The 71,489-nt window shown below is 31.7% G+C and overlaps 6 protein-coding genes, 1 long non-coding RNA gene and 4 pseudogenes across 9 annotated transcripts; 4 read left to right on the forward strand and 7 right to left on the reverse strand.

The window, feature by feature from the left end:
- Positions 1-3,054: 3,054 nt before the first annotated feature.
- On the reverse strand, positions 3,055-3,778 carry LOC111298396 (2-hydroxyisoflavanone dehydratase-like; annotated as a pseudogene).
- Positions 3,779-4,456: 678 nt separating this feature from the next.
- On the forward strand, positions 4,457-8,143 carry LOC111298397 (uncharacterized). The gene is made up of 3 exons (XR_016328748.1): positions 4,457-4,765; positions 7,506-7,684; positions 7,774-8,143. It is a non-coding gene; the product is annotated as an uncharacterized LOC111298397 (long non-coding RNA).
- Positions 8,144-10,249: 2,106 nt separating this feature from the next.
- On the forward strand, positions 10,250-14,732 carry LOC111296427 (polyadenylate-binding protein RBP47-like). The gene is made up of 6 exons (XM_022890728.2): positions 10,250-10,812; positions 12,128-12,608; positions 13,342-13,424; positions 13,501-13,631; positions 13,848-13,944; positions 14,370-14,732. Exons 1-6 carry the CDS (start codon positions 10,444-10,446, stop codon positions 14,445-14,447), a joined length of 1,239 nt encoding a protein of 412 aa, XP_022746463.2. The 5' UTR covers positions 10,250-10,443; the 3' UTR covers positions 14,448-14,732.
- A 3,596-nt stretch (positions 14,733-18,328) lies between these two features.
- LOC111298709 (uncharacterized) lies at positions 18,329-19,840 on the forward strand. Its single transcript, XM_022893436.2, has one exon. The coding sequence runs from the start codon at positions 18,568-18,570 to the stop codon at positions 19,717-19,719; it is 1,152 nt and encodes a 383-aa protein (XP_022749171.2). The 5' UTR covers positions 18,329-18,567; the 3' UTR covers positions 19,720-19,840.
- A 6,259-nt stretch (positions 19,841-26,099) lies between these two features.
- LOC111298710 (blue copper protein 1a-like) lies at positions 26,100-27,196 on the reverse strand. Its single transcript, XM_022893437.2, has 2 exons — positions 26,890-27,196; positions 26,100-26,797 (listed from the first exon to the last, which is right to left on the reverse strand). Exons 1-2 carry the CDS (start codon positions 27,116-27,118, stop codon positions 26,538-26,540), a joined length of 489 nt encoding a protein of 162 aa, XP_022749172.1. The 5' UTR covers positions 27,119-27,196; the 3' UTR covers positions 26,100-26,537.
- Positions 27,197-30,317: 3,121 nt separating this feature from the next.
- Positions 30,318-32,533, reverse strand: LOC111298711 (alkane hydroxylase MAH1 pseudogene; annotated as a pseudogene).
- A 3,162-nt stretch (positions 32,534-35,695) lies between these two features.
- On the forward strand, positions 35,696-43,341 carry LOC111296435 (ARM repeat superfamily protein). Its single transcript, XM_022890738.2, has 13 exons — positions 35,696-36,034; positions 37,150-37,349; positions 37,714-37,812; positions 38,806-38,857; positions 39,039-39,139; positions 40,336-40,486; positions 40,591-40,896; positions 40,971-41,254; positions 41,338-41,466; positions 41,659-41,781; positions 42,168-42,275; positions 42,601-42,779; positions 43,036-43,341. Exons 1-13 carry the CDS (start codon positions 35,887-35,889, stop codon positions 43,157-43,159), a joined length of 2,004 nt encoding a protein of 667 aa, XP_022746473.2. The 5' UTR covers positions 35,696-35,886; the 3' UTR covers positions 43,160-43,341.
- A 302-nt stretch (positions 43,342-43,643) lies between these two features.
- LOC111298398 (peptidyl-prolyl cis-trans isomerase CYP40-like) lies at positions 43,644-47,803 on the reverse strand (annotated as a pseudogene).
- Positions 47,804-52,239: 4,436 nt separating this feature from the next.
- Positions 52,240-53,025, reverse strand: LOC111298712 (uncharacterized). The gene has a single exon (XM_022893439.2). The coding sequence runs from the start codon at positions 52,767-52,769 to the stop codon at positions 52,389-52,391; it is 381 nt and encodes a 126-aa protein (XP_022749174.2). The 5' UTR covers positions 52,770-53,025; the 3' UTR covers positions 52,240-52,388.
- A 3,545-nt stretch (positions 53,026-56,570) lies between these two features.
- LOC111298400 (la-related protein 6C-like) lies at positions 56,571-59,134 on the reverse strand (annotated as a pseudogene). Its single transcript, XR_016328456.1, has 10 exons — positions 58,760-59,134; positions 58,146-58,225; positions 57,965-58,061; positions 57,773-57,844; positions 57,609-57,670; positions 57,435-57,513; positions 57,292-57,318; positions 57,176-57,195; positions 56,951-57,083; positions 56,571-56,804 (listed from the first exon to the last, which is right to left on the reverse strand). The product of XR_016328456.1 is annotated as a la-related protein 6C-like (transcript).
- Positions 59,135-61,933: 2,799 nt separating this feature from the next.
- LOC111296442 (transcription factor HHO6-like) lies at positions 61,934-64,726 on the reverse strand. 2 transcript variants are annotated; one of them, XM_022890748.2, is made up of 5 exons: positions 64,201-64,726; positions 63,684-63,949; positions 63,194-63,575; positions 62,660-62,736; positions 61,934-62,480 (listed from the first exon to the last, which is right to left on the reverse strand). In XM_022890748.2, the coding sequence occupies exons 1-5, from the start codon at positions 64,412-64,414 to the stop codon at positions 62,193-62,195; spliced, it is 1,227 nt and encodes a 408-aa protein (XP_022746483.1). In that variant the 5' UTR covers positions 64,415-64,726; the 3' UTR covers positions 61,934-62,192. The 2 variants fall into 2 exon arrangements, with proteins under 2 accessions (XP_022746483.1, XP_022746494.1); XM_022890759.2 differs by having other exon boundaries at positions 62,006-62,480; positions 62,660-62,733; positions 64,201-64,562.
- Between the last annotated feature and the right edge of the window lie 6,763 nt (positions 64,727-71,489).

The raw sequence follows: 71,489 nt of genomic DNA on the forward strand, positions 1-71,489 counted from the left end.
AGAAAAAAAAAATAAGAAGAATGGGGGAAGGGACGGAAGAAAAATAGAAAAGGTGAAACGAAGACGTACTCAGGCATAACTTGGGAGAAAATAATAAAAAGATGAGAGAAGAAGGAGAAGGAGCAGAAAAAAAAAAAAGAAAAGAAAGGGAAATGAAGGAAAAAAAATGAAAAAAATGTGGAAAGAGAAGGTTTGATTAGCATCTAAAAGAAAAAAATAAGGAAGAAGAAAAAAAAAGAGAAAAAAATTCAACAAGATTTTTTTACAGGGGTTTAAAATTTTTTAGAGAAGATGTAAGATGGTAAGAAAGAAAATGCATAAAATTTTTTTTTGTCAATTTTCTTTTTTTAATTTTAAAAACTTTACAAAATGTGGCATGTGAAAAATAAAAAGTTTAGTTTTGATTTAACATTAAAAAGAAAAAATAACAGAAAAGAAAGAAAAAAGAACAAAGACCACGTGGACAATTGTAAGAAAAGCCAAAGTTAGGTAAAGTATATATCAAAGACTTCGTTTGTTAGTTAAGAAATATAATGTTTTTGGTTCAAATAGTACATTTCTAACATATGAAATATAGTTTAAAAAATTTTAAAATTTAACTTTTTCACTCATTATCAATCACATTTTAAAACAAAAAAAGTGATCTTTAAAAATCATCAACCACATTTTCAAATTAATATAAACATAATGAAGAAACAAAAAGATGAATCACATGCACCAAAACACAAAGAAGAAAGGAAAATTAAGAAAAAAAAATGGATGACGTTGATAGGCTAAAAGTTAAGCAATTCTTTCAAAATTAATAGTATAGATAGTGACCGAATTAATGAAAATTTGAAATTCTTAATTTTTTTCAAATTCATGAATTTATCTTATTTTTATTTAGTTATGAATATGAACTTCATCTCTTTAACTTAAATACATAAATACTTGAACCTAAATTAGTTTTTAGATAAATTTTGCATTCATCACAAATGAAATCTAAATAAACCCATTATCATATATTAAAATTTTCAAACATAATGTAAATAAAAAATTTTAAAGTTAATTCACTAAGAATGTTATTTATCATGCTTTGTCTCCATCAATAAATAATTGTGGTATAAAATTACTAACTTTCAATAGAGTACTCTTATTATTTTCTTTGACAAAAGAGAAGTAATTTTTTTTACAATGAAAATCGTAATTTTAGATAAAAAAGAGATTTTAAGTATTAAAATTTAAATTTTATATCTATTAAATATCATTTCTTAAAATTAAAAATAATTGTATGAATCAATTGATAAAAAAAAATGCTCTTTAATTAAACTAATTAATTAATTAACATGAAAATAAAATCTTGATAAGGGAATTATTAATCGTGAAAACTTAATCTCTATTAAATTTTAGAATATTGTTTGTACCAACTCTTACTAGACAATATGTGTAATAGATTCGTTGTTTACCATGCATTGATGCACTAATTTCCCTTTATTGGTATTTAAAAGAGAGAATTAATTAGTTTTGAATTTGGACGCAAGCGAGTTACCTCATCATTTTCTTGATCAATATACAATTTCAAACAAATTTTTATTATAAATAATATTTTTTTGGATAAAATTACTAAGTTATATATAGTTTTTTTATTCGAGAAAAAAATTGATCCAATCATTTTTTTAAGTAAAAAATTCATTCATCAATCAAAAACGGTAACATCATTGAGTCATGGCAAGTCACGACACTTGTTTTAACTCATAATTATTTTTTATATTGTGGTCACAATCTCAAATTTTGAATTTAACTTTTTCAACAATTTTTTGACAAGTGATGAATTATTTTCGTAATTTTTTAAATATCTAAATAAATTTTTTAAAATTCAATATATGACAAATATTTGAAATATATAAAAAATTATATTTTCGCTATCTTTTTTTTTTGTTTATCTTTATTTTTTTTAAATGTCTCAAAATTATATTTTATATATATATATATTTAAATATCTAAGTAAATTTTTTAAAATTAAAAAGTATATATTTTTTGGTATTATTTCTATCTATATGCCTATGAAACCAAGCTTTGTCGGTCTTCGATATTTAAAAACAATTTTTTTTTTCTTTCTATGATAAGGTCCAGTCGTTCTCAAATATGGATTTATGCTATACCGACAATGGCAGATAATTGGTGGCCACAGATTCACGACAACTTATCCCAAAAGACTAGTCCTTGGCTCTAGCACTGCTCCAAGTGTGGAAGCAATTATAATGTTTTTTCTACACTGAGGACCTCATGTTCACGTCGAACTGAGTGAAGCCTGAGTGAATAGCCATCTGTAGTTCTTTCTTCAAACCAAAACATTCTGCCATTACACTTTCCAGGCAAATCCTGGGATCCAAACATCCGATTGCCCTCATGATAGCTCAACAAATCGCCTGCAACAGCCTTAATTTTTTGATTGATCAAGTTAGCAAAATCATCGGTATTATTAGTGTTTAGTACCATACTATCAAGTATAATCCAATCCACAGAGTCGATATATATTACATTGGACACCAGCAGCCGGAAATGGCAGAAAAAGTGATGTGTAGGGCAAAGAACTCAGAGGGTCCAACTAGGGCAATCGGGCAAACGGGGCACGGGATATCGCTGTTTTGTCGATCACATATATGGAAAGACCTATATAAAATTTCATAAGTGAAATTTGTAAAATTTTTTATTAAAAGTAAGTAAATAAAATTAAATATTGAAAACTAAAATAGATAAATTAAATGATTTGATTATATAGATTAATCATATAAAATTTGAAAAAATTTTAATATATTTATTAAATAAATTTTTTTAATAAAAATATTAATAGAATTTTTATTAAATAAATATCTATTAAATTTAAATTACAAACAATATTTTTAAAAATTTTAATATATTATTGATTTTTATATTAAATTTTATTAATTTATCAGTTTAAATTTTTTATTTACTCATTTTTAATAAAAAATTTCATGAATTTTACTTATAAAATTTTATGAAAATTTTGTCCTCAGATATAACTACTGATATAAAACGTAGACAATTAACTCTTTAGTCTATGGACAAGTTTCCTCCGCAACCACTCCTGACTAAAGTTTCATAGTAAGCTTGCCTCTTCCCCTTCTTCTCTAGTCTCAATGAATCTTTCTCCGCTACCAAAACAACAACCCTATCACATGCCATTTGCTTCAAGTTCGGATCTACTGCCAGGTTCAATTTGGGGCTGTGATAGAAGACAGTACTCGTCGGACAAATATATTTGTACATTTTATATTCAATACTATCTTTACTACCGAAAAATGGATGCACAATGTGCATCCCAATGATTTTCAAACCAACCAATTTGGTAGCACCAGCTTGGGCTGCCACAGTGGGCAATGTTGGCTCCGGCACTTTTAGCTGAAAAGAAAACCCGCAGCGATCTGCATTCTCATTGAGCCACGGTTCGGTTCGGGCCCTTGTTCATTTGCTTTTGTAGCAACCCATTGTAGCCTAGCCCATGAATCATTTGTAATTGGTAGAAGGAGCTCAGGGGCTAGCCTGTGATCAATCGAAATTCCAAATGTGGATGATATTGGTTTGTATTACAAGTTGGGGCAACCAGTTTTTAGGTCAGGGTATCAAAGGCTGGTCCTATAGAAAACCCACCGCCATGGTAGTGGACAAGCAGCGGAAGCTTCTGACTACGGCTCCTGATTTGTGGCATGAAAATTCTGTCATGTAATCTTTCTCGAGAGGTTTTTTTGGGGCCATATTTTGGAATGAAATCTCTCATTTTGTCGGCAGTAGACAAGAAAAAGAAAAATATTGACTCAAAATGCAAAAGTCAAAAGTTCATAATCCCCATGCATTAACAGAAACATCCCCAATTTTTCAAAAATAGAGATAATAATAGTTCAGTTTGAATGGTATTCGATTAGATTTTTTTTGATATTATATAATATTATAAAAATTTAAAATTAATTAAATTCGATTTAAATTTTTATTTGATTCAAATAAAATTAAATTTTATTAATTTAATTTGATTTATTGATTTTTAATTTTTAATTTTTATATATTATTTTAATATAAAATTAATATATTTCAATAAATTTTAATTTAAAATTATTATTTTTATTTTATAAAATTTAAAATATATATAATTTGATTTGATTCAATTTTTTTTAAAATTTTTTCTTTTAATTTAAAATTTAATTCAAATATAATATATACACTTAACATTCAAATTTAATCTAAATGAAAATAAATATTATAATTACGAATCAATTTTTAAATTTTTTTATTTTTTTCACCCCTGACAAAAGCAAAGACTAAATACCTTCTTTTGTATAATATATTTTAATCCGAATAATTGGAATTTGCCAATGAAACGACATCGTCCTATTTTGTACGATACTTCGAATCCGTACATTCACACAACCAAGTAGGAAGCAAATAAGGAGTGAGCGTGCTTCATCAACGGTATTTGGGAACAACATAGAGCTAAACCATTTTGTTGTTCTTCACAAGGACAAACCTTGTTTTTCTCTCTTTCTCTCTTGATTTTCTTTCTTTTTAAAAAAATTGGAAGTTAATTGATGACAGATAATTTGAAAGAAATGAAACTAAAAGCTTCTTTTTTTTTTTTTTTTTTCTCTTTGGGTGAAAAAGAAAAAAAAATGAAAAGAAAAACTCATGGGTGAAGGAGTTGCCACTGCCTTTTGATTGCTTTACTTTTTGAGCTTTCAAAGCCATGGCCGACGATCTCTGTTTCTTCGCAAAGGTCAGTTTTTTTTTTTTTGGGTATGTTCAGTTTGTTTCATAGTCGCTATCTAGATTCTAGAGTGAGATTGAAGATTCTTTTATTAAATTTTTATATTTTTGTGTGTCATTTGAATATTCTGATCTGGGTTCTCAGTTAAAAAAAAAAAAGATCTTTGTTTTCTGGAACCATGTTTTTAGGGGGTTTTCTTTGGTCACTTCATTGAGATTGAAGCAACATCCAGATTTCTTTTTCATGAAAGATGTGTTTTTTGATTGTCATGTGCATGTTGGTTTATTTTTATACTTAAACTTGATTAATCAATTAATTAATGCTAAATGTACTGAGTTTTTCTAGCCAAATCATATCAGAGTTTAGTGCCATAGCCATACCATATCTTTCACAGAGCTCCATTTCATGAATTATCAATAACGAAATGATCTTTTTTTGGTTTAATTTGTTTTTAATATCTGGGTAATTCATTAAATTTCGGGATTCTTTCATCCTAGAGTCACCAAAGAAGTCTCCATTGGTGTTGAGTATGGTTGTATTGTTGTTTGTAATGGTTTGTGGTGTGTCACTTTGTATATATGCTCAATTTGTTTGAGGCAAATAAGCACTAGCAGCACGATGGATTTTTTTTAATGTTGGAGTGATTAAAAAGCCATGTCCGGAGCCTAGTATTGAGCCGTGGGTAATTCCTTGCATACACTATCCGAACCCCAAAACTTATAGCAGGTAAGAAGTTGATTTTATTGCTCCTGAGTTTAGTTTTAGTTTTAAGATTTAAGTATGGGATTTTCTGTGCATGATTAGGGCCGAATGTGCATGCAATCCTGTCTGGTATTTTGCCATTATGTCAATGCAGAGATATGGGAGTGGATGGTCTGAGACTATAGTGAACAATGATACTAACATTAACTCAAATGGGGAAATATTCTCTGTCAGATACACTGTTAAAGTTAGGAGAAGTAATGTGTCAATGATTTCTGAGACACTGGACTAATTTTATAACTTAGGCTGGTCGAGTCGTGCTAAAAAAAATGAGTGAACCGCTTCAGTTGGCTTGAAGTGGATGCTTAATCAGGTGAGCACCTCATGGCAGAAGTGTAATTTCTAGAGTTTAACTGCAATTTCATAATATTGTCATAGGCTTATATCAGAAATCTTTGGTCTTATTGAAATCTGTTATGTTCTTTCCCTCGTGAGTCTGTGAACAGGAATTGTGTAGCCTCTAAACTAAGTGGTTCACTCTACCTGCTATACGAAGCCTTTAGTTGTATCAGTTAGATTAATATTAGGAATGGCTAATTTAGTGGGCTAATCGAACTGTACAAACAGGTGATCAAAGACAAAGTAGAAGAAACCAAAAATCCTTTATATTTACAAATATACTTGGTCTTTTAATATTTTTAATGGTCTTATAGTGAATGCAACTTTTGAGTTCCTTGTTTTCTGGAGCATGGTCATTAACTCATGATCTCTTTCTGTGGTTCATTTTCTTTTTCTCTTCTTAATCTAAATTATCCACTGTCTTTGTTTTTAGATCCAGTTTTACCTGTAATTAAAAAAAAACACGACCCCTAATGCTAAAAAAAACTTATATGACTATCCTAGCATGTTTTCACTGCAAAACAACCTTACATCGTGTTCAATTTTTTATTATTCCAAAATACCACCAAGCCTATATTCTTAACCCAGCCAATGGATTTCTGTATAACTGCCGGTAATTTGAGCCTTATTTGCATCTAGACACACATTTTTCTTGGACAGCAGGTTTGTGTCTTCTTTTTGCATGCATGTTTGCATGAAGTTAGGTTACTTGGGTATGATTATTAGATACCCTAGTGCTTCAGGTTTCTGAGAGCAATTCAGGTAATAATTCTTGCATAAGTTCCTGTAGTTTTCTTTTTCTTCACGTGTTGCTTCTAGTTCATGAGTTAAGGGGGTAAATTTTGGACAAATGTGATGTCTCTTCTAGGCCCCTAACATATTTGATTACCTTGAGGATCATGTCAAGCTTTCTGAGCATTCTCTTTCCCAGCATTATCATAAAAGAGGGGGGCATCAGAAGTTAGAGCAGAGGTGACCTTCGTCTCGTGAAGTGGTTGGGTATGCATTTAGGGACGAGGGAATTCAAATCCATGTCTCTAGAATAGGCTGGATAGATTGGAATTCAATAAATATATTTACTTTTGATAAAAATTTCATTGTTAAATGTAGATATTTAAGGTTCCATTCATTTTTTAATGAGAGGCACAATTATTGGTAAATATTTACCAAAACATCAATATGGAACAGATATCAATTTTATACCTTGGATGAATGTAATAGGAGAGCTAAGCAAAATTATGAAAAGAAACAAGGAGATATGTTTCTGGTAACAAATAAAAACAGGAGAAAGAAGAGATAGCAGCTTATGCAATTGTGAGGACTTAGGTAGTTGACATTTTTTGTTTGGAAGATTAGAAAATGTATATCAAACAGGAGAATGCCTCCTTAGTTAAGGATTTGGGGACTCAAGACAACTTGTTTTAATGCTCTTAAGAGGTCAAATTTCTTTAAATCTTGCCTATCATGATCTTAAGCCTTTGAGAACAATGGATGTGACGAGATATTCATTAACCAACACAGCTTTCTCTATGTTCAAACGATTTAAAAAGATGGTATTTTTGTCAACACACATTGCTTTAAGTGTGGAATTTGAATTTGTTATCATGCTTGTCTCTGTTGTATTCATGATCATAATCCTTTACTGCAGGGATTGATGCAAACATCATAAAGACATAGTGGAATACTTCAATAGCCGGTGTTTCAGCTATTTTTTTCTTTAGAAGGAATCTTTTGCACAGGATGATTACAATTCTAGCAAATTCTTATGATCGGGATGCTAAGCTACTAAATGGAACCCACAAGTCTTGTGTTCATTCGCATCACAAGGTTTCTACCCCTCTCCTACTCTCTCATCTCTGTCACACATATCTAAGACTTTCAACTCTAACTTTCAACTCTTCTGTAATGTTTTTCAGGCCGAGATACTTGGTAGTTACAAGCCTGTAATCAATGCAACGTTGCTCATCCAAATTTAAGGCAGGCCGAAGAGACAACCAGAAAAGTTTTGGAGTACTTCAACAGCATCCGGCACATCATTGTTTACTATGAGGATGTAATAAAGAATCACACTGTAAGCCAAAAATGTTAGAAAACGCTGATTTTTTGCACTGCTTGATGAATCTCGCATCCAAGCGTGGGTTCTTAAGAGAGTCATTTCTGTTCATCGTGCAGAAATTGCTTGAGGTTCAAGAATTCTGTTCAAGAATTCTTAAAAGACACTCAAATGGATCCAATCTCAACTTTTACATGCATGTAATAAATATTTTCTAGTTAAATTGCCAATAACTGTACGAAGATTTAAGAGCAAGATATTTAAGGAAAGAGGGATTGAGAAAGATTTAGACAAAATTTTTAAGTAAAATTCGTGAAGTTTTCAATTAATTAAATAAAATTTAAAATTGATATATTAAAATATCTTGTTATATAAATTAAATATATAAATTTAAAAATATTTTTAATAAATTTTAATATATATTTTTAAATAATATTTTAATAAAAATATTAATAAAATTTTTATTATTGAATAAATATTAATCAAATTTGAATTATAAATAATATTTTTAATTATTTTTTTTATATATTTAGTTTTTATGTTAAAATATATTAATTTATTGATTTAAATTTTTTATTAATATTTTTATTAGATTATTTTTAAGAAGAAATTTTATAAATTTTATCTAAAAAAATTTATTAAGTTTTCTCGAAAAAGATTTGCGTGACCAGAAGAAGAAAAGATTTGTTCAAGATTCTAAGTTCAAACACGTAACGCGCTTGCATTCGTTGTTCTAGTTCCAGCCTCTAGGCCCCAGGGCCAAAAGGGCAATCGCAAAAGCAACCGAGACACTTACGTTTTTTGAGCTCACTACGCCTCCCCCTTTTGACTCACCAACTCGTCAATTTTATTGCCAAATGTGCACAAAAACGGTGCTATCGTCTTAATTCGGATTCCTCTACTTCCCAATTTCGACCCTACGATTATTCAATCATCCTCATATGATCAACGGTTGATATACATGCAAAATAGGCCTACACACCATTATTAATTCAATAGATTTGATGTCAGCTCTATTTTCACTAAAATCAGGACGGCAAACAGTGATGACAGAATCCATTAGGTTTTGCCTTAAATTTTATAAACAGAAAAGGTCGAGTGGGGGTTTAATAAATTTGGGACTCAAAACACCTCAAACGATAAAATGATTAATTCGATTGATTAAAAATTATTTTAATAAAATTTTTTTAAAATTTAAATTTATTTATAATTATTTATTAAAATTATCTCAAATATTTAATTTATAATTATTTATTTTAATTTATCGATATATTTTATTTTCATTTCAGAGATTAAATAATTTATTTATCTTAAATTTAAAAAAAAAAACGTAAAAATTGAACATTTAAATCTATGGTTCCAGAAAATATCCTTTTTTTTTTTTTTTTTTTCTGTTTTAGGTTTTTAAAATCAGCCTTTAAATGGAATCTACCTTTTCAAGAATGACTTGAAATTCAGGTTCTCTAGAAAGGGAAAAATTTTTACTACATCAATAGTAAACACATTTGATACTGGTCAATCCCAAGCCTCAAAACTTACTTCTTTTGAAGAAAAAAAAAAAAAACATAGCCTTTTAGAGGTAAAAGTTATTGTCAAAATTTCATACAACAGCTAAAGAAATATATTCAAGAAATGTGAAGTTTAAATTTTAGTATTTATTTTTTTATATAAAAAATAGTATGCATTGCATCATTAATTATATATTGATATTAAATTTAAATTGAATAATTCCTTTCTTTCAAGTATTAATTTGTTATTATAAAATATGAAAATTATATAAAAGAAATTTACATTTTTTGGATCATATGAAATTATACATAGCATACTTAAAAATTCTATTTTTTACTGAAAAAGGTTTATATAAAATGATTATGTTATGTTAACATATATTTTTTATTTAATTTATACTATATAATTATATTATTGAAAAAAATTATTATTTAACTTTACATATGATATTTAATAAATAATTATTTTTTAACTAATACGATTATATAACATAATTTGGCAGTACAAGTACAGTAAGACAAGATGTAATTAGCCGCCCGTTGCATCTACACCGACCAGGTCAGCATAATAACCCCACGCGACCATTAAGTGGGTCCCTTTCTAAACTCACGGGATGGCAACAAAACACGCAAACAACCACCAACTTTGCAACTGAGGCCCCACTCACCAATTTTAGCGGAGGTTTAGATTTTTTTGCATATTTAATACGGTATAATTGAGTTTATTATATCATTAATTAAATTTAAATATTAATTTAAATATAATTTATTTAATATAATTTTTGTAATTATAATTATAATAATTTTTATTATTATTTTCGATCACAACGGATCTCTTAACTATTCAAAAGACGCAACTCATAACTACTCGTAAGTCAGATCCACAGCCACCGTTCATAAGATACGTCTCCTTCGGCTACACTTTTCTCTCTTCTTTGTTCTTTCTCTCCTTTGCCACCAGGCGGAGAGAGAAAGAAAAAGAAAATACCAGAGTGATCAGATCAGGTTTTTGTCTATATATCAAGATGCAGTCAACCAACGGTCCTGATCTGAACTCAAAACAACAACAGCAACAAAGCAGCCAGCAGTTGCAGCAACATCCACAGTGGGTGCCAAACCAGTGGATGGGAGCCATGCAGTACCCGGCTATGGTAATGATGCAGCAGCAGCAGATGATGTACCCTTATCATTATATGCCTTACAATAATCATCATTTCCAATATCAACAGCAGCAGCAACAACGACAAAAACAGCAACAGCAGCAGCCTCAAAGCTACTTACCGAAACAGCAGCAAGGATCTAATACGGATGAGGTTAAAACGATCTGGGTTGGTGACCTTGTTCATTGGATGGATGAAGCTTATCTTTATGGTTGCTTCTCTCAGACTGGAGAGGTAAAAACAATAGTAGTAACAATCGCATGAAAAGATAGATATATGTATGTATTGGTATGAATCTTACATTAGAGAATCTTGTGGTTTTATTGCTGTCATTTTTTGTTTATGGGGTTTAAGAATATAATATTAAGATTTGAGGTTTATGCTAGATTAGAGGAAGTAATAATTAATTAAAGAGAATTTATGAAATGGGTTGCAGTTAAAAGTGTGTTTCCTGCATCTAATCAATGTCGGATAGAGGAAAATGGGCCATAATTAATCATTAAAGTGTATTGTAGACGATTTGTGCTTTAGTTCATTTACAAGATTTAAGGAATGTCCATTTGTGGCTAATGTTTGTTAATGTAATGAGGGTAATTTATTTTGAATTGTTTCTTTAATTAAGTTGTATATGTTGAAGATAATTTATATTTGTGTACTAAAGTTGGTTAATTTTAAGAAAAAGATTGTTTCTAGTTTAAGCTGAAGTGATCAACAGACTATTGTTCATTGCCATAATATAATAGTAATGGATAAATGTGAAAAGTCTATTTACGCCGTTGTGTCAACTGTCGAGAGGATTAAGTCTTGGTTAAACTCAATTTGCATCTGATTTAATAAACATGAATTAGAACTGATTTAGTTATAAAAGATCCACATTTTATATCAAAAGCTGAAATAATAGCATTGTCTCAGCTTGTTCTAAACTAGAGATGTTGTATCTTTTCATCTTGGGTCTTAATTAGAGGGGATGGCCAGATGACAAAATCAATTTGCTTCAAGTGCATTTGCTCTGCTACGTAGACTTCTCTAAGCGTTTGAGTACTTTTTTGTTCAATACAAGATTATCATAGATAACTTATTGATGAACACATGAAATAGAATCCGCTTGCTTCGGATTCAAAGTTACTGAGATGGTTACGCAGAAGTGTAAAGTGTGGACACCATTTTGAAGAATGCACTCAGCTCATATTGGCATTTATTTCTGAGAAAGTTCTCAGCTAGCCATGAAACTTTCTTCTTTTGTTGGCTGGTATTACTTGAAAAATTCCTAGCAGAGAAGAAGCAGGGAGGAGGGGTAAAAAGACTTTTGTATCTTTTAGACTTTTACTATTCTTTGGAACCTCAAAATCTGCAGAGGGATTTTATTGGTTTTAGTTTCTCGGAAGGTCAAGTGCTTACAGCTGATCATGTTCTTGACATGTAATACCTATACCTTTTTGAATATTTTACTTGATTATCCAGATAATAGGCTTTCGTAAGTAAATATGTTCTACTTGTCATCATCATTATACCAATATTGTTTACTGACATTTGGACTTTCAAAATCCAGGTTTCTTCTGTAAAGATAATATGCAATAAGCAAACTGGTCAGTCTGAAGGGTATGGATTTGTGGAGTTTAACTCACGTGCAACAGCTGAGAAGGTTTTGCAAAGCTATAATGGTTCGCCAATGCCAAATACAGAGCAGCCTTTTCGTCTGAATTGGGCTTCATTCAGTGTGAATGAAAGGCGACCAGCTGCTGGTTCTGACCTATCTATATTTATAGGAAATTTGGCTGCGGATGTAACTGATTCGATATTACATGAGACCTTTTCTAGTAGATATCAATCTGTTAAAGGAGCAAAAGTTGTTATTGATTCAAATACTGGTTGTTCAAAAGGTTTTGGTTTTGCTAGGTTTGGTGATGAAAATGAAATGTCAAGGGCCATTAGTGAAATGAATGGTGTGTACTGCTCAAGTAGACCAATGAGAATTGGTGTTGCTACTCCCAAGAAAGCATCTGGATATCAGCAACAGTATTCTTCACAAGGTATCTTAGTGTTTTGTCCTTCCCAAATTAGTCTAGTTGTTTCCCCTTGAATTAAATTTTGAAGTGTCAAACGTAGGGGCCCTTTTTTGGGTTCTGTATGATTTCTGCCATAAGGGTGAGGGGAAGTGATTAATACTTGGGTGGCCTTCCATGTAAATCTGGATATCAGCAACAGTATTCTTCACACGGTACCTTAGTATTTTGTCCTTCCCAAATTAGTCTAGTTGTTTCCCCTTAAATTAAATTGTGAAGGGTCAAATGTAGGGGCCCTTTTTTGGGTTCTGTATGATTTCTGCCATAAGGGTGAGGAGAAATGATTAATACTTGGGTGGCCTTCCACGTAAATCTTCCTCTGTTCCACCTTAGTGGAGTATCCTGATCTATTCAATGGTGAACACTGACATTTAGATGGAGTCACATTGTGATTTTTTACCTTTTTATTTTTTCTAAGATTAAATTCTTCATCTCAGGCTTGTTTTAATATGGTGAAGTATGCTATTTGAAATGGTTCGTCACCTGGACTCTTTTTTTGTTGGAGCATTAAGGTCTCAGGATTTTCTTTATTCATTGGAAAACACTGTTTTTGTCATCATGTTCTTTTGTCACTTAAACAAATGACTGCTGAGTCAGTTATTTCTACAAGTAAATTTGTCATTTCAATCTGTTACTATCTGTATCTTTAAGCTCGATGTGAATTTTAATTGAATTATTATATTTATATTCTGTTTGTTAGCATTGGTATTGGCTGGTGGACATGCATCAAATGGTTATGTAACCCAAGGTTCCCAATCTGATGACGACTCAAATAACTCTACTGTGAGTCCTTCTTCCTCCTTTTGCGCTATCTTCACTCCTATATATACCATAGATCACTAAGTTATGTATCTTGCAGATATTTGTTGGAGGACTTGACTCAGACATTAGTGATGATGATCTCAGACAACCCTTTTCCCAGTTTGGTGAGATCATCTTAGTGAAAATACCACCCAGAAAAGGATGTGGGTTTGTGCAATTTGCAAGCAGGTGCCTCCCTATGTGTACTTCACCTCATTGTACTTACCTTATGTTGAAGTATGGTTACTAGTATTAAGATTTTTATTTAGAGCTCCACCAGTGATGGACATATTTAAATTAAGTGATGCAGACTGATTGGTTTCTGACAGTTGGTATCATCATTATATTATTATTTAATCATGATCTCTGTAGTAATGTAATGACCACATTCTGTGTTTTCTTCAGGAAGAATGCTGAGGATGCAATCCAGGGTTTGAACGGGACAACCATAGGCAAGCAGACCGTTCGTCTTTCTTGGGGTCGCAGTGTAGGAAACAGACAGGTAAATTTATGTTAAAGTGTATATTCTTAGTAGGTAACTGTCTCATGGCCTAATGCCTGCCATGCTCTTTGCAAAATGCTTGGAGATTCCTAGGTCTAATTGCCCAGGCATCTGAGGCATCTGACACCGGAGAAAAGAAATAAAAGAAAGTTACTTTATGTTGCGCACACCCTCCGGAATGAAAAAGAAAAAGTGGAAGTTCTATGCTATGTCCTTATTAATTGGCCCTTGGTTGCATCATTTTATTGTACAGTACAAGTTACAATAAAGTCTAATGGAGGATGAAATGCAAACCTTTATTCCCTCCTCTCTTCTGCTATTGTTTTTCTTTGCTTCCTTTCCCCTAAATACCTCAGCTTAGTCTCTTATCTATGTTTTTATTAATTTATATATTGTAGCTTACTTCTTAAAACTGTTTTTGACAGTGGAGAGCTGACTCTGTTAACCAGTGGAATGGAGGATACTATCGAGTTTATGGCTACGGTGGTTATGGTTATGGTTAAGGCAATGCTACACCACCTAATCAGGATCCAAGCATGTATGCCGCCGCCGCCGCTGTTCCCGGTGCTTCTTAAGAGTGGTGGTATGACAATTACCAATGGCTTGTAATCTGAACTTGCAGGAAAAGTTTAAGTTTATTCGTCAGATTCATTAAGTAGGATGGGTTTTGCTTGCTGCATTAACTGGATCTTCAGTTCACAGAATTTTGTAGCTGGAGTTAATTTTAAATCTTGGAGTTGTCTTAGAACTGTATTAATATGTCATTTACAACTTCAATTTTGTGCTTGAGAGGGTTTTTTTTTTTTTTTTTAATTATTTGTTCAGAACTGATAAGATTGGATCCCCTTGATCAATTTATGAAGGGCTCAATGATCAAAAGACGTGTACTTTTCCTCCAAGGACACAAAAATTGTTAAATGTTTATGTCGGATGTCATGATGGCAGACAAAACTAATGCTCTGCCAGAGAAGGGAAAAAAATTCGAAACTGTTGGGTTTTAATGCGATCTGATTTTTTATGATCAAATTTTTTTTTTTAAATTAGGTATTAGGTCAGATAATATAAAAAAAATTTGTGATTAGATTTTAGATAAATTTGATTTTATTCAATTTGATATATATTTATATAATTTTTAATTATTTATTTAATTTAATAATTATATATTTAATTTTATATTTATATTAAAAATAATATTTTATTAATTTCGGATCGAATCGAATATAATTTTATATAATAAATCGAATTTAAATTTTACATGTTTAAAATTAAATTAAATTTAAAATAAATAAAAATTCCTCTTGATTCGACTCATTACATCTCTAGGCAAGCTGATGGATTGAATTTCATTAAGTTTTCTGGGAATGTGACTGTTGATCCTGGAGCCCGGAGAGCACTCTTCTATTATTTTGTTGAGTCCCAGAAGAAATCTGACACAAACCCTCCTGTATTGTTGCTTAATGGAGGCAGTATTTTTTCTGTTAACCCCAATATTTCTGAATAATTATTCCCTGTCCCTAATGTGCATTCTTTTTTTCCTGCACAGAAGGTACATAATGTTTTTTTTTTTTTTTTTTTTTCATATTGGAATGCCTTTTAATTCTCAACCTGAGAAATGCAACTTGACATGGCAATTAAGCTTCATCTTGCAAATTTTAATTTAATTAATTTATATAAATTATTTAAAAAATAATATTCGAGATTTAAATTTGAATATCAATTTTTTTTTTATTTTTAAATTACAATTTTTAAAAAATGAGCTTTATCTTCTTTTCTTTTTAAAACCAAAATTAAGCATGAAAAAATATTGTTCTAATCAGTTTTTTTTCCTTCATTTCCTGTCACTTATTCTCATATTATGATTTTTTTGTTAAAAAAAAAAACTCCAATCTTCCTTTCTTTTTTAAAACCAAAATTAAGCCTGAAAAAAAAAAATGTTCTTCAGCTTTAATTGAAAAAAAACGTGGTTTTCTCCCTTTCATTTTTCGGGGGTAACATTTCGAAACCCTTATAAATGTAAAGTAGGCTAGAAGGCAACTATTAATGGCAGTATACAGGTAGACGGAGAAAAAAATTGGGTCTCAAAATCATAGACCTCAGTTTCTGGATGCCACCCCCTCATGTTCAGAGCCGTACAAGAAATCAAATTAATGAGCAGTCAGGCCATAATCATTTGGCGTTGGGGTAAAATTCGTCTGGCCGAAACACGCATCCCAAGTGAACTTTGGCCCAAGACAAAGAAAAAAAAACCCTCCTGTCGATAACAGGACAAACCAATTCTTTAATTTTGTCAGCCAGCTGCTCGATATTTCCTCGTGTTCTGGATCAGGAAGTTGCTGGAAAATATTAAAATTGGACAGCCAGTACCAGATTGTTATAAATAAAGCTCAGACGAAGGTCTGAAATGGGTTAGCCGAAAAGTGGAATTCCATTTTTCTTCGCGTCCTAATAATGCATGTCGGAAAATGTAAACAAGAGAAGAAAATATTTCACCATGGGAATAGTTTTATAATGCATCAGCCTATATATTGAAACATTGATGCAGTGGCAACTGTACAGTGATGTAAGAGTGACTAAGATAAATCGCAGATCAACAAATTCATATGATTATTACATCTTAATTGCCGATTTAATGTTTGTTTTCATTGCATATGTTCTTACCGTGTTAAACTATGCTGCATGATTTGACCATATTTGAGATGCTATCAGACCCAACAAGCCAATCAGACCATAAAGTAAAAAATCTTAAACTCATAACTGGGAAATCTGCTGGGAAAAGTCTCTCTGGCGTTGTCTCAGCTGCGAGATTCAATTACATTAACCAAAAATACAACAGCTTCCCAATGAAGAATTGCTGCAAATGTCATAACAATTACATGGAAAAAAATGTACAAAAATAACTAAAATCTAGCAGGTCCATAGTTATCGTATATTTTCAGATTCCAGCTGTTGACATGGAATATGGATGGATCATCCAATCTTTTTTTCTAAGAGCAGTGATTAGCAGGATATGCATGATTCGACTGTTCATTGAAAGGGAAGGGAACCTCTTCTTTGACTGCAGCCTGCAGCAAAGGAGGATACTATACCTGCTTTACTTCACTACAATTTTCATGAGATTTGATTTTTAATATGATACAAAATTACAAGAAAACTTTCAACGTGGCAGATACTTGTTTTGTGGGTGCTTTCGGCCATGGGCCTATTGAACTCTGCAATGCCAGTTTGACTGCTTGCCATGAAACTCTTTCTGTCATGTTTTTCATGTTTGGATCAATCAAGATGTGCCAAATAAAAGCATTTCTGGCACTCATTTTGTCCAACCTAATGACCACCCCATTCCAACCAAATCATACAGAGATGCCCAGGCTAGCATTTAGAAATAAAAAATTTTCTTTTCCATCTTTATTCTTTCACCAAAATGGAAATGAAATTCACATACAATGCTCAATGATAATTAATCTAACCAGTCAAAGTAAGAAGTACTCATCTTATAATACCAAATCAGCATTTGAAATTTAATAACTTGGGCCTTGTTTGGCTGGCTACTTTTTTTTCAAAACATCGCAATCATGTTAATCATCATTTCGCCCCTTTTCATTCAATCCACAAACAAAGACTTGAGGGAAAATAAACAAAGAAATATTATATATGCAGCCATTTTGCTAGCTTTGATTTTTTTTAATAAAAAAAAATTGATATTTCAATTTCCACGCAGGCTTCTTTCATTACATTTTTTACAAATGTTTTTAATTTAATATAACAATTATTCCATTGACATTTGAAAAATTCACATTAATAACTCAGTTTCATACATATGAATAATGTTAGTTTTCGTAAAATCATCAAATATATTGATAATAAAATTTTAAATCTTATAAAATTAAAAAATTTTATTTTTAATATATCGAATAATTTTCCTTAATTTTTTGGAATGATAAATCATTATTGTGAATAATGAGAAGCAAAACCAGCCCATTTCTTGTAGTATAAGAAAAACTAAGTTCCAATTGAATTCAATTTTAAAAATCATTAAGCTAAATGTTTATGGAGTTATATTCTATACACTATCAATTTATATATGTTATACATTGTTAATAAATCAAGTAACATTATCTTTTAAAAATTTTAATTTTAAATATATTTTTAAAATTAAGTGTATTTTTTTCAAAATTTTAAAATTAACTTTTTATGATGTGTACCAACAACATATAGCATTTATAAATTAATAATATAGCAAATATAAAATATATATTTAATGTTATAAATTATGTGAGATCAACTTGTAACAAAAATAAATTTTAAATATATCATCTACACGTTAGAAGGATGTCTTGAACTTGAAAAAACAGTAACTGAGGTTGAGTCAAAAATAGAAAACCAAGGATGGCTTAAAAATGAATGGTAGAAGTAAAAACCAACAAATCTTCAACACCTGGATTAGAAAGAATTAAAAAAATGATTATGTCACAGATAAGTGTAGGTAGGAAGACTTATAAAGGCGGCTCCCTCTTGGCTCACAACCAATTTCCCCTTATCCTATTCAATTTCTCATAAAATCCTCACATTTCTATCTTTAGCTTGATTCCTACACCCGAAATCTTCAGACCCAAGGAATCCAAGGAGATGGAAGTGGTGGTACCGGTCCCTGCGGTGGACTTCATCGTCGATAGCACATGTTCATCTCCATACATGACTGCTCCTTCAAGTCCTCAACACTCTGGCAATTTCTTCTTCAGTGCTCCAACCACCCCTGCTCGTGCTTCTTCTCTCTATCGTGGGATTAACGATTTCTCTCATGTCACCGATTCTTCATCCGCAGTCCCTCGCGAGTGGGAGGAAAAGCCTGGTACACCAAAAAGAGAAGGTTTTGATGGCAGGGTCGACGGAAAAGATCAGAGCAACACTGATGATGGTCATGGGTGTGAAGATTTCGAGTTCAACTTTAGTGGGCAGTTGGAGAGAACTTCTTTGTCTGCTGAGGAGCTTTTCGATGGTGGAAAGATTCGGCCTCTTAAACCCCCGCCTGGCTATGAACAGTTTTCAAGTACCGTTTCTTCTACAAGATCCCCAAAACCAAGAGCTTTTTGGAAGGATTTTGATCCATTAGAAGCAGTCATCGAGAATGGTCGTAAAAGAGTTGTAGTAATCAAAGAACCGCCACAACAGAAGCAAGAACAGGAGCAAAATAACATACAATTTAAATCACAACAACGAGGGAGAGAAAGAATTTCTGGTTCTTCTTCATCATCTTCAAGCTACAACTACGTTCATAAGAAAAGCAGATCTCTGTCTCCTTTGAGAGTATCTGACATTATGTTCGAGCAAGAGGAAAGCTCACCAAAATCCCCAAAAACCATTGTTTCCACATCAACCAATCCTAAATCTTACGTTTCTTCAATCCTGTCAGCTATTTCATTTTCGAAACATAACAGAAAGTGGAAGTTGAAAGACTTATTGTTGTTTAGGAGTGCATCAGAAGGCAGAGCAACAAGTAAAGATCCCCTTAGAAAATATTCTCTCTTGTCTAAGAAGGAGCCAGAGATTGTTAAAAATGCAAGCTTCCGGTCCACTGAGACTATTGGTTCGATATCCAGTTCCAGGAGGAAAGCACCGGTTTCGCCTCACGAGTTGCATTACACGGCGAATCGGGCTGTCTCAGAGGTGATGAGGAGGAAGACTTTTTTGCCTTACAAGCAGGGTCCTCTTGGATGCTTGGGGTTCAACCCTGGAATGCATGAGCTTTCTCGGGGTATTGGGTCTTTGACACATGGATGACCAAGACTTCCTGATCTAATGTTATTTTTATAATAACCATAGCTCAAAATAATAGAAAGAGATAGTAAGTTTTGAAATTAAATTTTAAATATATATTATAAGTATTGAAATTTGAATTTAATCATTTTTTTAAAGTGAATTAAAATTTAATTTAATTTTGTGTTATTTTGTCGAACACATAATTTTCAAATTTCTTTCTTTGATGTGCTAAAATAGAAAAAAATGATTATATATGGCTATGGATCAAAATCTATTTGTTTGTTCACATGGTGTCTCTATCCATGAAATGGACGCAAAACTCAAATTGTATGAAATTACATCACTGATAAAAGGGACAGCCATAGATTACAAGCTTTAAACTACCCTTTATGTTGGGTTTATTTGGAAAGTTATTTTCCTAGTCAAGCATTGTTTTTAAACAAAAGGGACTGCCTTGTTCTTGACTGTTTATCAAGTAATTTGACGGCCAGGCAAAAACATTGATTTCTTAGTGTCAACTAACAGCTCACAGTGTTTCCAAACAGAGCCAACTATATTGGTATTTTCAGATATTATCAAATACTAAGAAATACTAACATTTTGATGCATAAAAATTTGATTACCATTAACCAGAGGTAGAATTTTTTTTTTTTTTTTTTTTATGTATAAGGTAAGCTGTAAAAATAAAAAAAAAAGATTGTAAATGCTGAAATGAATATCAAACTTATAATATGTTCTCTCTGAAAGCGATTGCATAAACCAACTTAATTAATTTGCTGAGTTCATATTTTCAATGCATAAAAAACAGGTTAGTTTTATTAGCAGCCGCTGGTTTCGTTAAGTTGAGTTGGTTCAAAAGTGCATCTTATCTGGTGCCTGTGTACTTTTAATTCAGATTAATCAATCCACCGGGAATATGGTTGCTTGATTTCTTTCTTCACTTAATAAAACATTAGTTTCTGATGTAGTGCTTTTAGTCCTTACCATTCTCTGTTTTAAAACTTCCGAACATTTTGTATTAGAGAAGTACATCTAGCTAGTTTCCAGCTCCACAACGTTTGAACTCAAATGTAATCATTTTAGCAGGTACTTGCCAGCAATTAGATTTATTTATATTTGCAATTGCTCAAGTTGTAAAATTAGACTCTTGCTCGATAATTTGCGATCATTTTGCATCATTTTAATTTCATAAGATGTTCATATACAATTAAGGTGAAGATAGTTTGGATTTAGCCAAGGGGTCCTTAATCAATGTAGCATGCATTCAAGTAATTATAACGGGTACCAAAATCATAATGTGCACTACTGGCTGCTATAGCTTCATTTTCGCTTCTTATTACAGTCTGATATAATCAATTAGCAGGAGAGACATGAGAAAAAAAAAAAGTAAAGAGATCAGAGGTGGATAATTATTGTACAGTGTCATGCTTTTTTAAAGCATTATTTATATCTTCCAGTAGGAGCTATCTGCCATGCATACAATGCTCAAGCTTTACAGAAAGTCTAGCCATGCCGATTATATAGGAGACTCATTAGAAATCTTGCAATCCTGCAATCATTGTCACTTTCCTTTATCCTCTTTTAATTTTTTTTGAAGATGGTTTAGAGTGGTAAAGGTTAAAAAAGAAAGGAGAGCTAGGATTGTCTATGGCCTATGATATATGTATATGTGCAAAATTTTCTATATTAGAAAAAAACCTTGTCTTATTTATGATAATAATAATTACAATGATCGATGTTGATTTTCAAATGGCAAGATTGGTGCCTCTTTTTGTTCTGAGTTCTTGGCTTGCATTGCATGGTTATTTGCTACCTGAGTAGTTTGAACTCTGACAGGGGATAACAATTTTATATGCATATCATCATTTCATGTACAAGCACCGGATGATCATCGATCTGAAGCCAATAGCCTGATCACTTCCGATCTCTACATCGCAATTGAGAGTAATTACTTGGCTTTTCGTAAGTGCTAGAGCTGCAGATTAATTGAAACTCTCGTTCTTTCCTTGGAAAGTAAATCCTTTTACTTTGAAATTGAAAATCATACATGCGATGAGCTAAACTCTTCAAGGATTTTTTTTTTCTGCAATCATCCATATTCTGCACTTTTTGTTCATCAAGAAGAAACGTTTCTTAGTTGATTAACTTGCTTAAATATATCACCTGATCGTTTGAATATTATTTTATGCATTAATTTTTCCATATTTTATAGTCTAATGGTCACTTTCAAGCTTTTTTTTTTTCGTATTTTATAACCTCTTAATTCCATTTATGAAATTAAAAAAATTTTGTGATCATTGTATCAAGAACGAACTCTTAATTAACTTTTGTTATTGCTCTGTCTAGTCTACGCTTACTTTAGGTATATGAAGTGCTAATGCATTGTGCACCAATTCTTGCTTGACAAATCAAGATATACTCGTGCTTAATCAACAAGTACGTTCACTCCACTAAGCTTTGCCTTTACTTGCATCAAATTCCCATCAATTTCCCTTGTTTGGCGTGGAATACAACCTTTTGACTGATTTTCTTTGGCAACTTTCCTAGAAAATGATTGAACTTCAAAGATTTGGTATGGATGTTTTTGGAGAAGGAAGTGAGGGAGAGAAAGAAAAAAAGATCTGGAAAGTGGAAAAAGACCAAGTCAAAAGTAGTTTTTATGATGCAAACTTGGAGAAACCGAAGAGAACCAAGCCATTGGCACCCTACCCCAGTTAGTATCATTTCTTTCATCTTTTCATTTAGACGAGGATGCAAGTAATAGTATATATTATTTCTTTCCAATGCAAAACGATCCTTAGTGGAGGGTTCATCTCCATTCTCAATGGTGGTTAAACATTTGACCGTGATGATTAAAAAAATTAGGCAATACATTCAGAGTGAAGCCGATATAAGATAAAGAAGATGCCAAACAGTGAAATTAATAGAAAAATAAAGATCCAGACTAATGTTAAGTGGACTGAGTTACTATATTATAATGCTGTAGAAAAATTTTTGAAACCATGACCCATGTCTGCTCCCTTTGAATTCGCCTCTGAATATATATATATATATATATATATATATATATATATCTCACACTAAAAAGTTATAATACCACACCATTCGATCACTTACAAAAGTTAGTTTAATCATAAAAAGGAGTTCTTTTCTAGTTAATTTATTAATTTATGTTCAATTTTTGTTAAATGTATTTCGAAAACAAAATTTTAAATGCATAAAATCAATGAAGAGAATATATTTTTCGAAATCATTTGAGGAATAAGATTAAATTTAAGTAAAACTTAAACATATAGCACTGGTGATCCGATCCATCCAAATTTTCGTACTTAAAACAAACATTTTTCAAATGTTCATCTCAAGGCTATAATAGCGACCAATTAAGGGGTCAAGCAAAAAGAGCATTATAGTTAGACTGATGGAGGGGGCCGGTTTTCAACTGAGTAGTCGCCTCTTTGTAAACTTTAGGAGAAACAGAAATGATCCTTTCACATTGTATTAATGCCTTGGAATGACAAACCAATGCCATGTCACATCTACATAATTGCTTTTCTGTCCATGCGGGAACATAAGCCAATACCATGCTGAAGGGTTTTTTGAGTGCAGAAAGTATCTTAAGCAGCAGAAATCATCAACAATCAGGTTTGGTTAGGGAGCCATTCATCAGATATGAATACGCATTCCTGTTGAATCACAACCATGAACCATCTCTCTAATCAGGCAGCATCCTGGTTTCGTCTTATTTGAATGGCCCTCGATGAGATTAATCTAAGTGGTTAACTATATAATATAATATGCTACAAAACTGCCCAATCACAATCTTTTCGCCCAGCTCCAGTAATGAGGAAACAAAAGCAACATACTTTAACTTGGGTGTTAGGGGTATAGGGATAAATGTAAAAACTAAGGGTAAATGTAAAAATGCACAAGGGTCATAACAGAAATCTATTAGCAACAAAGATTAGAGTAAAAGCTTCAATTATAGCTTGTCCAATACACACAGAATGTGGTCAAATTAAGTTGCCCCACTCTCCATACTCGGAGAAGAAAAAACAAGTTGAATAGCATACTGAAGCAAACCCCTTGAATCTGTTGGGCTAAAAGTTTTTAATCCAATCACATCAACGAAAACAAAATCAAATAATAAATCAAATACACAAGAGACAATAATTTAACATGATTCGATTCAATCAACCTACGTCTATGAATGAAAAACAAAATCCACTAGTTGTAGAGAATTACAAATATATATTAAATCATCAACCTCATTCAACAATCAATACTCATAAGACATTCTCAATCTCTTCTAGTCCTATTAAGTATTCTCAACACAAACAAACACAAACACAAACCCAAACCTTTGTGCACCATTTCAACATAACCAAACACATACCCATATGCTCCCATATACCATACCTATATGGACTTTTTTAGTCTCTTTTACTTCACTCACAAATAAACATAACATAACCAAACACATACTCATATACTTCCATACATCATACCTATATGGATCCTCTCAGTTTTCTCTAGTTCATTCACAAATAAACATACACCCATAAGACGTAGAGCCCCAATACTCTTATGAGATGTCTATCCTACAAAACCCTACAACTTTCTTACATTTTTTTTTCATACCTAACTTTGTAGAGACTTCACCTATTTATAACCATACAAACTTGTCCATTAAAAATCTCTCTCCTCTAAAAATTTTTTTCCTGTAAGTCAAACTTACCTATTAAGAATCTTTTTTCTCTTAAGATTCTTCTTTTGTAAGTTTTTTTGTCCATCAAGTAATATCTGATAAATCTTAAACAAATCTCTAACAAATCTCTTATAGGATTTGAGTCAATATTTTCAACAATCTCTACCTTGACTCAAATTTCATCAAATCATTTATCTTCATGCTAGACATGTTTGGCTCCACCTGTAATGAAAGTCTCACAATCATCTTCTTTTCTCTTGTGTCTTCACGTTTCATACAAACTAATTCTCAATCTTCAAAACTTAAACTCGAACTCTTCTCTTGAATCGAGCTTTTCTGGACTTGCTTCTTCCCATGTCTCAAACTATGCACTTCTCACATCTTAAACCTTTAGCTCTTCCCACATCTCGAACTTTCAGCTCTTCCACGTCTTAAACCTTCGGCTATTTTCACATCTTAAATCTTCAACTCTTTTCACGTTTTGAACTTTTAGTTCTGATACCACTTGTTGGGGAACACCACAGCTCTGAAACTATTTGTTGGGCTAAAAGACTCCAATCCAATCACACTAACGGAAGCAAAATCAAACAATAAATCAAACACACAAGAGAATAATTTATCGTGATTTGGTCCAATCAACCTACGTCTACGGATGAGAAACAAGATCCACTAGTTGTAGAGAATTACAAACATACATCAAATCATCAATCTCACTCAACAATCAATACTCATAAGACACTCTCAATCTCCTGTAGTCCTAATGAGTATTCTCAACCCAAACAAACACAAACCCAAACCCTTGTGCACCCTTTCAACATAATCAAACACATACCCATATGCTCCCATATACCATAACTATATAGACCCTCACAGTCTCCTCTACTCCTATGGGGTGTCTATCCTACAAAATCCTACAACTCTCTTACATCTTTTTTTCATACTTAACCCTATAAAGACTTCACCTATTTATAACCATACAAATTTATCCATTAAGAATCTTTCTCATCTTATAATTCTTCTCCTGTAAGTCAAATTTATCTATTAAGAATCTCTTTCCTTTTAGAATTTTTCTCTTGCAAGTCAAACTTACCTATTAAGAATCATCTTTCTCTTAGGATTTTTCTTTTGCAAGTCTTTTTATCCATCAAATAATATCTGACAAATCCCAAACAAATTTCTAACAATTCTCAAACAAATCTCTTATGAAATTTGAATCAATATTCCCAACAGAATTAAGAAGAGCCAAGGTGCTTGCTTGAGCCATTCCCAATCAGCGAGATCAATTGTATAGGCCAAGTAATGGTTTCTTTCTTTCTTCAACTCTTTTCCTGGCAGCTTCCCTTGCTTTGAGTGTCGCTACCTCTTGTTTATATGTAAACTCGGGTTGGATCGGGTTGAGCCGGATTTAAATTTTAAATTTTTTATTCTAGATCCAGTCTAGAATTTAAATAAACTTAAAAATTATATACAAATTCATTTAATGAGTTTTAATTTTTTATCTAAACCCTCTTATGAGTGGATGTTCCGACTTTGGTCAAATTACCCGACCTTTGATCATGTTTAGATGAAAGCTAACCACAGATAACTACTGCCGAATCAATTTACACAAACTAACAGAGACACTTGCAAATGGTCCTAAACATTTTGCAACAATGAAAATAAAGAGATTCTGATAGGTACAGCCATCAGAAATTAGAAAAGATGAGCTTAATGCAAGAGGTTTGGAATAAAATTTCTCAAGTTGCAAGTTTTTATGAGTAATAACATACAGATAATCGTCCTGATGGGTAATAAGACATGTTATTAAGGACACGAACTCTGTCAAACTGGTCACCCAAACACTTAGACAAAGCTTGAAATGTCTCTTATTGAACAGAAAATAACTTGTGGACTATAGTAAGAATATATAGATTCCATTTTTAACCAACACAAAGTATGAATAGAAACCATCCCTTGGAACTCAATCTGTCGTAGGCGAAGCTTTGGTTTATTTCAAGCTGATTTTGTCTAATCTCGAATGAAAAGTTTAAAACGAAACTGACAAACAAAAATATCTATCCCTACAATAATTTTCTGTCTACTAAAAACCTTGTAAAAAGCAGCACTGCCTCTTCCCTGTTCTCATCTCCATCGATCAACGGTGCCAACGAAAAAATGGCACTACCATAAACTTCATACGACCAACCTTGCAATGGAATCCATTACGTACACTACAGGCAAAGTAATAGGGTCTCCACCTATTCAGTACAAACTGGAACCCCTCGCCGCTTCCTTGTGTTGAATTTGCAATCATCTTTGCTCTTCTAAAATCACAAGTCAAGAAGCTCCATAGATTTGGTAGCAAGTAGACGTCGTGAGGAAACGTGGTGTTGCTCGGTGGATCATATTTGAACACTGCAACCATCATTTTAATAGTAACTAGCATATGTATAACAAGGCTTAACCATATGCTTTTTAAAGAAAAAAGAGAATCATGCTTAACTCACCTAGAGTATCATTGATGTAGAATGGACCATTTTGGAATGCCCACTCAGTGTAGTTGAAGCCGAAGCGCCAATTTTCCGAACCACCAACGTTAATCTTGTTGGGGCCTTCTGTTTGATTTGGGGGATGATAGGGGCCCCAATCCTTGTTAGCCATGCTCATTCCCCATAGGGAAGCTACCATCATTACTACCAGCAGGAGTCTTCGTGAACCTGTAAAATCCATGTCCATATTTAATTTTTTTAACTGATCAAGTTATAAAAAATGATTTCAAGTTTAAATGTTTGTGGGATTGAGGGACGAGTGGACATGTTTATATAGAGGAAGGAGGATATTTTCTGATGAAGATGAAAAAAATGGTGCTAATTTGCCAAATTTATTGACTTTCTTCTACATTGGTAGGCAGGAAAAGGAAATATGATGTGAAGTTCTTTCGATCAAATCACGTATACCGTCCACCCTCACACTTGCTCATCTATTTTCTTTCTTTCTTTCCATTAATTCTTTGCTCAAAATCATTACATATATAGATATACTTACCTATAGTTTAAATGACATCTGTTTTATGCAGATAGTCATAGTTATAATTGAGTAAATCTAAGACAAATGTGAAAAATTTGGCCCCAACTTCCATGGTGATGAAGGAAGGAGAACCATTTTTTTTTTATGGTTGGTTCACGCTCTTGATTTTTCACCTAGGGGATTTATTCTTGCATCTAAGAATAGATTACCATTTTATCCCAACTGGCAAATTACACATTTAACCTAATATTTTAAGTTGCAAAAGTAAGAAATCAAGATAAAAATAATTAGGAATTTAAGGTTTAATGCATTTGTTTATGTAACTATTTTTAAATATTTATAATCTATTTTTTATCTTCGAATAACGAATTTTTTGAAAAAATAAAAATAATTATTTTAGTATTAGAATGTGAACAAACTCTGCACATCTCTAATAAGCAAGAAAAGATAGGCTGAGTAATGGGTTGGTGGAGAATTAGTAAAATCTCTTTGATTAACAAAGAATGAAGGATGAACATAATAATTTGTTTGCATAAAAGTTATAGTTTAATTTCAGTTAATTCTTTTTTCTTTTTCTGTTTTCTCTTTGGAAAAAATTTAGATGAAATTTTTTAGGCGAATTTTTAAAAGTTACTTACTAAAAATAATTAAATAAAAATTAAAATAAAAAATAAGAATTGATAAATTAAAAAAATCTTGTTATATAGATTAAGTGTATAAAATTTTAAAATTTTTAATATATTTTTTACATAAATATTTTTAGTAAAAATATTAATAAAATTTTTATTGTTAAATAAATATTTATCAATTTTAAATTATAAATAATATTTTTAATATTTTTTTATATATTATTGATATTCACATTTAATTCTATTAATCTATCAATTTAAATTTTTATTAAATCATTTTTTTTAAATTCACAAATTTTTTCCAAAAAAACCTCTTGTAAAATTTGTCTTTTTATCTTCTCTACTACAAATTTGCCTGTTGCCCAAACAGATTATGCACAAGGTGCATACGTTCTCGCGCGGACACAACTGGTCATACCTACGTTTGTTTGATGTAATAATGACGGTTTAGCAACAGATTAGGATTGATCTTTTGTTGGAAACGGCAGCGTTTTGACTTTGAAATCTGAAATTAGTGAATTTATTTGAAAAACAATCAAATTATATGAAGTCCAAACAAAACATCAAATTATTTTTCCTTCTTCATGTATAGAAAATAGAAGGAAAGAAAATATGTGAGGGAAAAATTATTATAAAATGATGTCATAAGTTTTCTTTTTATTTGTTGGATTCTGAGATAAAGAGGTGTCTAAATTATTTCTTTTTTTTATTTTTTTTATCAAAAGAATGGAAACATATACAGAAAGAAAAACCATTTTAATAAAAAATTATTTAGCTAAAGAGGTGTCTTGATTTATCTTTTTTTTTTTTCTTATTGTTTATAACTTTCATCTTTTCTGGAGAAAATTTTTGTTTTCTTAATTTTAACTTACTATATGTTAATTCCCTACAAAATTATACTTGATTTCTTTAAAAAAACTAATTTGAATAATTAAAACTTTATAATAGTAAAAAAAATTGAAAATTTTAATCTATGTTTAATGATATTGATATTAAGAGATATATGATTAATCTATTATTTTTTTAAAATTTAACTAAAATAATATATTAAATAAAATTTTTTTAATAACACCTAATAATAAAAAATTTGATTTTTTTAAAATAAATTTTCGATTTCAAATCTTATAAATGAAATAAATATATTTAAAAAAATTTATTTTTATTATAAAATTTAATTTGATCTGATTTTTGATTAATCTTCAAAATGATTTTTAAATACCGAAAATTTCGTACAAAAAATAAAACTTTTTAATTTACACCTAAACTACACTGATGCTCCCTGAGGTTTGCCTTTCGGATCCAGCGTAAAAAACGATACTTCGATGCGTGAGAATCTCTTTTACCATCTATCCAAACGAAGCACAAATCAAAGCTACGGGCAAGGCATTTACTTCAGCGGTACCAAACCACCTAAGCCCTGACGGATGGAAATGAATATGTCACAGATTTTTCTGTGTATATGGCAGCTTCCGTTCGAGGCTTTTATTTTTTTTAATAGAAAAATTTGAGAGTAATTAAAATATTTAATTTTTAAATTAAAATAAAATATATCGTATTTAATAATTTAAAATAAATAATTATAAATTATGTATTAAAAAAATTTTAATCTATTTTAAATTTTTAATTCGAGCAAACATGCACCTTATATTTAATTAAACGTAAATTTTCATTCATCAAGATGTTTTATAAAGAACATGCATTACACATCTTTATCTCATTTTATAATAATCATAATAAAATCAAATAAAAGATTAAACAACAATTACAATGGTTTATTATTACATTAATTTTGTTAACAAAGTAAAATGAAACACTATGAAAATGGAAAGCAATGCTGGACATCAATCGTCCTTTCTTATTTTCGTGGATTTAAGGATTCAATATCGATTTATAATATCAATATGATGAAAGTCAAATTGATCGTTCATCCAAACGCATTCTAATAATGCCAACGTGGCACAACCATGAACAGCATGCCGCCTACCTTACAATGGAAGCCATTACGTTAACCGCAAGCAAAGTAGTAGGGCTTCCACCTCTTGAGCACAAATTCGAACCCATCCCCTTCCCCTTGGGTTGCATTTGCAATCATCTTTGCTATCTTCAAGTCACAATTCAAGTCGCTACATAGGTCAGGGAACAAGTAAACGCTGTGAGGAAATGTGGTGTTGCTTGGTGGGTCATACTTGAACACTACAACCAACCATCCAAATATTAATTTCAATAAATATAATAAACTTGTTGGAGCCCCGGCCCCAGCCAGTGTAGTGCAACTAGGATGATGAGTCCATGCACATATGTGAAAGCCATGTTCGCAGCCAAGTTTCAAGACTAATTACTCGAATCAAAGAGATTGTAGAATTCAATGTTTTTGCCATTGGCAGGTCACGAGAAGAGGTTTATATAGAAAGGGAGCCAAAGTGACTCCATTAATCAACTCTTAGAATTTCACACAAACTGGACCAATTAGTAGAAAGATAGCGTAATCATTGCTTGTTCATTGATTATTTCTAAATCTGTTTGTGTTTTCGTTACGGGCTAAAAGTGATGGGGTCAGAGGTAGATATATACCATAAGCATTAAGCATTAAAAAAAAAAAACAAAAGTCAAAGGTAGACCATGCCACTTAGAATACGTTTACATGATGTAATGATGACAGTTTAAAAGCAAATGCTTAATCACTTTGAGAAACTAATGATCCATGCTTCATATGGAGAATTGCACTATGCTCACGGTCAGCTTGTGCGCTTCAACCACATGGACGTTGTAGTAATGAAAATATGGATTCAATCGTAGCTTTCACCGTGAGAAAATATTAAACCCAATTCTTTACTGGACAAAATACTAGTCTTCCTTCATTTATAAATAGTTTGTAGTAAGAATTTAAGTACCACAGCTCAAGTCCATCTGTTCTTAATACTAACCATTAAGCCCTCCTTCATTTGATAAAACACACTGTTTGTTGGAGTAATCTTTTGGCCTTCAATTACATGCACATTGTAGTTGTGAATTATTGCTGCTGCTGTAGCCTTCATCAAGAAAAAGGACAAATCTTTTCCTGGACAAATCCTTGGTCCTGCAAGGAAGGCGCAGAATTTACTCGGTGCCTCTCGTTTAATCTTTCCGTCCTTCGTGATCCACCTCTCCGGCTTGAATTCACCGCAATCTTCTCCCCATAAGCATTCCATCCTTCCCATTGCATGTATTCCTATCAAGACTCTCGTATTTTTATCGACTCGATGCCCACTTGGAAGAATGTCTTGCTTGGTACTTGTCCTGAATTCGAAAGGAACTGGTGGACATAGCCTTAACGTTTCACAGAAAGCTGCGTGGAGATATGTTAGTTTACTCAGCTCGTTGAAGCACGAAGGTACTTGCAATATTCCCCCTACTTCTTTCAGTGATAAGTTTCTCTTCACTTCTTCTCTTATCTTGTTTTCAACCATGGGATTCTTGGAGAGAAGATAGAAGAACCAGGTGAGAACTAAACTGTAAGTACCATCACTGGCGAACAAAAAATGTATGATGTTGTCCCTTATAAGACTATCGCTGGGTGTTGGGCCTGTAACCTCGTGTCCTGTCAAGTAACACTTTAAAAAATTGAAATCATTCTCTTCATCTGGGTTTGATGCCATTTCTTTTTTGGATTTTTCGCGTTGAATCGATATAAATTCTGCTAAAAGATCGTCCAAAGCCTTCCAAGCTTCACTTCGTCTCTTCTCTCTCCCAATCTGAAGCCAACTTTGCATCTTCCACAGGGTGTCAGGCATGACATATCTGTAAAACGCTGCCACCATAGTATCACTCATGGCTTTCTGGAATCGATTTTCTGGGAATTCGATGGAGAGTACACGAGGGTTACAACCCGTAGCCATTATGCAACCAATATCAAAAGCATACCTCACAAACAAATCTTGCAAGTTCACCACTAGCTCTCGTCTGGAAACACACTCTAGCACTTTAACAAGCCCTTGCTCTATATGATCCTGAACCATCTTTGAAAGGGATTGGCGGAATTGTTGGTGATTCAAGAAAGCATGAAAAGCTTTCCTATGACGTTTCCATGCCTCACCATCGGAATTGAAAAGTGCTTCTCCAAAAATATCAAATTGGTTCAACCATTCGGAGCCTTTCAAATAAGTTGAACTATTTGTGCACAATAAATAACGCACATTCTCAGGATCACTGGTGAGCAAGAAACTTGAGTTAGAGAACCAAATTCCTTTATACAGAAAGGTACCATTGCTTTTTTTCAGGACTTCGGCGACTATCTCATGAGACCTATGGAGGTTAAGAAGTAATGTTGGAATCATCCCGACAAATGGCCAGTTTCTCGGGAGACCATTGTTGTGGATGAAGCCATAGAGAAAACGAAGAAAAACAATTGCCAAGATAATGCATCCAAGATAGCCAAACACCGCCATCATGTTTTGAGAAGGCAATAAAAGTTCAGTTGCTTATAACATATATTCTCAATCAGGGTACCATATATAGGTGTAGCTAGCCTTGCTCTTCAACGAGAATAAGTCAATGAGAGGTTTTCCAATATATATCCACTTCGCCAAATTGCCATGATTTTAAAATGACCCATAATGATAACTCAACCATTTATGCATATCAATATCAATATCAGTATCAGGCTTTTAGTGCAGGACGTACACATTAAATGTATATGAAAAACCAAAAGAAAAAATATTCTGCTACGTCTTGTGTCAGAGAGACAGACTGTCCCGTCCTCCATTAGCAATTTGCCATCACCACGACCTCCCTCCCTCCTTAATTCCTGTTACTTCCCCCCTAGGCGCTCGTCAATTCCTGTCGGAAATTCCACCTCATTCCAGCAATGTATAAGATTGACTGCAAACTAAATCATCGGCTTATTTTCAACAAATCTGAATGCAGAAACTGGTCCATCTCTACCTTAATATCACATATGGCCCTCGTCCAATTAATCCTCCAATTTGCTGTATGTACGTTTGATGAGCATGTGATCACATTATAGGCTGCAACTACCCACGCATAATTACTTCTAAAGGATATATGAGCAACTGTTCGTCCAAGCCATACATATATGCCCGCTAATTTTAGTTCTAGTATAGAAATCATAAATGCCAAGTGGTCAATTGGAATTTGGCCAAGTACATATAGATTAGATTGTTAAGATAAAACATGTTAGTAGTTTAAAACGTGATACGTTTTATATTTGATAGAAATATTTAATTATTAGTAAATAAACTTAATTTTTATATTAATTTTATTTATATTGTGAATAATTATGTTTGAACAGAAACAATTAGTATATGATAAATGATCATAGCTATTTGAATATAAATAGATAATTATTCATATAAGTCATAATTATTCAAATGATCATAATAATTTGAATAAAAATTTATATCTATTCATTTATTATAAATAGATCTTTTAGTATAATTATTTTTATTATTTTTTATTGAAAAGTTTAAGATTTTGTTGTATTTTAAAAATATAATTATTTTTTACTGCAAAATCAAATTTCTTTTCTATTATTTCTATTAATTATCTATTTTTCTAACAAAAAGTTTGGTGAAAGGCTGCACTAACAAGCTCACCTTCCCACCCCCCTCCCCCCCTCCCCTTGTTTATAAACCAACTCAAAGTTATTTCATTAATTTAGAGTAGCTGTTATGGTAGAGCAAGGTACTCATTCAGAACTGGTGGTATTGTTTCTATTAATTATCTATTTTTCTAACAAAAAGTTCGGTGAAAGGCTGCACTAACAAGCTCACCTTCCCACCCACCCCCCCCCCTCCCCTTGTTTATACACCAACTCAAAGTTATTCCATTAATTTAGAGTTGCTGTTACGGTAGAGCAAGGTACTCATTCAGAACTGGTGGTATGACACTTCAGGAAACTACACCTCATGCCCTGTTAAGTAACAGTTTATGAAATTGAAATCTCTTTACTCAATGCGATTGCTTTGTTGGATTTCTTTCGTTGAATCGAAATATATTCTGCTAAAAGATCGATGAATTATTTCCAAGCATCGCTTCTTTTCTTCTCTAATCCAACCTGAATTCAACTATAGGTTGTTTGGTAAAAATCATAATTAAATTTGAACAATAAAACTCTATATCCTACATATTAAAAATTATTTTACTATCACTTTTTAAAAATACAATTTTAATTCAAACAAATACGCTATCCAAAATACAGTTTAGTTTTATTTTGATGGATAGTGAGATTAATATTAATGAAAATTAAAAATAATTATAAAAATGATATTAATTATTGTAGTCTTGAGATTAAAAATAGTAAAAAGATATGTGTTCGACTGTAAAAACAGTGGTGTAATAAAGTAAAAATGAAAAATGACCATTAAAGATTTATGATTATAAAGAAAAAATGAAAAAAATAAAAAGAATTGTAAGGATAAAACTAGAAAAAAAAAAAAAAGGTATAATGGAACTACGTAATTTTTACTAGATCTTTTAGCTTTAGTGACTCACTGACACTAATCATACCTCAAAAATGAAATCCAAACGAAAGAATGAAACGCTTGAAGTGGAAAAAACAAGTCTCACCTCCCTTATGGTTGGTGAGATATAAATGGAGCCTCAATGTTCTCAAGTCATCTTTAACTACAAAGGTATCTTTAGAAAGGCTAACATCTTGAAAGCCCAAGCTGAAATTGAGGTTGATGCCTGAAGATCCAAACGGACCATTGCTCTGTTGCCCCGCACACAAAATCCTGTTGGGTCAATCTCAAAAATTCATGTTCAGGAGTTGATAAGAGCCCAAGCCCCCAGCCCTAGCCCCCGATCTGGCCTAGTAGTTGGTCACGGGTCATGGCCGACTGTCGGCATTTGAAGCTGGAACCCACTTTCGAAATCAAGTTGAATTGTTAGGCGACGAGTCGACGTGTAACGGAAATGGAAATTAGGGGGGGAGTGATATTGTTATTAGTTAGTTTAGCATCATTTTTTAAGGAAAGAGAAAGAGACTAAGAATGCTCTAAATTGGCTCAATTAACCTTTTTCCTATAGTTCATTCACTTGTTCTCACTTTATTAATTATACTTAAACACAATTATAAACAAAAATATCAAGTTAAAAGGAAAGTTATATAACCTTTATTCAAAATTTATTGTTAAGTCATATTGTTTTGTTTCCTTAATTATAAAATTGTATTTATAAAAAATTATTAAAGATATAATTTAAAAATTTGCTAAGGAATATGATTATAGCACTATCTAAAGTTAATTAACATATTATTTATAGTAATAATAATTAATTTTATTCATGATTTTATAATTATAATCGAGTATTGTATTTATATAATTAATTAAATAAATTATTATTATATCAACTTATAATTATTGAATAATTAATCAATAACTTAAAATATAACTTGACAATTAAACTTATACACAATGAAAATTAAATTTAGAATTCTAAGATTCTAGACTTTTTTTTTTTGCCATTAAGCTAAAGTCTTATGGTAGTAATTATTTTTTATACATTGAGTAAAGAAATTATTTTAGATAATAACTTTAAATGTCAAAATTATCCTTAAAATTATTTTTAAAGGGGATAGTTTTTATATCATGTATAGATATTTAAGTATTAACAATTAGTAATTAAAAATAAAAAAAAAGGGAAAAAGAAAAGAAAAGATAAATAAAAAAATACAAAAAGGTCATTGGCTTGATCGTTCCATTAAAAACTATGCGGAAGCTCGCGAAGATATAAAGGCACGCTCGCGTTTGACATCTTACTTTCCTAACATTCGCAACGCGCATTTTCCTGAGAAAGTGATGGAAAAAACCTTTTACTATACATTTTGAAGCAAAAAGAGAAAGAGGGGAAATGGAAACGGAGGAGAGAGGAAGAAAGGTTGAGGAATCTAGTGGGAACAAGAGATTGAGTGAAAGCCCTCCCGATGATGATTGCTGCCCAATTTGCTTTGGCTCCTTCACTGTTCCTTGTCGATCCAATTGCGGTCATTGGTATTGTGGTAATTCTTTTAAACTCCTTCCTTTTCTTTTACCGATTTATTTGCTTATTACAGTCTGAGTTTGATTTTGTTCGGTTGGTTAGAAAAATTGAAGAAAGAGAAAGAAGGGAAAGAAATAGGGTTTTTTTCTCTGAAATTTAACATTAATTTTGAGTTACAAGCATGAATTAGGATTTTAGGTTTAGGGTTTTTTTCAACTGAATGCTTTTCAAATTACTTAAAATTCTCACTGGTTAAACATGAATTTGTTGGTTCATTCAAGATTCCATAGGAAACCATTTTCAAATAGTCTGTTATGTTTTAAATGTAATTTGAGTATAAAAAATTTCTTGTTTATTATTCACATACTAGGCTTTATTTTGTTCTTTTCGCGACTTAAATAAGGAGGTACATTGGTTGAAGAAAAGAATTCGTGCTACTAGGAAACAAGTCTCTTTTGCCTTATTGCTTTATTCTGTCTTTTACTTTATAATTTATAGTGAAATTGATAAAGAAGCGGGAGGCTTTTTATGGGATCTTTTTTGGGCTCCAAACTCTTTCTTATTTACAAGTTTCAATCTACAAGCATTTTCAATGAGGATTTGTTTCTTTTGCTATATTTTTCCCCTTTGTTTGCAGGTAACTTAATGAGATTGTTGTTGAGTACTGTAAACAGGAATAGATCTTAGAAATTTACCAGAACTTATGAATCGCCAGGTGGCAAAATTTTCAAATATTAGTAGAAAGGAGGTTGTTGAGTGCATTTAAGCCTTTTTTTACTTCATCATAGGAGGACAAGGGTGGTGTTGTGGGGTTTTGGTGTTTTTGCTTTTTGCAGTTTACCAGTTACTGTACATTATCTCTTAGTCATTGCTGTCATTTCTGTAGCAGAAACTCATTCATTAACTTTAGTTATTGCTATAGGTGTTCTGTTTCTTGTTGTGTAGCCAATGCCTCTGATTGCCAAAATTTGAGTTGAGTTAGAACTCTTAGTTGCTTTTGGTATAAAGGATTGTGTTTCAGTGAATTATAGTCTGCAACTACTACCCAATTGGGGAACAAACTTACGTGTTTGACCTCTAATCAACTGTCCTCAACTTGGTTATTTTTCCCCACTTCCTTTTTGGTTGTGGCAGGCAGTTGTATTTTGCAATTCTGGAACTATTCCTCAACATCTAAGCCATGCAAGTGCCCCATGTGTGCTTGCAAGATTGTTAATTTGATGCCAGAGGCATCATTGCAACAACAACAACAGGACCAGGAAGTTACTGAGGTGCTTAAAAGTGTACAGAGGTATAACCTTCTTTTTCTTGGAGGTGCACGTGGATTCGTTCAGGTATGTGTGCTGATGCAGCCTTTTGGAGATTTCTCTAGTGAACATATATGCTGAGTGATTGTTGTTGTTTCTTTCTTTTTCTTTCCTTTGACACACATTACTTTGAAATCAATGCCCTTAATTCGGTAATCTTTTTAAGAATACTGTCTTTCTTGTAAATGTTTCTTATATTTTACTATATAATTAATGGCTCTGACATTGGCTCAAAGGTGAATTACAGAAGAATGTCATTTTGTGTTGTTCATCCTATCAATCTTCATGCTTGCTTCTTGATTATTGGTTTCTTTATCTTATAAATGCAATATATGATTTTTGTTCTGTTGTGAGCAGGCTGTGAACATTTTCTTCCTTCTTTTCTTAGCAGAAAGTGCTTGAGTTACCATTCTTCATCAAGAGAATGTTCCAGGGATTGATGGATCCTGATGCAAATGATACATATATTGCTGAGATGCGCCTTTTTGCAGTTAAGTTTATTCAATATCTATGCTGTGAATATATATATATATATATACATGCGTACCAACTAATACAGATATACAACAGTGGTGTCTACACACCGACGTGTTTATGTAATCTGCACATGCGCAGACAAGCATGCATGAGCATGTTATGTCTGGTGGTTTGCATGTTCTTGTCTTCTTGATTTCCTGTTAATGATATGTGTTACCATATTCAATTAGATAATTGAGAACTTCCTTCAATGTCCAAACCATGCATTATCTGCTATTTTCTTCTGATGTATGTCATACGTTAACTTTACATCTTCAATGCAAAAAGGAAATAGTTAGAACTTTTGAGGATTCTTATGAAGTATTCCCATTTATACTAATTACAAAGCGGAAGTAGTCAAGCTACTATCAGTAAGTGTTAAGAAGGGATGATGAAAGGAGACTGGGAAGAGACATTTTAGCATTTTAAAATGTCAGTATGCTATTGACATGGGAGGGGTAGTTAAGAATCATCTGATAGATCCCTTCTCAAGCATGGAATGTATGATGGGATACACATATAGCAATTTATGCATTTAAAAGGAAAAAGATATGAAAAAACGAGTAGGATCATCTGCTTTATGAGAGTAAACAACGCTCAGAATGCAGGGTAGAAAACAGAGGAAAAGGCTGGATATGTTGATATGATCAAATGTATAAGTTCATGTTTTTTCTTTTCAGTACCTGGAAAACATGACATGCTATGATTCACTTCTAATGTTTTTGTGGTGGCATGTTTTGAATTCTCGTTTATAATCATATACAACCATCATCAGAAGCTTGAAGTATAACAAACTACTAGGTTGTTATGATGGTTGAGGCAATAATGAATAAGATGTAAAGATGTCAATAGTAGAAGTTAGGTGACTAGTCAATAGTCAAAGTTAGGTGACTAAGTGTGAAGTATCTGTTTCTTTCGTGACTGTTCACCTATTTTAAAGTCTTACTACCATCTCTCATGTTTTCAGATGGTGCTAAGTATCATCTACAGAGCTACACGATTTGATTTTATCCCAACAGGTATATTTTTTTCTCTTGAGAAATACTTATCATTCATAGGGTCAAGTAAATGATGGTTGTACTATGTGTCCACATCATGGGTTTTTTTGATAATTTTGGTGTTGGAGAGCTAATGCATAGCAGGATGTTTGTTGGAGAGCCAATCAGACAAAATGGTGTGTTTTTTTTTTTTGTTTTGCAGGGGGCCTGGGAATTGGAAGGGTGTTTGATTTTTCCGCTATTACTCTGGTACTCATCCTGCGTCTGGTGGGCATCTATCGCAGGAGACGACTTACGCAGCGTGTGAGGCGCCTAGCAGCCATGGAACTTTTACAGGAATGAACTTCTATGTGGGCTTTTTTTTTATTTTTAAAACACATGTTATGTCTTCCTATTCCGGGTGACTGAAAATAGCTGTAAACGAGCCAATTATGTGTGAAGGAACTTACATTACATTAGGTTGTACATACCAGTTGAATAAATAAAAAAGAAGATCTGTTTGCGGGGCACTAGTTGTTTTATGTACATAGAAAAGTTGCAAGTTGCAACTCTTTGCGAAAAATTATTCGTTAATAAAAAAAATGAATTAATTGGTAATTTTAATATCTCTTCAAATATAAAGTACTTTTTTTTCATGTATTAAAATTATTTTTAGGTATTTTATTCTATATAATAAGTTTGATTATTTCTATATTATATTAAAAAAATTGGACTGAGTGTAAATAGGCTTGCTTGATATGCAGCTGAAATTTAGGCAGACGGTAGATATAGTAATTTTAATTTGTGTATTAATGTTGTGTTTCTTATATATAGAAATATAATATATTTAACACAATATATATTATATTTCTTAATTTTTTATTAAAATTTTCTCATCCCGTCGCATCTTAATTTAAAACCAAAGCATTAAAGAAAAATGAGTGATTTCAATACACTTTTATTTTTTTTCTTTACATTCACATTTTTTAAAAAATTTTTTAGATGAAGTTACTTATTTATTTTTTATTTTAATTTTAAAGTATTTGGATATACATTTGCGGTGGCTTTTATATCCGATAAATTAAAAATATTTACATTTAGGTTTGGAAAATAAAATAATTGAGAGAAAATATTTTATAAAAAGTTTTAAATTTTTAAATATATAAATTTTTAAATTTTTTAAAATTTTTGCATATATAATTTCAAAAACTTTTAAGAAAATTTTAATTTGTTAAAAAAGCTTGAAGAAAAAAATAAATAACTCCATCAAAAATATTTTTTAAAAATATAAAAATATAGAGAAAAAAATTGGGATGTATTTAGATTTTTCCCTCGTTTAAAACCGAAGTACCAAAGAAAATTCCCATAAAACCCCCGCAAAATTTAAATCCCTTGACTGATGGTGTTCGGAATTCAAAAATATTACTGGTACTAACTCACAGATCTTTCACTACTCTTTTTTGTTCAGCCCAAGTCCGTCATTCCTCTGGTCAGGATCCCAAGTCCGCAGATAGAGAAAGAAGATGGGTCCAACGAAGAACGTCCATACAATCTCGCAAGAAGCATTCGATGAGCTTGTGAAAGAGAACGTGGAAGACCTCGGGATGGACCCCACCGAAGCCCTGGAAGACGCCATCCAAACCCTCTCCCTCCAGGGCGTCAATCTCTCCGGTCTTCTCCGATTCCCTTCCTTCTCTTTCATTTTCTTCATCTCAATCCTTTTTCTGTATTGAGTTTCTAATTTTAACGGAGTTTTGAACGATTGATTGTAACAGGGATCGTGAAGTGTGTTCCAGGGGATGGTGGTGTCACGGACCACCCGGCAATGCAATGCTTGGAGAAACTGAACCAACTAAATACTGACTTCAAGGATCAATTCGACGCCCAAGATTTAGTCCAAATCACGGCGTTACTTAATAACCTAAGTGAATTATGTAGTGCTAAAGAAGAATCGGGAAATGCGGCTATCATAGCTAAAAATGGCGGTATCGAATTGGTTTGTTCAATCTGTTCTAAGATTCCAACTGAATCAAGACAGACTTTCGTTTCTTGTTTAAAGACCATGGCACCATTGCTCACCGGTATGAGACAATTCAACCTAATTATATGTATGTGTTGGAATTATTTTATTTATATTCTTCTTGTTGCCTTTTAGATGTTCGAAGTACAGAGACTTTTAGGGCAAGTGGAGGACCGATGATTGTGGTTGGTATTCTTAGTGATGGGATTCGAGATTTAGATATCTTGAATTCTGGTTTTGCTGTTATTGCCGCAGCTGCAACTGGTAATGAAGTTGTTAAACAATCGTTTATGGAGTTAGGAGTTGATGAGATGATTCTTCAAGTTTTGAGTGGACAGACTAAAGGCGATGTTCAAAGTTTATATGATGCTATACGTGTTATGTTAACCTCTGATGATAATCGAGTTGTTGCTTCTCAAGTAAGTAAAATACGTGCAATATATCTTTAAGGTACTACCATTATTGTTCCTCAAAATGGTTCTGGCGAATTTGTTTCCTTCAGGTTTATGGTTATGCACGAAAATTTGCAAAAATTGGAATTGCAAGAGCTCTTGTGGAATCACTTCATGGAGGGCTTAGTTCGCCTAGTCTTGTTTCAGTGAGCATAGCACTAAAAGCTGTTGCTGTGAATGTAAGTTTATTAAAATTGGTTGAGATATAAGAGACTACTTGATATCAGTTAATATAAGCTCTTGTAGCTTTTAATTTGAATAGTGAAAAAAATTTCCAATTGAAGTTGTATAACGACAGTTTTCATGCACAATCACATATGTGTGATAAACATTGGCCTTCAAGTTTACTATGAAGTGTCCATTTCCTGCAGGATGAAATATGTAAGTCCATTGCTGATGCTGGTGGAATTGATGCACTTCTGAAGTGTGTTGATGATAGTGGTGAACAAGGCAACAAAACCGTAGCTAGAACTTGCTGTTTGTTGTTATCCAAGGTATGGATCTAAAATGTTCTGATGAAGGTTTTTTCCTTTATTATAACCTGCGACTCAAAGTTCAGAGTTTTCATTTTTCTCTTTGCTTTCATGAAGTGAAATATTTTGTGCAGCAAGATTATGTTTACAGCTGTCTTTCTGTTTTGTCATCTGAGAATGCGGAATGGTCGTTTTAAGAGTTGTACAATACTTCTGTTCAAAATGGGTTTTTGATTTTGGGTGATATGTGATACTTGAATAGTGTGCATTCATTATATTGTAAATCCTCAAATGTAAACTATATGGATAGTGAATTACAAGCTTGTACTTGCATGAAGCTTTTGCTTTGTGAATTTTACCTTCATTTCTTACATGAAGCATAAATGCATTTTTTTTTCTTTGGCTAGTTGGCAGGAAGTGACTCAAATAAGAGTGCTATAGTTGAGAAAGGAGGAATGGATAGGCTGATCAAATTGTCAGCAAGATTTTCTGATGACCCATCTGTGCTGCAAGAGGTAAGGGACTGGCAAATCTTATACCAGTGAAATTCTCGATTTTTGTTCACTATCATTTTAATTTTGTGCTAAATTAGTATTTACTGTCCATGAAGTATTGGTATAACATGATAGTCACACTGTCATCCTGGCTGTTGTGTGGTGCAAAGAACCATATTCTTCAGAGATGCATGTTTTTTGTTTGGAAACAGCTAGCTCCAATGCTCCATAGAATACTCCCATGTATATAGTGGATGGAAAAGTTGTGCATTATTATGATAAAATATATGCATTCATAACAAGATAGGATTGGCATCATAATGTATCATTTTTCTAATGATTTTAGGTAATGGCCATTATTTCTGTACTCTGCTTGAGATCACCAGACAATGCAACTTGCGCCATCGAAGCTGGAGCAGGGGAACTTGCTATCCAAGCCATGCAGAAGTTTCCTACTGCTCAGCAGATGCAGAGAAGTTCCTGTCTCATGATTCGGAATCTTGTTGTGAGGAACCCAGAAAACAGGCAAGTTTTATAAATAGATGCAGATAAGTTCTTTACAGTTTCTGTTTCAGCACTTGGTTTTAGTTGGTTGGATAATTCAACTTGAGTATTAATGTTATTATTTCCCTCTCTCGATTGCTGTCTAATTTCTGCTATCAGTATTTTTTTATTTTCTTTTCCCTTTTCCTCATAAAGGTCCCAAAAAAGTTTTCGTAATATTAGAATACGCAATCTAGTGAAACCTTGATTCATGGGAAACCAATGCTTTCATGTGCAGAACCCTTCTGCTGAATAATGGTATTGACAAGCTTATCAGGAAGGCCAAGGAAAATCATGAAAGCTGCAAGGATGCTGCTACTGATGCATTAAGGGATTTGGGGCTTGATAACTATAACTCATAGTTAAGCTGCAAGGCTTCATTCCTTTTTTTTGGGGTTTGCATTCATTAGTGAGTTACAATCTTTTTTTTTTGGATGAACCAAGCTTTTTTCTTTTTCGAGTTCAATGGGTTATATTTGTGCTGTTTCTTGGTGAGGTTAACTTCCCATAATTTTGGAGGTATCCATTTGTTATAATGTGTTTTAAATGTTCCATAACATAGAAAAAGTAATGTGATGGGCACTAACATAAATATAGTGAGGGGGAGGTATCGGTGTTTTTTTGCCGAAAAAAATGTTGAGATGGTGGATGCTATTCCCTGGCACATGATCATCAACGAATAAAACACTCTGGGCGGCACATGAAAGAAAAGCAGACTGATAAATTTTCATATGAATAACTCACTGGATGAATTTGTCCAAGACAAAATTATACATTTTGATACCAATTTTGTACGGAAACACAGAAGGAACTGATCAGTGTTGGCCCAAATATCCTAGGTCCTGATTAACTTGTATGAAAACTTTCATTAGAAACAAGAATTGGTTCCAGACTCAGATTTGTACGGTTGAATTTTGCTGCCTGGAATACTTCCTCTGCTTCCATTGAAACCTGAAGAAGATTAGCGAAATCAAAACGACTCGTCGCCTTTAAGATTTCCTTGCTGATCTCAATAGTTGTCCCAAGAACTCATCAGTGATTTTGGAATATTAGCATCGAACAGTTGTATCGAAAAGCAGAGGTTGTACATCCATATCTAGTATTTTATCAAAAGGCAAGGGATTCTAATCAAGAAAGCTTGAATCAGTCGACACTATCTCATTAGGGCATAGCAAACGACAATTGATGCTCTTAACCATCATGGTTATCATCACTTGCATTGAATATCCTAGATAACGTCAATGTTTAATCACCTCTAGGATACAAAGAGTAAAAGTGATTTCCTAACCTGACATGGTATCTAGCCAGTAAATTAGTGCTGCCTAGGTTGCAAAATTATTCAAACCTAAAGTGTTCAAGAATTGATAGAGTCAGTCAAAGAGCGAAAAATGAAGCTTACAGAGTTATTTATGAATATCTAGGATTTTGTCTTTCTCAAACTTGAACTCTTCTCTACAAAGCCAAAGCATAGCATTTACAGGCCAACCACGGTGAATTGAGAATCATACTACTTTATTTATAAGAAAAAGATGATACCATATACATCAAAGAAATGTTGTCACCTTTATCAATCACTTCTTTCTCCCAACAAATATCTAACTAGTGTAGAGCCTTCTTGTACTTTATGAGAGCCATCTTATAGTCTTGTTTCCATTAAGGAAACTCATTAGCACAAATGAGACTTCAAAGGAGAAACTTAAAAGGAAGAAGAGAAAAAGGAGAGAAAGAATAAGCAATAAATCCAGGAAGCACCATCTTGAAATATCAAGCGTAGCAAGACGGTTGTATAAGCATAATCCCATTTGGCAATGAACTCATTACTGCATTAATAAACATGAATGAGCCCATTACCTTATAATGTTCATTTCCAAAAACTTTAATAGAATTCATAACAATCATACACCAAGGCAGTTCATCAGGAATCTCATCAAGGTCAGCTGGCCAATCAACATAAATATCACCAGCATTAAAAAAATTCGATATCCCGTCATCTGCCTCTTCTAAATTTCTCCACGATAGCAATTATAACATCAACAGTGGGATAATCAGGTTCACTAGTTTTTACATGTTCGATTGAATGAACAATTCCCATTCCTTTGACAAGCTTGCCAAATACAACATGTTTCCCATCTCAATGAGAAATGCGAGAAGTAGTGACGAAGAATTGAGACCCATTTCTGTTATGATCAGTATTTATTGAGATATGATTCACATGTAAATAAAAAATTTAAATGAGATGAAAGATTCAAGAAACTAATAACTTAAGCTTTTAAGCTCAAGTGATGTCTAACATGTATACATGCTTTTTGGTATGCTTCTATAAACTTCAAGTGTGATTTTTCTATAAACTTCAAGTGTGGTTTATCTCCCTTATAAGTGATAGGAGTGTAAGTAGAGAATACCTAGGGGCGCCAGACAACTCTGTAAGGAACTCGACAAAATAGTCCTGTAACTTCGGGAGAAAAGGTGCCTCCTCACAAAGGGGGTCGTAGTGACCAGGCTTGGGCGACTATATACCAAAAACACAGGTCTCCACAAAGTCGTAAGACTATGTACGGGGGCTGACTCCTGCCTAGTGCCGGAAAGTCAAGGAAGTTGGTGACCTGATGACAGGGGAGCTAGCGATCGAAGCCTCGGTGAACGGCGGCCGTAACTATAACGGTCCTAAGATAGCAAAATTCCTTGTCGGGTAAGTTTTGACCTGCACGAAAGGCGTAACGATCTGAGCACTATCTCGGAGAGAGGCTCGGTGAAATAGACATGTCTGTGAAGATGCAAACTACCCACACTTGGACAGAAAGACCTTATGAAGCTTCACTGTTTCCTAGGATTGGCTTTGCGCTTTTCCTGCGCAGCTTAGGTGGAAGACGAAGAAGACCTCCTTCCGGGGGGCTCGAGCCATCAGTGAGATACTACTCTGGAATAGCTAGAATTCTAGCCTTGTGTCAGAACCTACGGGCCAAGGGACAGTCTCTCCAACAAGTGATATCGTAGTCAAGGTTACAACGGGTTCGAGTTCCAGTGGTGTTACTAGGACGGAGATTACTCCATGTGCTTGAACATCGGTATTAAAAGATTCAATTTAGATGAAGCGAGTCTATGATAATATGGTTTATCTCTCTAACAAGGAGATTACTCCATGTGCTCTTATTAAAAGATTGAACTTGGATGAAGTGAGTTTATGATAATGTGATTTATTTTTTCAACAAGTGATATTAAAGCTAAAGATACAACGGGTTTGAATCCCAATAGTGTTGCTTGGGGGAGATTACTCCATGTTATCGAACGTCGATATTAAAAGATTCTACTTGGATCGAAGCCAATGTTACGACGGGTTCGAGTCTCAATGGTGTTGCTGAGGTCCATATACTCGAACGTCGGTATTAAAAAGTTCAACTTGGATGTAGCAAGTCTATGATAATGTAGTTTATCTTCCTAACAAGTGATATCAGAGCAAAAAATATGACGGGTTTGAGTCTCAATAGTGTTGCTGGGAGGGGAGATTATTCCATGTACTCAAACGTTGATATTAAAATGTTTGACTTGGATGCAGCGACGGGTTTGAGTCTCAGTAATATTGTTGGGGAGGGAGATTACTCCATGTGCTCGAATGCCGGTATTAAAAGATTTGACTTGGATGCAGCGAGTCTATGATAATATGCAAAAAAAAAATGTTAGTATTAAAAGGTTTGACTTGGATGTAGCGAGTCTATGATAATATGTAGAAACGAAACACTCAAGTGAGTGATGTATTAAGTCAACCTAGAGTGTAAGTTTGAAAGAGCACTGAGATAACCGACAACCTAGGCAGCTAGGTTAAGTGCTGTACCCTGACCCAAAAGTACATTAGAAATGTGAGTTTGTCTAATCCAAAGGAGGTGTTGATAGGATTTACTTATATGAGAAAGTCGAAATGAGACTTGATTAGAACTCACAAGTAAACAAGGGAGATTGTTGGGATATGATTTACATGTGAGTAAAGAATCTCACATCATTAGAAAATCTAAATGAAATGTCCTCTATATGCATGAAGGACCTAATGACCTAATAACCTAATAATTTAAGCTTTTTAACTCAAGTGATACCTAACATATATGTATGAACTCTCTTATATATTCTCATAGACTCTAAGTATGGTTTATTTCCCAAAAACATTTGCCATAGATAACATTCCTTTCCTTTCATGTTTCAATTAAAAATTTTATCTTCAAATTTCAACCCATAAATTGACTCTCTTCCAATACCATCTCCAGCATATATATGCCTACCTTGTACCATAAATTCTTTAATAACTCGATGAAAACGAACTCCCTGAATTAAAAGGATATATATAATCACTAATCAATGAAACTCGCATAGATAACATTCCTTTCCTTTCATGTATATATCATACCGTTAAGTCAAAGAATGAGTATGGAGGGATTTTTTCAAAAAAAAAAAAATGCAAAATCAAAGAAAAATTGTTCTTGTTCAAAAGATCCATCACAAAAATCAAGTAGCGATATCGACTCAAGACTGAAAATTAATGTTCAACATTAATTACATTCATACAATATCAGGAAACAAACAATGTAAATATATCCTGGATTTCTCTCTACTCAAATAGTCAGACTCTTCCTACCCAAAACAACTAATTCAAAGAGTAAAAAAGAAAAGAAACAATCTTTCATTCCAACAATACAAGAGAAGCAAAAAATCCCATGACTTCAAATAAGTTCAATGACATGAAAGTCATTTCATATAAATCATAAGAAAACCAACATAAACCCAGATAAGCAAACACCCTACATTAAAAAAAGAAAAAGCGGGGGTGGGGAAGAGAAAGAGAAAGGGACCTTATAGCGAAGAGGCACAGAAGTGTTAGGAGTAATGCCCTTTTCACCGGTGCAAAGAGCCCTGAAATTCTCTGCAGTTTTGGGTACCACATCATTGAACCGTTCCACTATTATCCTTCCTTCTAGCTCTTTTCCTATACTTACATGCAAATAACACCTTTGCCTCCTCATCATATATATTCCCACTTCATCTGTCTTTAGTCTTTTCCTTTCACTCTCTCTTTCTCTCTCTTTGTTTCTATACAGCTTTTGTATTTATATATATATATATATATATCTGTGTGTGTATATACAAAAATTACCGACTCTTTCTTTATTTGTGTGTGTCTAGAGACTTCTATTTCTTCTCTGAAAAACCCTAGTCCTGCTTTTTATTTTTTAAATTTAATTTATTATTCTAAATATAAAAATGGGGTCACTCTTTGTGCTTGTTGAGCACTGGTCTGCTCCCCTCTCTCTGTGCTTATTATTATTTTTTTTTTTGCTGTATAAATAATTGTACAATACAGTGCTTGTTTTCATTGATAACCCTTGTTTGTATTTCTCTGTATATGCTTTTCAGGACATTGATTTTGTGGTTTTCATTGCAGCATCCTTAAATATGTCAATGGCACTTGAACAGTACTGCTACTATTTTCCTAAGTATCTACTCTAATTCCATTGCCAAAAATCAGTGGTTTTGAATCCAAGGGAAACCCAACCAGCCTCGATGTGGGTCCATTCAAAGGCATAAACAACAATGGCTAACGGCTAACCCAATTTTGAATTAGGGGGAGGGTGTGTGGCAACAAAGTTACAACTTGCAGCCACTTATATCAACGATTGTGGCTTGTTTTTGCATGAGAAAATTGAGTCCATGCAAGTATGACTCAGGCATAGCTATATTCTTTTGAGAAGACAATGGGAATACAACAAACTTTCCATTGATATATTTTTTCCCTGTTAAGGATATCAAAGTTTAAATGAAAATCAAGAAAAGAGACTTTGTAAGTGTTAGAAAATCGAATTTAATTTTGTTGAAATCGTTTGAACTAAATCCTAAGTTTGCATATTGATGTTTTATTAGATTATTTATTTGAAAAAAAAATAGTGAAGCTTTGAGAATGAAAACACGATGGAAGTTACAGTGAAATGTTTGGAAGTTTTCATAGAAAAACAATGGATTAGCTTGGAGATCAGCTTGCATCAAACCCTACAAAGGGATGCACCTTCGAAAGGGATTGATTGATTAGGTTTTTCGTCCTAAAGCATTAAAATAGAGAGAGAAAAGAAAGATAAACAGATTATACAATGTTGAAAATGATATTTATATTTGATATGTGAAGAGTAGCCCAACAAAGATAAAAAAATCCATGAAACATGAGAGAAGGCAACCTTTTGCCTAGATAAAACCACTTTCATAGAGCGATTAAGCACTAGATATGGCAACCTGAATGTGAAGCATTTATAAAGGTATTATATTTATCCACTCAAGATCAATTCCTACATTTGTTATGTTAGTATGTATTTTATTGTCATGTCATTATTAAAGAAAATCGACATTTAAATTTTTTATCGTAACACGAATTTTTTTTAAACATTTCATCCATAAATAGACTTTTTTCAACTATCAACACTCACATTTCATTAAAATATTATTCTATAATAGATCAACTGATTTTTAATTTATTTAAATTATTAAATGTAATTCACATTAATTTAAGATCATTAAATGTAATTTATATTAATCTACGTGATTTTTTTTATCAACTATTAACAACTTCGATTACATTATTATCCATTATCTCATATATAAAATAAATAAAAAAAATTAAATTCGTTGTTCTATACCCTTTTTCACTAATCTATCTTCACATTCTTTATAACTTTACGTCATTCTCTAAAAAAACTTTAATCATTTGATTGACTTGAGTATCCGAACAGATAAAAAACTAACTCTTAACGTTTCTTAACTATACTTTTCTATTACAAATCATAACTAACTCTAACGTTTCTTAACTATACTTTTCTATTACAAATCATTTCCAACGTAACCGTCGGGTTACCATCAAACTCACTCCCACCGAAAACAACCTCTAGTAGAGGTCAAAGCCTTACAGGCAAAATGGTAGATACCACGAAATGTTGTCTCTATTTTAAGCATTAGCCGCAGGCCATGAATCCCAATTGTCACCATTCTTCTCGGGCTTATTGTCTACATTCAAAAATATTTGGGCAGTGAAACTGTCTTTAGGATGCCAATATGGGCTTTAGAAGATTAAACAGCTAACAGCCCAGAAAGCCCAATTTTCCTTCCTCAGAGGCCATCAACCCAGCAACAGGTTTGTAATCATTTTCAACTGTTTTTTTCTCTTTGGGTACAATTGGACCAGTAAAGAGTTCAGAGTGAAATTCCTATTCTGAAAAGCAACTATGGATAAGATCATCTCTAAAAAAAAAGGACAAAAGATATTGTTTTTAATGTTAGTCTTATCACCTGGAGACATACTTTGATCTAAATTAATCAAAGAAGAGCCCCAATAATCAATCCTGATAATTTATTTTAATCAAGCTTTTAACAACGTGATTAACAAAGTGGTTAAATCCAGGAACTGGTTCGTTTTATTGCAGAAGTTGCCACCCCAAGATTTGACTAACAGCAGAATCCAGGAGCTGGACGAATGGATAGTAGCAGTATAAAAAGAAAGGACAGTACAGATTTGTACCCAGTGACTGTACCGATAGTAACCTTTTTTCACCATTTGAGTTGATAGTTGATAATGGATGGAGGTGGCTGACCTGAGACAAAAGCTGCCCCAAATCACATGCTTTTTTTTTTTTTTTTTCAAAATCAACTATGTTTTTTTGGGTATGATCCCATAACCATGTGATGCTCTTATTGAAGTACTGATATTGCTGCCATCCTACAAAATGGGTTACTGCAAGTCAAATTTGCCATGATATTTTTTCTTTGTTTTTGAAAATTTTTGACTGGTTAAGGGCAAAAGAATTTTCTTGTGTCCCAACTTTGAACACCCACTTTCACATCTGTCTTGCACTAGTTTTTATCCTCTTGTTTGTCCGATGAGAAAGTGAGTACTCGGTGAATTTGGTGATTCATTGAAATTAAACCGACTTTCTATTAAAAGTTACTGATTCACGTGAAGCAAAGAAACATTATTACTTTGCTATATATAAGGTGTCACATGCTAATGATAATGAAAAGTTTTAAGTACTGGTAAGTTTGATAATTACATTACTAAACCTTATTACCATCTAAGAACTAAAGATTGTTGTCCATATGGGTTCCTTATGGAACCTTATTTCAATGATAAAGAAAAGATTTTGAAATTTTTAGAATTTATATTCAAGTCCCATCATCTGTAACTTTCATTCAATTGATTCGTTGGTTGCTGATTTGAAAAACAAAAAAAAAAAAAAACAAGATTCATGTTTTGCATGTGACCTGAAATGCATGTGATTTTCATTATCAGCTATTTCTTGTTGAAAAATTGAACTGATGAATGTGTGAATCAAATCATTTCAATCATCTAAACTATTAGGTATAATTTGTTTGCATATGTTTGGCAAGTAAAAAATTTACATGATTTAGACACATTTTAGAAAGAATCAAGCAGACACAAATTGCATTGGAATAACCAGTTTTCTATTTAATTCTAAATAACATTGATATCCGATAATCTAAAACATAATATAGTGATATGACACGAATATAATATGAAAATAACATAATTTAAAATTATAATAATTATATATATTTAATAAAATAAATTAAAATTTTTTATTTTCGTATTAATATGAATTATAATATTTAATCATATAAAACACAATATAAATATAAAATTTTAATATTTTATACGAAATGAATACACAAATTCATCCGTTAACACCATTTTCACCACTGTTTCATTAATGACTGTATCTGTCTTGGTTAGGGAATCCAGAATCCCAGAAGTGGCATCTCGACAGCCAAAATTCTGGTCTGTCTCAAGTTTCTAACAAAGGAATGTGAACATTAAAAATGCAATCTGTGTTGAGACTGCAAACTTAAGAATAGTTAACACAGAAAACAAGAAGAATGAGAAAAGAGCGAATCCAATGGAAACCCCCAATAGAAAATAAACGAAGACAATAATCAGGTATGCAAATAAAGCAACCAAAAGCTGAAAGACTCAACAAAACTACATAGCCACACTCAAAGTAGCCAGCAATGCAACCATTAATATCATTACCCAAAATTCAAAATTTGATATTCCTAATTTGCTGATCATATATAATAATTACTATCATAATTAATAAGTTACAAATGAGAAGTAATTTTTTTTATTTTATAAATTGTAATTTCGTGTCTCTCTCAGAATTGGAACTCCAAATATCAACTCAAATTATCAAACCTCGAGCTGATACTAAGCATGGTCATCTTAATTATTATTACGTATAATAATTGCAAATAAATTTTTTATTAAAGAAACCTCATAATTTGGAATAAAAAAATTATATTTAAATTTTAAATATGTTGGATATTATGAATAAATTAAATTTAAAGTTCTATGTTTAGGGTATTTCTTAAAAAAATTGTTTCTTTTCAATCCAAATATTTTCATGAATGAATCATAAAGGAACCCAAGAGAGGCATTAACATTAAAAATTAACAAAGTCTAATAATGAAAAAAGAAAATCCATTTGCTCGCGGACAGTGAGAGTATAACCATGAAGGCAAAAGGAAAAAAAAGAACCACCCAAGAATAATTAATAATCAAGATTCACTGCTACTTCCATGTTGCTTTTGTCCTTGAACTCGAGCTTGTCCCTGCTCTTCTTCTTTGATTTCTTGTAGTGTCTCCTCTGCAGGCACCGCCTCCGGCACCTCCTCCGCCGGCGGAGGAGCGTCGACCCGACCGTCAAGGCAAGAAGAGCATTTCCTCTCAACCCAACCTTCAAAATCGTACTGACCATGGCCCATGATAGGACGCCCTGAACATAGCCTCCCAATCATGCCAGCTATGACTCCAAGGATTGTGATCACAAATAGAACGGCTATGACGGGTCCAACCGACCCGCGGCCAGTATAGGCCGTGTAGGCTTGTTGGCTCTCTCCTACAGGTGGTGGCTGCTGCTGCTCTAATGGTGTAGACATCGCCAAATTAGAAAAAAAAAAAAAAAAACTTTTTTCAAATATACGTATATCTGAAGATGCTTCTTTTATTATTTTTTGGGGTTTTTTCAGGGTTTAAACTTCTTAGTTCGCAATAAGAATGGATGAAAATGGTAAGTGAGAAGTGGGGTTTTGTTTCTGTATCAAGTTTGGATCACAAAAAAGAAAAAGACGATGAATTTAATGGGTTTTTAAAGGGTTTAGGAGATAGAGAAACGGTGTAGTGTTAAAGACGGGAGATAGTAACTCATTACTTAATCCTAAAGCTTTAGGATTATTTTGTATTTATTTTCTTAATTCAATATTAATGCTTGCAATTTTTTTCTAATTTCCCTAAACTATTGCTTATCTTTATGAGCTCAAGTTTTGCTTGAAAGAGAACATGTAATTAAAAATAAATAATTAATTTAATTAATAAAAATCAGTCTTTTAAATATAAATATTTTTAATTCAAATCAATTGATAATTTTTTAAATATAATTATTTTAAATACATAATTTTCAATCATCTATTTTAAAATATAAGATACTTAAGAGATTAAATAATATACTTACTCAAATTTTTATTAAAAAAAAAAAAAAGAGAAAAAGTAATTTTGATCTGAGTAGTGAAATACTTAAAGGGAAAGCAAGCGGTGGGAAAGTGAAAATTGTGAACGGCGGAGGCGAAAATGGAAAGCGATATTTCTGGAATTCTTACATTAATGTAAGTTACTTTTTGACAATTTTTTTTTTTTACGAAGATGGAAAAGCCCAAAAGGACTTAATGGACAAGTGCCTTATTTTTAACTACACTTCTCCGTATCGACAAAGATTTCTGCTTTGAAAAAAAAAAAAAAAAAGAAAAAACAATGAATCCTGCAGTTTAATTTGCTTAAATGCACGCCTAAACTTTAGTTTTGGATTTTGTCCATTACAAGAGTTGAAGTTGTTCCCCTTTCTCTACTTGTCTGAATTTGCAGAGCTTTTTTATTACAAGAACATAAAATTTAAAATTTAATTCAATTAATTTATAAAATTATTCTTAAAAATAATATTTAAAAAATTTAAAATTCAAATACCAATATTTATAAATTTTTTATCCACATAATCCAAACTTCCTTTATTTAAAGAAAAAAGCTCACATACATTTTTTTATTATATAATTTTTGCTTATAACATTTTTATTCTTATTATTTCAATAAATACGTGTGCGCATGTATATATGTATATATGTATATATATATATGTGTATTTATTTTATTATTTGTCCTATAAATGGATGAAAGAAGATATTATTGAAATCATTAGTGTTTTTGTTTACTATTGTTATTTTAATTCACTCATTCCTATTTCATCCTTCTAAATCCAAAATCAAGTAGTTAATATGGAAGGTCATGATCTAGTAAATTTGATTAAATTGCTGTGATTTTTTAGAAAGAAATTAAGGATAGAGAGTTATTTTCATCTTGTTTCTTTTCCTTTCGTTTTTCCACTTTCAATGAGGAATGCTTTTCGAATGCATTGGATGGAGCCTAAGCTGCCTTGCTCGATGAAGCAACTCATTATTAGCTTCTTCAAAGTTGTTTTTATATTTTTATAGGGCCATTGGATGTCTTTGCCTTTGTTAAAGCTCAAAAAGTTTTTTTTTTAAAAAAAAAGCCATTATTATATGATATTTTTATTTTTTGGATTACCAAAAAGTTGCAAATAAAGTTCAAACTTTAGGCCAATTGCTCCATCTCTTTATTCCATTTTGTTTTACCCCCATCCCTCAATCATGGGATTTAGCTGGATGAGTCTATCATCCTTAACGATAGCTAGATGTAGGTGGTATCCTGATGTTATTTTAAAAAAAAAAAATTTAATGTGTTATTTTTCCTTGAATTTGATAAATAAATATATTAATATAAAATTTTTGATGAAAATACTATATTAAATGTCGGAATTTGAGTTTCAAATTTGGTGAATGTAAGTTTATAACTAGATAAGTGTCAGGGAAGAGACAATTGCAGATGGTTTTGATTGTCTCAGATCAATACTTTTATAACTATATAATTTTTCACTGTTGAAGTTTGAGTTTGTTAAGAGAAAGAAAGGAATTATGCTTGTACACAAAGAGTATTTTTCCATTATTCTGCAATCATGGTTCAAAGGATTTAATGCTGCCAAGCATAAACAAGACCATCAGAATCCCCTAATCATAAAGGGGCTGATGATGAATCAACATATTAATGCTGCATTTAAAAGATGAAAGAAATGTTCATTGGAAATGATTGAATGATGAATAAATGAAACGGACATAAAAAAAAAAAAAAGTACTTGAAAAGATAGCCAAAATTTTCAATTCCAGCAAAATGGTTAGATCTTTTAATGTTTTTAGCTATCTCGGATCTGAATTTTGAAGCTGAAGGTGTGTGTCTAGTAGACACCACAACAGGTCAGGAGTCAGTGTGGAGAATCTAATCTGAAAGCAGAGAATACATACATCTTTGAGTGATGATGATGATGATGATAGTTCATGATGTACAATAGTTTTGAGGCATCCAAATACACAAAACAAAAACAGAAAAGATTGATATTTGAGAGAACAAGATGGGTATTTTTTAAAAGACAAAAAGGACATAGATTTCAATGGGGGCTGTACAAAGGTTGGTCAGGCATCTAACAGCTTTTCTTTACAGCCCTTTTTGAGTCCAAGCACTCCTTGTCGGCTTCTTTGTTGAATCTATGTGCATTTTGTGCCTAATCTTCACCTCAAAACTCAAAAGTAACTGACCTTGATACCAAGTGAAAGTTGGCAGCCAAAAGGGAAGGGAAAAGAAAAAAGCATAATATAAAATGTGTAGCTGTCTAGCTCAGCTGGGTGGAATACAGAGTTTAGTGGTTTTCATGCCTTCTGATGATTCTCAAGGGTAGAGTTTTGTTGCATTTTTCCTGATAAGAGTAAATGACACAGAAACACCAAATTATTAGTATATTGGCAACCTTACTTTGTGCTTTGACTAAACAGCTCCATACATAGAGTATAGACCAACATTTGAAATCCTAGCAATTTATAAGTTCACAGACATGCACTTCTTTCTAATTTGTCCCTTTGAGCACACCAAGCTTTGCCATTGATGTAGCGAAAACCCTATGCTGAATTTGATATGTATTACACAAATTGGGTGATCTAAGTATATCAGAGAAACCTTTGTTTCATTAATAATCACGGTTATTTCTTTTTTCATGTACATTTTTGAGTCCATTGAATTTAACTCGGAATGGAATATTCTAGCCCAAAAAATAAATTACCCATGCAAGTCTCAAACCTGCGACCTTCGCACGACACTCTAACCAACTAAGCTAATAAGGCAGTTAACATAAATTCTCAAATAAATATAATTAAACAACAGTTTTTCGGTGAAATAATAAGCTTCAGATCTTTTTAATACTAGGTTCCTTTCATCAACTCTTGCTTTTAAGTGTGTTTTTTTTTTTTTTTTTATAATAAATAATCTCTTTGAGAGCTTATTGTTAAAATTAAATCTCATGAAACACAGGTTTCCCATGTTAATACTTTATTTATATCGTGTTTGAAATTGCACCATTTTTATTTTTTATTGTTTAGAACAATGGGAGAAAGAGAGAAACAGTAACCTTTCAATTGCATTGTTCGGACAGATTACGAATTTATTACAGAAAACTGAATCCCAACCCATACTCAACATAACCCAGATTATGCATAGCTACTGAACCATTTCCTGCTTTCAGGAAAAGCAGAGCTATTTCCCATTGTAGTTGGTTAATATAGCACCATCCGTCACTCCAAATGTGAACTTAATGGCTTGCCTCACCCCATGGTGAAACCCCTGGTTCCGTCTGGCATTCTTGGGCCCTTAGACGTCTCTTTCACAGATGCTTCACATTGCACTGCATTGCTATGTTGAGGAAATGCAGCAAGCAGGCCGCGTCCACTGTGGTTTTGAACGCGGCTGCGGCCCTTCCCATGCCCTTCACCCCATCCCGTTTTTGATTCCACTCCATTATCCTCAGCCTACTCTACCAGAATAGAATTTTTCATGTGAGCTTGTAACGCAATAGTCTAAACAAAATATGCTTCAAACATTACTGCTATCAGTTCTCTTGATCTATAGTTAGAAACCATATAATATAAATGGTTAAAACAACATTTATGCTTACATTATTCTCAATTGATTCAGCATTGTTTGGCTGAGAGGAATCTTCAGAGTATTCAGTGAGTGGTGAATCGTCCTCGTCTAATATGCCATCAAATTCTGATTTTCCGTTTCTCAGACCAGATTTTGGCTCATGTTCATTTCAACATAAAAAGTTATAAATGGTTTCAATCAAGGAGAATCATGTAAACAGATCATATGTGAAGGACACAATATTATGAATATCAACCTGGGGCAAGCAAGTGAGCTCTGAATGGCATTGCAAAAGCAGGAATTTAAGTATAGAAACAATTAATTACACCTAGAAGTTCTAGCACTTGCATCAATATTACTGCATTAACATACTGCTTTCTCAGCAATCCATATCAAATCCTACTCCACAAGTGCATGTAGCTTAAAAAAAAGGAAAGAAAGAGGCATTATAACAGAAATTGTCTACTAATCTCTAGGATTAAATAAGAAAATAGGTTTAATTCCAACCTGCATACCTTGTTACACATAAAAAGATTGCTTTCAGAGCAGGAAGACTTGGATTCTCGGGGATGACTTATTCGGATGCTATTCACACTGTATCAGAACACTATTAGTATTTGCTGCAAAAGAGCCCTTCTGGACATACAACATAAAAAAAAAAAAAAAAAACCTCTCGACAACTTTAAAAAATTTTGTCAAGGTTCTGATGAAAGTGATCTTCAGGCAAATTCTCTACAACGACGGTATGAGACTGCAAAAGAAGAAAAAGGAAGGGTGCAATTTGCACCATACAAAAAGACCAAAATACTGAAGGAAAACAGCATGTTCATTTATGAGATTTCCCACATCTTACCTGCACTTCCTCTCTATCCTTCTTAGTGAAAGGGTGTTTACATCTAACCTTCTTTCCATCATCACTCACAATCTTTCAGGCACATAAAAAGAACAAAGATATTACTTGAAAAACCAAAATGAAGAGAATGCTGCAGATATTTAGTTTGACTTTTACAGTTCAAAAAGAATAATGAAACTGTAAAGAATTTACAAGCTTTGAAAAGGACCTAAGTGCTTGGGCCAGCAATTGGTTGTTATTGATGAGGGTCTTGGTTTTCTTTGTAGAAGCAATAAAAGATATGGGCACAAAAGCAAAGCCAATACGTATCAGTGAAAAACTGTTTTAATTGAAAAGATAAGAACAACTGCTAGAATCATAAGTTCCCTTAGCATAACCTTCAGGATCTTTACTTATTTGCTTTGACAAAGATTCATTGGCTAGAAGGCTCATGTCACTGAACTGGTATTCCTCCTGTTTTATAAACAGTATTAGGATCATACTATTTTCACAGTGTGAATAGAAAAAGCAAGTTGGGGCCATAACCAGTGCACATAGCAATGCGGAAAATCTAACTTTACGGGAAATTTGTTTGAGACTCCCACAGGAACAAGTCAAAACCAACTTTCATCAGTTTAAATAGTGAACATTTCGGTGATAGGAACATTAGTTCTCCTGATAAGGTTTGCTCATACGATATTGAAAACATGTTCTGAGGAAAGGTTGCAGAGCACTAGAAAGAGTTTCTCTTTGATTAAAAGAAACAATTCAAGAAATTGTCCTTTCTAGAATCAGATATCGTAATGTGTGCTGCTAGCATAAATGATTTGAATTTTTATTAATTCCGGAAAACTAAAGAGCCAAACAGACAGGTTAACTGTAAACACTATGCAAAACTGACGGTCAAGAAAATGAGTACTACTTGGTTATGCACTTTAACGCTATTTCCTTGTTAATACTTGAACCAGAAGAAAATTTGCTAGTCCAAGTAAAAAGAAAAAAGATGACCTGTTTGATGATCTTTTGGCGGAGATATTCTGTGAGCACATTCTTGGAAGAACAATGGGGGATTGAGAGAGTAGGATTAGAGATCAAATAAGCAGCAGGTTCTTGGTCATCAACAAAGAACCAATCAGACCCAGCAGCACCACTAAGATAGTGGAAACAAGGGTAATTATAACCGGAAACGGGCATTTGGGTATGCGATCAAGGCACGAATTCTGGTGCTTGTGCATTGAATTTGAACGTTACACCATTGCTGCTGGCACTGGTACTACCACTAATACAAGTGATCGCTGTTTTTGCTGCTGCCTTGGCAACTTTCATTTTAAACTTTTCTTGGGGTTTTTCTTTAGGCTTTTCCTCATAATGTGCTTATGCCATATCTTTTTTTTTGTTTTGGTATCTTTGTGCTTTGTTTTTTTCTTACAAACCTACTGTTTCTGTGTGTGTGTGTGAGTCTTCGTTCAGTTCGGTTAATGTCTTTGAAACTTAGATTTGATCTCTTTCTCTCCTGAAGTATAGTAACTGCAAATTTGATATTAATTCCATGTTTGGCGCCCAAATGCAGAGAAGAGAAAGGATTTCTTAATCATGACCGTTGCTTTTGGTTTGGATCTTGCGTCCATCAACACCAACCTTACTTCTCTCTCTCTTTTGTCTTTGCAAATCCAATCCCTTAAGCCCCGTGTCGTCTGACAGTGATTTAGTAATTTTCAGGAATTTGATCCAAAGATTTTGGAAGACTGTAGGCAAAATGGGCTCGAGACTCGCTTAACCGAGGGTAGCCCAACTAAGCCTACATATATGGCAATTGGGTTCAGACCTAAGGACTTAGACAGTCAATGGTTCTGACCATATTTGGGGGCTGGGTTTCTAGCTTTGTGAGAGAAAAGGAATCTAAAGATGCACAAAACAGAAGGTGATGGTAAAATATTGAGACACCAACCATAGGATTTGCAATCACAAGCTCCAATCTCCGTACTTAATGTTTGGGCTGAAAGCCTGAACTGGGAACAATCAAAGTTTTCTGTTCCTTTCTTCAACCAAATTTGGTTGAGAAATTTAAGAAAAAAGTTGGTGCAAAAAACAGAACAAAAATCTCACTAGAGGACAACTTTGATTAATAAAATGGTTAAGTCACCAAAAAAATGCTTTGGATTACATTGATGATTGAACTCAATGTTGTTTGCTCTGGCATGAACAATGTAAATAGTCTTAACATCGATGATTACAAATCAGTGCAAAGCAAAATACTAGTGATTTGGTGAACAAGATTTCCTGGCTGGATAGAATTTGAAAAAAGCTTGCTTTACTTTGTTTAGTAGTGTTCCTGGGATTGGTCTCTTTCACCAAATACTTTCCTTTCCATTTAAAACTTTCATGATTATGCTATACCCATCATAGGGATCATAATCCATGGCTAGTCTCTGAAGGAATCTTTTATAGGAATGGTTTCCTTGGTGGGACCAAGTTCATATATTTTTGTTAAGCTTTGCCATGTGAGGACCCAATGTGCTCAGCTGCTGCATATATTCTAATTCACCATCTTCTTCTGAACAGAATGCTTTTTTTTTTATTATTTCAAAATGTAAGCTGTTATCTCCTAACCAATTTAATGAGAGGTTCCATCATTTTCACTCACTTCTTTCACCGAACCAATTTATATATAATAAATGCATATTAAAGGGTACCTCTCATTGTGGGCTCCTTTCATTATATCTTGTCTACAAGATTCTCTCTATTATTTTGCTTGTGAGAGTGACTTTTTTGTCATGCTCCTCAGCTAAACATTACAACTGATTGTGTTTTTTAGTGGGATATGACTGGATTAGGTGGAAGGATAAAATGTGAATGTTTTGAACAATTTGACTTATTAACAGCCTGTTTGGAGACCATATAATTGCACCAGCTGGTTCAAACTTTATGTGAATTGATAGGTTGATCATACCTTATGGTGCATGCATATTTCTGAAAACAGAAAGAAATTGAACTTACTTTGTTGGAAACTTAATGGAAGGAATGACCATACATGGAAACAAAGGGCCAAAAAATGGTTTAATTTGTAGCAGTCAAGACCCAATTATTGATAAATATCTAAAATTAATCAAGCAGTTATCACATGAAGTTTGAACATATATATATTGAATTCTAGACCAACTTCTTCATGAAAAAAGAGAGTTGATATCTATGCTTCATCATGCTTTAACCTTCTTTTATATATATATATAAGAAATCGTAGGTTGAAAATAAAAAAAAAATTATAAATATTAAAATTTAAAATTAAATATTATTTTTAAAATAATTATATAAATCAATTAAATTAAAATTTGAGTTTAAATTATTTGTTACTTTGCATTTAACTTATAAGTAATCTGCAAATTAGGCCAAGATCATACTCGTTTCTGGTGAGGTTTCTCGTTTGCCAAACAGTCCTTCAATTGGGGAATGATACAGAATTTTGGTGAGCTGAATCTGGAAGTTCCACATGCCAACTGTTGACATGCCACACTTATCTTTTCAGTTTTCACTAAATATAAGAAACCGCATCTTAGAATAATTGAGATTGTACATAACTATAAGACAAATAAGGGAATAAGAACCCTAAAATATTCTTTTCCAAGATAAATCCGGATCTTCTGCTGTCATCTGGTACAACCAAACCACTGTCACCCATCAATCTAAACGTTGGAAATTAGTAAATGTCAACATATGCTTATGCCCATCCTGGTTAGTATCATAACGACCTTAAAGGGCTATATAATTACCAAAATACCACTATAACCCATCCATCAATGATCAATCAACCCCCGAGCTAAACACACTGACCTAGTGACCCACCCGATGGGGCAGTAGGAAAATGAGGGGTCAAGTTCTTTAGTTGTTAGTTGTACCATTAAAGGCCGATGTTTGCTTTGCTTAATCTTCAAGGACAATTCTAGGACTGTTGCCCGTATGTTGAAAAGATTGAGATACTTTCCGTGGGAAAATGGAGGCGTACACCGCGCATGTGTAAACAGAACAACTAGCAATAGATAGTTACTTTGTGAAACTATCAAAGAGGCTATTATAATTTGGTAATGGAAATATCTCAATCGAGCATTTCTAAAACCTCAAAATGGTAGAAAGCTAGCTAGCAAACAGAGGTTCAATGTGTTTGAGCAAGTAATAGAGAAGCTATAGTTTTATGAATATGGGAATAGTGCTCATGTTTCTTCCATGAAAACATGGATCATAATTGGAAATTTTGTAATAGTTCCGGAAGAAAACAAAAATTCAATTCAAGATTGAAGGAAAGCTAATCCTGCAAAATTTCACAGCCTAAGTCATTTCCCAAGATCCTTCTCCTTTATGTATTATATAGTAATAGTATATAATAATTTTTATGGTCACAGACTCCTCCCATGTATACTTTATCTGCAAAATTCAAGGTGGATAAACTCTATACATCATCTTTTCCGGGTTTTTGAATATGGCTTTTCCAGCTATAGCTCTCAGATTTTGTATCTTCATCCTCTTCCATGCTGTCACCACCTGTAGTGGAGGTCCCTCCAGTGTTTGTGGCTAACTGAAGAGGACCTTGAGGAGAACCAGATTCAGAACTGCTTCCCTTGGAGGAATCTCCATACTGATCTTGAGACATCCACAGACCACTACCCAAAACAACGACTGATTGATTTGCAGCGTTGGTTGTGGAAGGTGGAAGTCTTCTTGTGTGAAGCCGGTATTTCTAAAATGCCAGGAAAATTCTTCCATAAGTACTCGTCATCAAAACTTAAGAGAAAAAGTCAAGGATAAGCAAACTTCAGAGAACCATTAATCTCTGGAAAATAGTAAGACAGAAATTTCTCCCTTTTCACTCTTTTCAGCGATCAAAGTACCAAGAAAGAAGAGGGACTAAGAACACACCTGCAAATGACTCTTAACTTCATCATTGGTCAAGCCATCTACTTGCATAAGTTCCCTAATCTGCTTTGGAGTGGCTACTGCAAAAAATTTGAATTTGACTTAGCAACTTGAAAGTCAAAAGAATCAAATGTAAACTGCCATCAAAATGAACACTGCAATCCAATGATCCCAACAGAATGATTAATATTACAGAATCTCCAGTTTGCTCTAAGTATCTTTTATTCTCCATGGACTCGAACCAAAGGAATTATGCATACATAATTCATACATATATCTTTTAGCCAGATTACAAAAAAGATAATTGTTCGACCGACTCTAATCTATACTTCCCATTTCAAAAGCAAAATCAGATTGAGTGATAGAAGAAGAGAAAATTGCTGCAAATCCAATCTCCCATTGACCAAACTTCCTAATTCTTATCTAGATGATTAGAACGATAAACAATCAAACTCGGGACAAGAAAATGAAGACCCGAGAACAAAAACCAAACTATCAACGGCTAAACACAATTCTAATTGACCTTCATTTCCTCACCTTGAGAGCCTCCTAACTGCTGCAAGGCATTGACAAACCGGCGATGCAACTCAGGTGACCAGCACCTCCTTTGCTTCCTAGCAGTCTGCTGTTGTTGCTGCTGCTGCTGGTGATGGGACAGCGACTGTTGTCCAGACCGAAAATTCGACTGAGCATTGGGGGCAGAAGAAGAAACTGCTCTGCTACAACTTATCCTTGATCCTGTGGAACCTGATTCTTCTTTCAGATTCTTGATTCCAGGAGTCAAAAGCGTTAGTCCATGAATTGGTATCCCCTCTTTCTCTTCTTTCCTCACTGCAAAACCCAAATTTGCCTTGAATGGCATAAAGGCTCTCGCTCCTCCCCTGATTTTACATCGTTGAAATGGATCTTCATCGTTTTTCTGTAGCAAACCAATAAACAGTATTCAATCTTTAGCAAATTTAGTTCATCATAAACAACTTCTTTGGCTTCAATGTGGTGTCTTATTATTATTATTTTTTTTAGGTACCTTAGTGTCTACTTTGTGATCGGTTGAGCAATAATCATCATCAGTGCTCCAAAGCTGAACGGAACTCATCCAATTTTTCTTGTCCTTAAAACTATTGCAGTTGCTGCTGTTAGAATCTTTTTCCTTTTTGGTGGTGATTAACGCACCATCTTCTTCACTGCGATTATTTTCATTCTTGTTGTTCTTCAATGGAATAAATTCTTCTAAAACTGGTTCAACATTTCTCGCCATACATTGCATTGACTCCTCTTTCAAAGCTGCAATCGCTGCAACCAAACAGAAAATCAAGATTGCATTAAATAAATTGATTAGAATCTCAAAAACAACCAAAACCAAGTTACAGAAACCGACTCTTTTGACCAAAACGATCAAAAAATAAAAAAACCAAGCTAAATACATAAACTTTTTTAATCAAAATCTCAATCAAGAGCTGGGTTTTTTTCCAAAAAAAAAAAAAAAGGGAACCCATTAGTAAGAAAAAAGAAAATTGTTGTTTAAATTGATTGAAGAAACGAACCATCATTCAAAAGTTGCATGCAAAGAGGAAGTTCACGTTTAAAAGCATCGATCTTTCTCATTTCTTCTTCCAATCCTTCAACAAAAGCATCGAGTTTTGAAACCTTATCAGAAACGTTTCCGATCAATGAAACCTCCTTGAGAAAATTACTAATCGTTTTGGGTACAAAAGTTGGTCTAAAATCCAAGCTCAGTTCTGGTGGAACTGAACCCATTTTTTATCCCTTATTTTTCTCTCACAATACTTTTCCTTTCTCTTCACCTTCCTTCCTTTGGGTTCTTTTTCTCTTCTCTTTTTTGTCTGTTGAAGCTGAAAAAGAAAGGAGGTGGAATGAAGAAGGCAAATGGTGAGATCTATGAATGAATATATAGAGAGAGGGTGAAAGATTTATTTATTTATTTATAAAAAAAATGTATGTGTAGAGTGAAAGAGAAGCGTTTGTCGTTTGGAGAGAGAGAAAATGACAGAAAAGTAAAGCTTGTTTCCTCGGAGAGGAGTGGGAAAAAAAGTAAGGGAAAATTGGAACGGGAAGAATTTTTTTGCGGTTTCTGGGTTATAAAGTCACTTCCGAGTCGTCGCGTATCCCATCCACCACTCGCCCATCTGTCCGAGTTCACTCACCCTTTTACCCTAGTTAACTCTTTCCAACTTGGTTTTTACCTTTTTTTTTTTCTCTAAAATAACAAAGGGTTTTAAAATAAATATTATAAATTGGTAATTCTGTATTTTTTTCCTAAAAATTCAGTAATTTCCTTTGATATTTATTTATTATATTTAAAATTATTAAAAATTAAAATTTGATTATTAAAATTAAGAGTTAGATCATTTAATTTTCTTTTTAGAATTTATTATATTTAAAATAATATAAATTAATATTTTATTTTTATGTAATGCAAAATTGATTATAATACGAACAAAGTCAATAATGCATAAGAAGGGTTTTTCATCAATTATTGCAAAAAAAAAAGGGATTTAAGCATCTTGAATTAGGTTCACATGCGGACTTGGTCAATTTGACTTAACCACGAGGAAATATTTTAGTGATGGAAAGAGTTGCAGTCAAGAAAGTGGAAAAAAGAAAACTACAATAAAAAAATAATAATCAAATCCCAACTTTCGATGAGGGATTGGTCAAGACTCGAGAATCTTTTGTTTTGTGGGAGAAACAAAGGCCAGCCAATGTGGAATTCGAAGGCCTAGTCTTCTATATCGATGTAGATTCCAACACGTGTATAATATTATTTTACTTTTTACATGAAATAAATTTCAATCCAAACCCTTTGTTTGGTTGAGTTTAAAAAACAATTTTTTAAAAATGTTTATAGTTTTTGAATTGGAAGTGATTTTTTATTGTTTGAATAAATTATCAAAAAATATTTTTTATTTTTTAATTATTTTTTGAAATTTATTTTTAAAATAATATTAATATAATTATTAAAATATTTAAAACTATTTATTATTAAAATATATTGAAATTATTTATTATTAAAATTATTAATATTAAAAATAATAATATTTTAATAATAATATTTAATTTTAAAATATTCTGTTAATATAAAAATTACTTAAAATAAAACTATTTATTATTCTTTATATTATTTATTAATAATATTTGTTAATATATTATATTAATAGTATATTATTTGTTAATATATTTTATTAATAGTATATTATTTATTTATAAGTAAAATTATGTTCAATAAATAGTTTTACTCATAAATAAATTTTTTTAAATGTCTTCCCTTTTCAAATTTGTAAGATAATTTTTTAAAAAATAATTTTATTTTTCATTGGTCAAGAAATAATTTTTCATTGATTAGCTAGTTTTTTACCAAAACAAACATTTGAAAATACGAAAATTATTTTTCGAAAGTAATTTTTTATAAAACAAATAGAGTCTAAGATACATATTTATATATGCGAAATATAAGTTTATTTATACATTAATTAAGAGAAATAAGTTTTTAAATTTAAAAAAGAATAAAATTTTTAAAGATAAAATCACAAAAAACGTAAATATAAGTAATAAAAAATAATATGATAATTAAAGATATAAATGAAAATTTTGTTATTGATAAAAATAAATAACGTAAAAAAATTCAAAATTGTAATCTAACATGATTTTTTTTTAATCTTTCATATAATCAATACCAGAGTTATGAGATATAAAATTTAATTTGTTATTTTTATTGTATCATTATTTGTTTTATAAAATGTAAATATTAAAATTTGAGTTTTAAATATATTAAATGTTATTTTTAACATTAATAGTATAAATCAATTAAGATAAGTGTTAAATTTTTTTATTTTTATTATTTAGCAATAAAAATACATATTGATTTTTTTATTATTATTTAAGCAATAAAATAATTTTAATAAAAGGATTTATTTATCATTGCTATTTTTTTTTCTCATGTTTCAAGGAGGGAATGGCCCACTTAGAACGCATCTGCCATCTAGTTTATTCGGTGGATTGAAATTTTTAGCGTTTTTCTTTTATTCCAAAACCAAAACCCCAAATTTATGGCCAGCTGAGCTTTTCCCCTCGAAGTTCCATGTAACCATCCAAACGCATCCTTGGGTTTTAGCATAAGCCAGTTGTTGCCCCAAAGAGAAAACGCGGAAAAGAATCATTTTCTGCTTAACTAACCCAAAAAATTATTCAGTCGTATAATTTATTGATAAAATATTTAAATTTTAATTTAAATATTTTTTGAATATAAATTTTTTTTCATATTTTCAATTTCTTATTATAAAATGTTTAAAGTATTTGAAATATTGGTCATCAAAAGTGTTGGCAAATCATATCTATCCAAAATAGTTTCTAATATATATTAAACTAGTTTTTTTTACCCGAGCCATGAACGGAGTTTTTTTATTATATTTTTTTATAGTTAAAATTTTAATTTATATTAATTTTTATATTATATATAGATAAATAAAAATAATCATAATCATTTATAATTTATAGTTTAAAATTAAAAAAAAATTAGTGATATATAAATTATTATAAAAAAATTTAAATAAGCATTATGAAAGTTTTAGATTATGAAAGTAAAATTATATACAAATATTAATGAGAAAGTTAATCTTTTATTCACATTTTAATATAAAACTTAAGATTTACACATATAATATATCATGAAAGATTTTTTCATATTTAAGTTTGAAACTTTATCTTGTCAAACTTTTACGATGAAAACAAATATTGATTGTGAGAAAAAATCATAAATATATATTTAATAATTATTTAATTTAAAAAATCTAAATTTTTAAAAATTTAGTTTATCAAAGTTTAATTTTAAATTAAGATAAAAAAAGTTAATATAATTTTAAATTTAGATATGTGTGTAATTTTGAATTGAAATAAAATATTTTTTCTTTTATTTTAAATTATAAAAAATCAAGAAAAAAATTAATAAATAACAGTGATTCAACCACAATTTTTATTTATTTAAATTTATATGAATATTAATTTAGATGGTGTATAATTTTTGTATGATTTTTAAGATTTAAAAATTTAACCTTTAAAAACTATTTGAATTGGATAAGAGTAAAATATGAGAAGATATATTTTATTAGATTTAAATTAAGATAAATCTTATATATTTGGAAAGATTTTGATAAATGTAAATTTTGAAAGTTTAAAATTTTTAAAAATTAAATAATTGATTTAATAAAGTTATTTGAAAATATCTTACGTGTTAATAATATAAGTTATCCACTTAAATATTCATATAAATAAATTTTATCTGATTTTTATGTATGTTATAATATAATATTATATATGATATGATTAACAAATCTTACAACCCAAATATTTTTTGGTCACCCTAATCAACGAGCTAATGATGCTTTTTATATCATTCGGTGATAAATTTAGGGTGGTGACTGATGGACATAATAATTTAAAATATAATATAAAAATAATATAAATTAAAATTTTAATAAAAAATATAAATTTGATAAAAATAAAAAAATATTTATTTTATATTTTTTATATTAATATAAAATTTAAAAAATTATTTTCATATAAAATATAATATAAATACATAAATTATATTTTCAGATAAACAAATATACAAATGGGAAATTGTTATAAGAGATGGATGCAAGTTTTAATGATGAAAACTTTGAGAGAAAAAGGACACTGAATTGCCATGATTGGATGGCATTTAGAGATGATCTTGTATAGTAAATAAATGAATATATGTCATTGTTCAATATATTTATGTTAGACTTAAAATAATTATAAATAGATAAATAATGGATTAAAATAAAAGATTTATTATTTATAATAAATCGAATAATATATAAATAATATTCTTTAAATATTTAATATTTAAATTTGTTTAAATTTTAATAAATAATAATTAATATTCAAATTTGTATTCAAATTTATTATTTATTTACATATATAAAACATATAAAATTTTATATTTACATAAGTTTTCAAACCTTAATAAATCATTTTATTTGTTATTAATTAATAGTAAATTTTGAATTTTAAAATAAATTTTTATTTATTTTATATTTTAACCAAAATTTTAAATAAACTAATATTTTGATTGATTCAAATTTTGATAATAATTTTAAATTTAAATAAATTAAGGTATTATAAATATTAAATATATTCGAATATAAATATTTAAAAATAATAGATATCTACCTGTATCATCCCTAAAGGTGTTGAACCCTTCGCATAAAAAAAAAAGTATGACCATATGTTTCAACAAAACAAAAAGCATGACTATAATTAGTACTAATAATTTATATATTTATTTAAATTCAGTTTAACCCGAAATAATTTTTTTAAGTCCTACTTAAGTTAAAAAATTAAATTTCAAACCTATTCATTAAATTAAAAAAATTTTTAAAAATAAAAAAACTAATTTTTTAAAAACAAAATATTAAAATAAAAATATATATTTATATAATTATAATATTTTAATTATATATAATTTATTCGAATCAAATAGAATGAAACTTAAATTTTAATTGTTTTATTTAAAATTTGATATAAATTTCAAACAAATTAAAAATTATAATTAAATTATTTAATAAACCTTAAATTTATTGAGTATTTATCATATCTACAAATAGCAACATTAAAAACCGAAACCCCAAAGACAGATGTGATTGAAACTTAGAGATAACGAATCTTAAAGATGTGTGGGACCCAACGTCGATATTGCCCGAGATTTCAGTTGTGGTTCTTGTTGTTGTAAGGAAGAGGAAAGATGCCTCCTTTTCGTTTTTTTCCCCCAAAAGTCCCCCAAAAAGGACAAGCTTTTACAGCCGTTAGATTCCTTTTCTGTTCCATAGAAAGAATCTTTCTCTCCCTCCACTAAATTCTTTCACCCAATTATTTATTTTTAATTCTCCACCTCTTTACAATTTTATTGGATCAACTCTCCTTTTTTAAAAATTAAATTAAGTAGATGCATCCTTCTGTTCTTTTTTTGTAATTTTCAATTTTATCTGAAACTTGCAGTATGGATTGGATTCACTCCGATTTCTCGCATCTCCATCGGTTCTGTCGGACGCTTGTTGTCAAAGAATTTAACTTTCTTAAATTAGGGTTTAGAATCTCAAATCTAATTCATACAATTATTTTTAAAAAATTATATTTAATAATTTTAAATTTTAAAATTTAATATTTATAACTTTTCATCTCAAATTACAATTTGACATTTATCATATACAAAAAAATTTTATTTATTTAATTTTTATGTTAAAAAATTTATGAAATATATTATTAAAATAATTTTATGTTGTTGTTATTGTCCTTCCATTTTATCAACTGCTAGTATTTTTTTTGTCAAAATCTTTTTTTATTAAAGATAAAATATTTATTAGTAATTTTTTAATTTATCCTAAATTTTACATGAAACTTTGAAAGGCAAAAAATTTTTTTAAGATGAGATTCATGAAATTTTTTATTGAAAATAATTAAATAAAAATTAAAATTAAAAATTAAAATTGATAAATTAAAAGATCTTATTACATAAATGAAGTGTATAAAATTTGATAAAATTTTTATCGTTAAATAAGTATTAAAAAATTTTAAAATATAAACAATATTTTTATTAATTTTTATATTAAATTTTATTAATTTATCGATTTTTATTTTTTATTAAAATATTTATTAAATCATTTTTTTAAAAATTTTTTTACAAATTTTATATAAATTTTATCCAAAAAAATAAAAAAATGAGTATTATAAAAATAATTTTTTGTTTTCTAGAGTAAACATTGTCACGAATTGTATGCTTGAAATTTCATCCAAACTTCCAAAAGTAGATTTGACTGTCGGCGAGTCTTTGAGACGATGATTAAAGTACATATGTGATCACGTTTTGCGCATTTGCTACGTTTGAGACACGCTTCCCATTTTTTTTTTCCAAAAAGGTGCACAAGTAACTGAAAAATCTTTTTGATCATCTTTGATTCAAAAATTATCACGAGTTTCATGTTGAAAACAAAACCATCAAATTTTTATTCTCTTTTTTTTTTTTTTTTTCCTTTAAGATGGAAAGAATTTCTTTGCAGAGAATACGGTTCCATTTTCTCAGAACTTCTCTAAACCAATTGGTAGCAATATCCGTTTCTTCGAGATCATCCATAGATTTTTTGATCGATTGATGGATACTGAAATCATTCTAAAAGTATACTACGTTTGCTCTTTTCTTTTCCTCTGAAAACATGCTATTATAAAATACAGCGGTGAAATCATTTTGGTTTTGGTAACATGTTATGAATTTTTCATAGTTCGTGGGTTTGAGATAATTTAGATGCGTAATATTTTTTAAAGCAAAATAAAAAATAAAGATTGAAGGATTAAAATTGAGGATATATTAATTGGCTTAATGAATAGTTTTTCCCTTATTGTTGTATGGTTAGCAAACTACATGTTGATCTTCGATATTCTAAATGAATGGTCAAAGAAAAGTAAGATTCTCTTAATTAATCCCAGCTTCTAATGAAAGTAATTATAGCAATGGAATTAAAAGACAGGCCATCGGAGCTAGAGAGAAAATATTTTGGTCAATTCAATAAAAAAAAAAGGATTAATTTAAAAGGGGAAGTGTGGAATTTACTCTTTTGATTGAGAGAGAAAAGAAAATAAAATAAAAAAAAGAATAGAAATAGTGCATGTTGAGGTGGGGATACTCTAAAAAATGAAAGAATCCAAGAAAAAAATGGCAACGGTGACCATTCAAAAACATTGTCCAATTCTTATCCGCATGACATGCTAACAAACACATGTTTCACACTGTTTTATTATC

The sequence above is a fragment of the Durio zibethinus genome, chromosome 16, assembly GCF_047325235.1.
Source record: "Durio zibethinus cultivar Kanyao isolate XHJ-2024 chromosome 16, ASM4732523v1, whole genome shotgun sequence".
Taxonomy (NCBI): Eukaryota; Viridiplantae; Streptophyta; class Magnoliopsida; order Malvales; family Malvaceae; genus Durio; species Durio zibethinus.

Coding starts and splice junctions, on each gene's coding strand:
- LOC111298710 (XM_022893437.2), bottom strand. CDS start 27,118: ATGGACATGGATTTTACAGGTTCACGAAGACTCCTGCTGGTAGTAATG. Junction 26,798..26,889: donor CTACATCAATGATACTCTAG/GTGAGTTAAGCA, acceptor TGATGGTTGCAG/TGTTCAAATATGATCCACCG.
- LOC111298712 (XM_022893439.2), bottom strand. CDS start 52,769: ATGTCTACACCATTAGAGCAGCAGCAGCCACCACCTGTAGGAGAGAGC.
- LOC111296435 (XM_022890738.2), top strand. CDS start 35,887: ATGGAAACGGAGGAGAGAGGAAGAAAGGTTGAGGAATCTAGTGGGAAC. Junction 36,035..37,149: donor TTGCGGTCATTGGTATTGTG/GTAATTCTTTTA, acceptor TGGTTGTGGCAG/GCAGTTGTATTTTGCAATTC. Junction 39,140..40,335: donor GGAGACGACTTACGCAGCGT/GTGAGGCGCCTA, acceptor AGATAGAGAAAG/AAGATGGGTCCAACGAAGAA.
- LOC111296442 (XM_022890748.2), bottom strand. CDS start 64,414: ATGGGTTCAGTTCCACCAGAACTGAGCTTGGATTTTAGACCAACTTTT. Junction 63,576..63,683: donor ATCACAAAGTAGACACTAAG/GTACCTAAAAAA, acceptor GGTTTGCTACAG/AAAAACGATGAAGATCCATT. Junction 62,737..63,193: donor GCAGTTAGGAGGCTCTCAAG/GTGAGGAAATGA, acceptor AATTTTTTGCAG/TAGCCACTCCAAAGCAGATT.
- LOC111296427 (XM_022890728.2), top strand. CDS start 10,444: ATGCAGTCAACCAACGGTCCTGATCTGAACTCAAAACAACAACAGCAA. Junction 13,425..13,500: donor ACGACTCAAATAACTCTACT/GTGAGTCCTTCT, acceptor TGTATCTTGCAG/ATATTTGTTGGAGGACTTGA. Junction 13,632..13,847: donor TTTGTGCAATTTGCAAGCAG/GTGCCTCCCTAT, acceptor TGTTTTCTTCAG/GAAGAATGCTGAGGATGCAA.
- LOC111298709 (XM_022893436.2), top strand. CDS start 18,568: ATGGAAGTGGTGGTACCGGTCCCTGCGGTGGACTTCATCGTCGATAGC.